General features: G+C 41.4%; 4 protein-coding genes and 1 long non-coding RNA gene across 7 annotated transcripts in view; 4 read left to right on the top strand and 1 right to left on the bottom strand.

The window, feature by feature from the left end:
- The first annotated feature begins 6,288 nt into the window (after positions 1-6,288).
- On the top strand, positions 6,289-9,971 carry slitrk5b (SLIT and NTRK-like family, member 5b). 3 transcript variants are annotated; one of them, XM_083537331.1, is made up of 3 exons: positions 6,289-6,529; positions 6,577-6,724; positions 7,230-9,971. In XM_083537331.1, exon 3 carries the CDS (start codon positions 7,273-7,275, stop codon positions 9,742-9,744), a length of 2,472 nt encoding a protein of 823 aa, XP_083393457.1. In that variant the 5' UTR covers positions 6,289-6,529; positions 6,577-6,724; positions 7,230-7,272; the 3' UTR covers positions 9,745-9,971. The 3 variants fall into 3 exon arrangements, with proteins under 3 accessions (XP_083393457.1, XP_083393458.1, XP_083393456.1); XM_083537332.1 differs by having other exon boundaries at positions 6,307-6,529; positions 6,585-6,724; XM_083537330.1 differs by having other exon boundaries at positions 6,307-6,552; positions 6,605-6,724.
- A 4,396-nt stretch (positions 9,972-14,367) lies between these two features.
- On the top strand, positions 14,368-19,542 carry LOC310723911 (uncharacterized protein; the record flags this gene model as incomplete). The annotated part of the gene is made up of 3 exons (XM_083537404.1): positions 14,368-14,532; positions 16,391-16,568; positions 19,275-19,542. The coding sequence occupies exons 2-3, from the start codon at positions 16,426-16,428 to the stop codon at positions 19,540-19,542; spliced, it is 411 nt and encodes a 136-aa protein (XP_083393530.1). The 5' UTR covers positions 14,368-14,532; positions 16,391-16,425.
- Positions 19,411-34,802, top strand: gpc6b (glypican 6b). Its single transcript, XM_083537369.1, has 9 exons — positions 19,411-19,828; positions 24,932-25,090; positions 25,422-25,813; positions 26,798-26,963; positions 28,887-29,017; positions 29,179-29,301; positions 32,368-32,501; positions 32,594-32,697; positions 33,188-34,802. Exons 1-9 carry the CDS (start codon positions 19,657-19,659, stop codon positions 33,382-33,384), a joined length of 1,578 nt encoding a protein of 525 aa, XP_083393495.1. The 5' UTR covers positions 19,411-19,656; the 3' UTR covers positions 33,385-34,802.
- A 617-nt stretch (positions 34,803-35,419) lies between these two features.
- Positions 35,420-41,084, bottom strand: dct (dopachrome tautomerase). Its single transcript, XM_083537370.1, has 8 exons — positions 40,553-41,084; positions 39,391-39,690; positions 38,588-38,688; positions 38,140-38,306; positions 37,692-37,871; positions 36,743-36,878; positions 36,455-36,653; positions 35,420-36,080 (listed from the first exon to the last, which is right to left on the bottom strand). Exons 1-8 carry the CDS (start codon positions 40,860-40,862, stop codon positions 35,917-35,919), a joined length of 1,557 nt encoding a protein of 518 aa, XP_083393496.1. The 5' UTR covers positions 40,863-41,084; the 3' UTR covers positions 35,420-35,916.
- Positions 41,085-42,794: 1,710 nt separating this feature from the next.
- LOC310723919 overlaps positions 42,795-52,500 on the top strand; it is a 29,104-nt gene continuing 19,398 nt past the window's right edge. The window contains exon 1 of the long non-coding RNA XR_014532866.1: positions 42,795-43,011. This is a non-coding gene — a long non-coding RNA (uncharacterized lncRNA). The remainder of the gene's footprint in view (positions 43,012-52,500) is intronic.

Genomic DNA, 52,500 nt, shown 5'->3' with positions numbered 1-52,500 from the left:
CCCTCACTCTACTCCCGTCTCACTCTTACTCTACTCCTGTCTCACTCTCACTCTACTCCCGTCTCACTCTCACTCTACTCCCGTCTCACTCTCACACTACTCCCGTCTCACTCTCACTCTACTCCCGTCTCACTCACACTACTCCTGTCTCACTCACACTACTCCCGTCTCACTCACACTACTCCTGTCTCACTCTACTTCCGCCTCACTCTACTCCCGTCTCACTCTCACTCTACTCCCGTCTCACTCTCACACTACTCCCATCTCACTCTCACACTACTCCTGTCTCACTCACTCTACTCCCGTCTCACACTCACACTACTCCCGTCTCACACTCGCACTGCTCCCGTCTCACTCTCACTCTACTCCTGTCTCACTCTCACTCTACTACTGTCTCACTCTTTCGCTATAAATGTGTTTTTGTTTGTTTCTGTTTCACTGATAAACAGTAGACTTACTCCATTGTTCTCAGTGTTTTACCTTCAGGAGAAACGTGGATGGTGCTACCTGTCTGTCAGTCTCTATAGGTGGAAGTTGGCTAGATATATATGCTAACACACACAGGTTTTCTGAGGTGTAACTAGCTAGCAAACACCAACAATATTTCCTTTTAGCTAGTAATGAATAGCATCAGTGCTGGTTTTCTCTGAGCTCTGTGGTGTGAGGATGATGATGATGAGGATGATGAGCGCTCTGTGGAGTGAATTATACGTGTCTTTTATTAGTGTGTGATTCTCTACACCATTTTCCTCTTAGTGCATGATGTTTGTGTTCCTCAGCGTGGTCCGTGTCTCCTCGCTATAATCAGGAGAAACGTGATCAGATCAGCGAGCCGCCGGTGATGTCTGACTAATCATCACTTATATAACTCTCATCTCCTCTCAGATTCTCTCTCTCTCTCTCTCTCTCTCCCTCTCTCTCTCTCTCTCTCTCTCTCTCTCCCTCCTCTCTCTCTCTCTCTCTCTCTCTCTCTCTCTCTCTCTCCCTCCCTCCCTCTCTGTGTTCCTCCTCTCTCTCTCCGTCTCACTCTGCCTCTCTTTCTCTCTCTCTCTCTCCCTCCCTCTCTGTGTTCCTCCCTCTCTCTCTCCGTCTCACTCTGCCTCTCTCTCTCTCTCTCTCTCTCTCTCTCTCGTCTCTCTCTCTCTCTCTCTCCCTCTCTCTCTCTCCCTCTCTCTCTCTCTCTCCCTCCCTCCCTCTCTGTTTTCCTCCCTCTCTCTCTCCGTCTCACTCTGCCTCTCTCTCTCTCTCTCTCCCTCCCTCTCTGTGTTCCTCCCTCTCTCTCTCCGTCTCACTCTGCCTCTCTCTCTCTCTCTCTCTCTCTCTCTCTCTCTCTCTCTCTCTCTCCCTCCCTCTCGTGTTCCTCCCTCTCTCTCTCCGTCTCACTCTGCCTCTCTCTCTCTCTCTCTCTCTCTCTCTCTCTCTCCCTCTCTCTCCTCCCTCTCTCTCTCTCTCTCCCTCCCTCCCTCTCTGTTTTCCTCCCTCTCTCTCTCCGTCTCACTCTGCCTCTCTCTCTCTCTCTCTCTCCCTCCCTCTCTGTGTTCCTCCCTCTCTCTCTCCGTCTCACTCTGCCTCTCTCTCTCTCTCTCTCTCTCTCTCTCTCTCTCTCTCTCTCTCTCTCTCTCTCTCCCTCCCTCTCTGTGTTCCTCCCTCTCTCTCTCCGTCTCACTCTGCCTCTCTCTCTCTCTCTCTCTCCTCTCTCTCTCTCTCTCTCTCTATATATATATATATATATATATATATATATATATATATATATATATATATCTCTGTCGCTCCCCCTCTTTCTGTGTGTTCAGAGTTGAATCAGTATTTACATGTGTAATAGATTTTGGGGTTGTGTGTGCAATGTTTATAGGTTGTGTGTGTAATTATAATTGGCTGTGTGTGCAATGTTTATAGGTTGTGTGTGCAATGTTTATAGGTTGTGTGTGTAATTGTAATTGGTTGTGTGTGTAATGTTTATAGGTTGTGTGTGTAATTATAATTGGCTGTGTGTGTAATGTTTATAGGTTGTGTGTGTAATTGTAATTGGTTGTGTGTGTAATGTTTATAGGTTGTGTGTGTAATTATAATTGGCTGTGTGTGCAATGTTTATAGGTTGTGTGTGTAATTATAATTGGCTGTGTGTGCAATGTTTATAGGTTGTGTGTGCAATGTTTATAGGTTGTGTGTGTAATTGTAATTGGTTGTGTGTGTAATGTTTATAGGTTGTGTGTGTAATTATAATTGGCTGTGTGTGCAATGTTTATAGGTTGTGTGTGCAATGTTTATAGGTTGTGTGTGCAATGTTTATAGGTTGTGTGTGTAATTATAATTGGTTGTGTGTGTAATGTTTATAGGTTGTGTGTGTAATGTTTATAGGTTGTGTGTGTAATTATAATTGGTTGTGTGTGTAATGTTTATAGGTTGTGTGTGTAATTATAATTGGTTGTGTGTGTAATGTTTATAGGTTGTGTGTGTAATGTTTATAGGTTGTGTGTGTAATTATAATTGGTTGTGTGTGTAATGTTTATAGGTGGTGTGTGTAATTATAATTGGTTGTGTGTGTAATGTTTATAGGTTGTGTGTGTAATTATAATTGGTTGTGTGTGTAATGTTTATAGGTGGTGTGTGTAATTATAATTGGTTGTGTGTGTAATGTTTATAGGTGGTGTGTGTAATTATAATTGGTTGTGTGTGTAATGTTTATAGGTTGTGTGTGTAATTATAATTGGTTGTGTGTGTAATGTTTATAGGTTGTGTGTGTAATTATAATTGGTTGTGTGTGTAATGTTTATAGGTTGTGTGTGTAATGTTTATAGGTTGTGTGTGTAATTATAATTGGTTGTGTGTGTAATGTTTATAGGTGGTGTGTGTAATTATAATTGGTTGTGTGTGTAATGTTTATAGGTTGTGTGTGTAATTATAATTGGTTGTGTGTGTAATGTTTATAGGTGGTGTGTGTAATTATAATTGGTTGTGTGTGTAATGTTTATAGGTGGTGTGTGTAATTATAATTGGTTGTGTGTGTAATGTTTATAGGTTGTGTGTGTAATGTTTATAGGTGGTGTGTGTAATTATAATTGGCTGTGTGTGTAATGTTTATAGGTTGTGTGTGTAATTATAATTGGTTGTGTGTGTAATGTTTATAGGTGGTGTGTGTAATTATAATTGGTTGTGTGTGTAATGTTTATAGGTTGTGTGTGTAATGTTTATAGGTTGTGTGTGTAATTATAATTGGTTGTGTGTGTAATGTTTATAGGTGGTGTGTGCAATGTTTATAGGTTGTGTGTGCAATGTTTATAGGTTGTGTGTGTAATTATAATTGGTTGTGTGTGTAATGTTTATAGGTGGTGTGTGCAATGTTTATAGGTTGTGTGTGCAATGTTTATAGGTTGTGTGTGTAATTATAATTGGTTGTGTGTGTAATGTTTATAGGTAGTGTGTGTAATTATAATTGGCTGTGTGTGTAATGTTTATAGGTTGTGTGTGTAATTATAATTGGTTGTGTGTGTAATGTTTATAGGTGGTGTGTGTAATGTTTATAGGTTGTATGTGTAATTATAATTGGTTGTGTGTGTAATGTTTATAGGTTGTGTGTGTAATTATAATTGGCTGTGTGTGTAATGTTTATAGGTTGTGTGTGTAATTATAATTGGTTGTGTGTGTAATGTTTATAGGTGGTGTGTGTAATGTTTATAGGTTGTATGTGTAATTATAATTGGTTGTGTGTGTAATGTTTATAGGTTGTGTGTGTAATGTTTATAGGTTGTATGTGTAATTATAATTGGCTGTGTGTGTAATGTTTATAGGTTGTGTGTGTAATTGTAATTGGCTGTGTGTGTAATGTTTATAGGTTGTGTGTGTAATTATAATTGGCTGTGTGTGTAATGTTTATAGGTTGTGTGTGTAATTGTAATTGGTTGTGTGTGTAATGTTTATAGGTTGTGTGTGTAATGCAATGCAACATATCATCACGACTGAGTGTCCTGTAAACACGGCCATGACATTCATCTACTCTCATTATATTCCATTAGCAGACCTGCTGATCTTTACTGCTAAACTGGCCACAGTTTAACATGGAGCCCGGAAGGAAAGAACAGTTCTTCTGGAGTTTTCTTCCACAGTGAAACCAGAAATAATCCAGAGCTAACTGACATATTAATCTGGAAAGTCCATTTACATCATCAGTTCCAGCACGGGCTATTTCTTCTTCTAGACCTTTCCTTCTACAGTGAAAGAATATACATCTCTCTCAAGAACATTATTTCTGAACTTTTTTTGATGATCCACACTTTTTTTTTTTGGATCAGTGTGTACATGGTGTAATATTTATCATGAGAAAAGCTCTAATTCGAGAGATTGAACAAAACTACTGAATTTCAGCTGTTTTTTTATTTCAAGACAAATGAACATTATTAAAAATGAGAATTATCTTTAATACTTAGATTAGAATTATAGATTTTCTTTTAGTACCTGAACGTGGAATCTGGATCTCATGAAATGTTGAAGTTCTCTGTGAGATGTTGGACCTGTTTCTTCTTGTTCTATTTTTGATGTCTACAACACATTTTTTGGATCATTGTGTACTTGGTGTAAAATTTGGCATGTCCAAAAAGAGAAAAAGCATCTAAACAGATATATTGTATATCTCTAACCCCAGAGACACCAGTCCACTGTGCGAGTTCTCACTGTTCAGCGCTCTGAGTTTCACTCTGACCTATTTCCTACCTGCCGTGTCGGATCTCGTATCTCCAGTCAGTACCGGTTGACTCGTGACGATGGTCTTTCACCCGGGCAGCCTGCTCTTTTTAGCGGTTTCCTCCAGACATTCCCCTTTAAGCTGAATACCTTCATGAACTTGTGATGTCCACGTTCACTGCTCTTTTTTGTTTTTAAACAGTTTCAAACCAATTTCTCACTTTTATCACCTCTTTAACACGTGATCCTGATTAGAAAATATACATTTGTATAAATTTGTAATAATTTGGGAAACGTTAAATGTACTTTAAAGACTACAGTTTTTCATTGTTGTGTTTATAGAAATTTATATAAAATAAATTCTAAACTAGAGCAGTGTTTTCTTCTCTGGTAGAGAAGTGTTGCTCAGGGGGAAGCAGTGTGAGCAGTTCAGTTCTGCGAGCACTGAGCACTGAGACGTCTCCACTTCAGGTCCAAACTTCACTCATGACTCAGTGATGCAGTCACTTTTAAATCTGGATCATTAATTACAGCATTTATTCCAACAACAGTGAGAGAGAAAATGTTGAATGGTGACTTTACAATGTGTTCTTTATTCTGAGCCATTATAAATGATAGCAACCGTCTCACTCTGTTTCTGTCTCACTTTACTCCTGTCTCACTTTACTCCTGTCTTACTCTACCTCTATCTGTCTTGCTCACTCTCTCTCTCTCTCTCTCTCTCTCTCTCTCTCTCTCTCTATATATATATATATATATATATATCTTTCTCTCTTTCTGTTTTTTGTTGTTACACTGAAAACTGAGGGTTATGGTTAGTTATTTACTCCAGTGTTTCCTCTGCTAGCTAATTTTACCTCAGGAAAAACATGGCTAGTGCTACCTGTCTGGCTAGGTGGAACTTAGCTAACTATATATGCTAACACAAATGTTTTTCTGAGGTGTAACTAGCTAGCAAAGGAAACAGCAGCAGTGTCTCCTCACTCAGGTAAGTATGGATAGCATGATATAATTTCATTTAGCATTATTTAGCATTTATGTTATATCGAAAATGTGAAGCTTTCTTCACACTCATCCCTTTTTCCTCTGTGAAATGTAACACTTGCAAGTGTGATGCAAATGCAGCACAATGTTGTTGTTTTTTTTACCTAGTAAAAGAATTCAGCTGCCAATCAGGATAAGACAACAGACGAGAACCAATCAGAGACTGGCTAATAGAAGGAGGGAGAGAAAAAGAGAGAGAGCGAGAGAGAGAGAGAGAGAGAGAGAGAGAGAGAGAGAGAAGAAGAAGAAGAAGGAGGGAGGGAGGGAGCGGTAAGACAGAGAGAGAGAAATAGAGAGAGAGAGAGAGAGAGAGAGAGAGAGAGAGAGAGAGAGAGAGAGAGAGAGAGAAGAAGGGAGGGAGCAGTAAGACACAGAGAGAGAGAGAGAGAGAGAGAGAGAGAGAGAGAGAGAGAGAGAGAAGAAGAAGAAGAAGAAGGAGGGAGGGAGGGAGCGGTAAGACAGAGAGAGAGAAATAGTGAGAGAGAGAGAGAGAGAGAGAGAGAGAGAGAGAGAGAGAGAGAGAGAGAGAAGAAGGGAGGGAGCAGTAAGACACAGAGAGAGAGAGAGAGAGAGAGAGAGAGAGAGAGAAGAAGGGAGGGAGCAGTAAGACACAGAGAGAGAGAGAGAGAGAGAGAGAGAGACTGCAGCTCATGTCCTGTTCTTGTAAATCAGCCTTGTTACATAAACACATCACAGAGAGAAATATTCCGAATAATTGACTTGAAGAGAAAATAGGAACGAAAGAAGTGGGAGGATTAAACGAGAAAGACGAGCCAGAGAGAGTGAGAAGAGAAATAGAGAGAGAGTGAGAAGAGAAATAGAGAGAGAGTGAGAAGAGAGCGCGAGAGAGAGAGAGAGAGAGAGAGAGAGAGAGAGAGAGGACAGGAGAGGCGAGAGGAGAAGGACATCAGAGATGTTGTTGAATTCATCATCCACATCATCATTATGAATCAACAGTTCTGGTTTATTAACAAGCGTTCCATGGATTTCTGCATCAGCGGTAAGCAGATCCTCGTTTCCTACACAGAGGCATGAAAAGCTCCAAAATTACACATGAAAAAGGGAATTTGCATGTAGGAGATATGGGTCATAGTGAATGCTTTTGGGTTGCGTCGAAATTCACACGCATGTCTTCACCACTATTTCTCTTTTTTAACCGTGTTATAATTCACATCTGTATCATTCACATCTGTATCATTCAGTGAGCAGCGATTCATACGTAAACAAGTTTATAACAATTGAGAATTGTGAAATATATCTAGAGATATATAGAGTATATTAAAACTGTACTTTTATAAAGGCAATAGAAATGTGAAAAACGCTAGAAGAATTGAAATAAACAATACAGTGTCTGTGTAAAAGCTCGCGTCTGATTGGTCAGAAGGTGCTTCTAGAACAGTACGTCTTTACGGAGCTGCAGTGTCGCTTTAAATCAGATCCAATACGTCTGTAATAAAACTCAAAGCTAATATCTGTAATGTCTCTCTGTCCCTGTTGTTTGACAGGTGGACGATACTGAAGAGATCGTCACCTCTCTCACTGCTAAACATGAACGTCTTCATCCTGCTGATATCTTTCATCACCATATCTATCGCTTTTAGCCAGAATTTCGATATTTATGAGGAAGTCTGCGAGAGGATGTGCGTCTGCGAAGAAAAAGATGGAGTTTCCACAACCAGCTGTGAGAGACGAGGAATTGTAAGTCTTTCTGAAGTCGGCTTCCTGCGCTTCGACACGCATAATCTGTTTCTCACAGGAAATCTACTGAGGAAACTTCAGTTTGACGATTTCTCACGTTACGAGGGACTCAGGATCTTGCACCTGGGCAATAACAATATAGCCGAAATCGAGAGCGGAGCTTTTAACGGACTTAGTGGACTAAAACGCTTGCACTTAAACAACAACAAAATTGAAGTGCTCAGGGACGATACGTTTATCGGTCTGGAACATCTGGAGTACCTTCAGGTCGACTATAATTACATCAGCCGCATTGAGCCCAAGTCCCTCAATGTGCTCTGCTGCCTAGACGTCCTGATTCTGAATGACAACTTGCTTTACTCTTTACCCAGAAATGTTTTTCAGTCTGTTCCTTTGACCCACCTGGATCTTAGAGGGAACCAGCTTAAAATTCTGCCTTATAATGGACTTCTTGAACATTTATCCAAAATTGTAGAAATACAGCTTGAAGAGAATCCCTGGAACTGCACCTGCGAGCTTATTGGCCTCAAAGACTGGCTGGAAAGTACATCATATACGTCGTTAGTAGGAGACATTGTGTGCGAAACGCCGTTCCGTCTTCACGGGAGAGACCTTGAGGTGATCTCCAAGCAGGAACTCTGCCCGAGAAAAGCTGTAGCTGAATACGAAATGGGTGCTGAAACGTTTCAGGAACCGGAGGCGATCGCTTTGTCAAATATCATACGATCCACGCAGCCAACAAAAAGCAGCCGCCAATCAGGGAAGCTGCGAACCAAACCTACAGCGAGGGTTTCATCGAGCAAACCACAAAATCATGGCCCAGCGGTGGCGTACCAGACCAAACCCCCGGTTTCTCCTGAGTGTCCCACCGTATGCACCTGCAATCTACAAATTTCAGACCTCGGCTTGAATGTGAACTGCCAAGAAAGGAAAATTGAGCGTATCTCAGATCTGAATCCCAAACCGTACAACCCAAAGAAGATGTACCTCACGGGAAATTATATTATCTCAGTGCACAGTTCAGACTTTCGGGACACTCCCGGATTGGACCTTCTTCACCTGGGTAATAATCGGATATCTATCATTCACAGCAAAGCGTTTGTGGAATTACTGAACTTACGAAGACTTTATTTGAATGGAAACCTGATTGAGCGCCTCAGTGATGATATGTTCTCAGGCTTAGAGAGCCTTCAGTTTCTCTACTTGGAGTACAATGTGATCCGAGAAATAGAACCTGGTACTTTTAAACATTTACCCAAACTTCAACTTTTGTTCCTCAATAATAACCTTCTCAAAACTTTACCAGTGGGAGTTTTCAGAGGTTTAAACCTGGCACGGTTGAATCTACGCAACAATCACCTAAGGAACATACCGGTCAGTGGTGTTTTGGAAGATCTGACATCATTAGTTCAGATAGATCTGTTTGAGAACCCCTGGGATTGCTCTTGCTCAATTGTGGAAATGAAGAAATGGTTGGAAGGGCTCAGCTCTGGAACCGTGGTGAAGGATGTGATTTGTGAATCTCCACTAAAGTTCACTGCAGTGAATTTACGCCTTGTTCATTCAAATGATCTTTGCCAAGTTGATTTAAACCCTCAAACTTCTCTTCTTCCACCATCAGAAGACTCCTTTTCGGGCAGCACAGTTACTTTGGAGACGACTCTGGATTACAGTTCACCGGATTCCACGGTTCCTCTCTCGGTGCTCATCCTCACGCTGCTTCTTATTTTCATTGCGAGCGTATTCATTAGTGCCGGTTTGTTCACTATGTTCAAGATCAAACGTCATAAAAAGGACAAGAACAAAAACACAGACTCTGGTTCTTTTAATATCATATATGTTGACAGACCAGCAGGAAAGGTCAGGACTTCAGCCGGTCACGTTTATGAATATGTTCCTCCTCTTCCGGTGTCCAAATGCACCACCGATGATGTTCTGGAGGAGGGATACCCGGATTATGATGAGCAGAACGCTTTATCTTATACTTCAGACGAGGAACTGAGATGCATCGTAAATGGCTCGGATTTTAGCACAAGTGCCAGACCTTCTCCTTTACCAGATGATAACTTTTTTTACCGAGACATCCTGGCAAGAGGACACCAAGGCTCCTGTAGATCCGGTTTACCGTGCAAACACAGCACCACTCAGTATTCTCCTGATTACGACCTCACGTATCAGTACTTGCATCCAGAAAGACTCCAGCAAACTACAGTGTACATGAACCCCAACAGGGGCGAATACTGGGAGTTAAAAGCACAGCCGAATTTTCAACCGGACTACCTGGAAGTTCATGAGAAAAGGACAACATTTACGCAGTTCTAATTTGAAACATCTCGTCTTCATTTTGGACTTGTATGTTTGGGCTGGTATGGATGGAGCTTCTGAGAAGAACTTCTAGGAATCTGAGCCCAAAAAATAATCTAGATCAGTTTATAATCTTCATGAAGTACGACAAGTCTATGTATGTACAAAACACCAGTTCTGAATTTACAGTTGTGAAGTAATAATAATATCAACAACAACAACAACAACAACAATAACAATAACAATAATAATAATAATAATAATAATAATAATAATAATACCGGTTTGAACCCTTTCACAATCACAATCTGTAATCTGAGGAGTCCAAGATCTCTTTCTTTGTAAACAGCACCCCCAGTGGCCAGTGAAGAGAAAATGAAGACTCCTGCATCCAAAGCCATTTTAAACATCTGTGTGCCTCTGAACTTTGAGGTAACAGTTTGGGGAGGAACCACATCTGGGTGGAAAAGTCAAAAAGTCAAAATACTTTAAATCATATTTATATATTTTTTGCAATTTAAAAGAAGAAATAGTGCTTGGACACCTCAGACCACCATTCATGGATATTCTTCTTCATCATAATCATCTTCTTCTTCATCTTCTTCATCTCCTCTTTCTCCTTATTATTATCATTTTCTTTTTCTACTTCTTTGTCATCTTTTTTATGCTCTTTAGCTTTTTCTTCATTTTATTATTATTGTTGTTGATTATTATTATTATTATTACTTCATATAAAACTCTGATCTTGGTTTTCTCCTCCATGCAGCACATCTGGTGGGCATTTCAGAAAGTGTTTCAGAAGTCACTCACCTGTAAGGTTGAGGCTGGAAGGTCCTGAGTTTATTGTAATTTCAAGAAACCCTCCAAATAACAGGCCACCAAAGCATCAGCGATTCACCACCATGTTTCACCGCGAGGTATCGGGTCATTTTTAATTTTATGCAAAATCGTTGATTTCCACTGAACACATGATACGTCAGGTTGCATCTCCACTCTGCTCGGTGACGTTCAGGAGCTGCATTACGTTGCTTGTTGTGTGCACTCGACCTCTAACAGAGAAAGGTCACTGCAAATCCGTATAAAGTTTTAATCATCGTGTTTATTCGATTGTTTTCGAGGCTCCGCGTCACAAAGCTCTGGGTTCAGTGGAGTTTATTCAGGGTTTAAAACGAAACAATACGCTTCCTTTCCCTTTCTGCTCTTTATTCACTTCTAATTAAAGAAATTGCAATAAAATGTAGTTTATTTGTATTAAAGATTTAAATTACATGTTGCTGAATAAAACGGCTATAAATTATAGCCATTTTATTACTTGAGCAAAAAACTAGAAATCATTTCTTTTCTTTTTTACATTTTTGTGTAAAATTCATTCACATTTTAATTTCCTCAGTATTTAATTTGGTGTGATTTTTTTTTTTTTTTTAATGGACCATTTATTTATTGAAATATTTTTTATAATTAAATACAGGTATTGTGACAATTAATATTTCTTGCAAAAACTATTGATAAATAATAATTGATTGTTTAAGTTTTTTTCTCTTTACAGCATCGACGAGGTTAAAATACGGGTCCTTCAGCTTTCTGTGGTTCAGTGGTTCTTCCTCGTATGAAGTGATAAATGATGTGCAGATGATAACAATAGCAGTGATGTTTTTTTGTTAGTGTGTGTGTGTGTGTGTGTGTGTGTGTGTGTGTGTGTGTGTGTTATTAATTCGCTTGAACACTGCACTTATGTTTCATATATACTGTATATACAGTACAGAGTATATCATTATGACATTATTATTATATATCAGAGTTTTAATATATGAATCGTATATGAAAGTTGTGCTGGTTGTTTTATTTTGGTTTCTAAATGATGAATTGTTGATTAGTGCTGTGGTTTTTTTTATTCTGAAAACTGAATGAACAGAAAATGATCATTATCATAAAAAAAAGAAAAGAAAATCACTATTTTGTCACTGTGAACTTTAAATTTGTCTATAAATGGAAAATAAAGTTCTCACTGGTCGTTGCGTTCGTGACAAACCAGTGTTTGTAATTATTTCTTGCTGGTTTGTGGCTCGAATGTCTTCCTCGTACGACGGCACCAGACTGTGGATTCTGAAGAACGTTGAAGTGCTCAAGTGTAGCCACGAGTCTTTGAAAGATTACAGATGCTGGTTCTGATGGGTTTGAAGATGCAGGTTGGGGCAGGAGGAAAGAGAATGAGTATTATATAACTGAGATGTCTCACATGACCACCAGCTCCATGAGCTCGATGTGTAAAATCTGCATCGTCCTCTGATTAGAGAGAACACACAGGAAGTAGATCCCGGCATTCAGGAAGCACATGAAGAGAAATGGCAGAGTGCAGGCATCATTTATTGACCAGATCATAACGTTTTGATCTGTAGGTTAATCTCAAGTCCATAAAGAGCTTCATCAGCTTTATTTCTGGCCCAATTGTACGAGTTCCCACAGGATCTCAGTCAGAACTTTAAGCTCAGACTTGGTTCCAGACTAGACCCCATACTCAAGACTCTCTTGGTCTTCAGACTCAGATCGAGTGTAGATGTAATATTCAGGTCTACACTAAAGGCCTGTCGATTATCTGTAAATTCATTCAGCTGATGGTTTACTACCAGAGGAGCATTAGCTCATACTGGAACTTATAAACATGGAGTCAATCATCTACTTTATATTTAACCCAATAGTACGGAGTCTACACTGGATCTCCTTTCATCATACTCAGATCCATCTACTCATGATATATACTGGTCCTGAGTAGTATCCAGTTTACTCCATTATACCATTATAACATTCTGAGTGGTAAAGTGAAGAACACTGATGATCTTCATCATGGCTCCTGTTAGTGTGTGGATTTATTTATTAGGCAGCAGGTGAACATTTTTTCTCAAAGTTGATATTAGAAGCAGGAAAAATGGGCGTAAGGATTTAAACGAGTTTGATAAACTGTGACGTCTAGACGTCTGGGTCAGAGCATCTCCAAAACTGCAGCTCTTGTGAGATGTTCCTGGTCTGCAGTGGTCAGAATCTATCAAAAGTGCTCCAAGGAAGGAACAGTGGTGATCTGCTTTGTGGTGATCGTACCGTACCGCAGACTGACACGTTTCAGTGATGTGATGAAGCTTTCTTTACAGAGGTCACGTGAATGACGGGTTACGAAGTGAGGCTTTTCCTACACGTGACTGATTCAACACAACGCTATAAACACCCCAAATGACTCACTCAGATCAGCTCAGGTTTCCTCTGCCTTCTGTGTCTGCAGGAGGATTGCATTTCTTGGATTTCCCCTAAATAAGGAGAAGAAGAAATGATAAAGGGACAGAGAATCCTGTTTCAGAGGCGTTCACACTGTAACGTGCTGCTGAACATGAAGAAACTGTGACCTTCATACAGGAACTAAAAGATGGAACTGTTGAAAAATCACTGTGTTTATACGCAGAATAACAGCATGAGAGCCGGCATTTCATTCCTTACGATATACATCACCTGGATTAGACACAGATTCAGCTGAAACGGGTGTGAAATATCAAATTATATAACTCGTAAATAAAGAATTTAAAGTTTATAATCAGTGTATAATGATTTTATTAAGTCACATTCAATATTTCATCAGTAAAGTTTACATTTTACAGAAAACGATGCTGAAAATTATCATTTATGAACATAAAATTAATTAATTAATACATTTTTAATAATTATTTACAATATATTAATACTTTTAATTTTTTTAACTGAGGGTTTAATTTAAATCTATTATTATTATTATTATTATTATTATTATTATTATTGTTGTTGTTATTATTATTATTGTTATTATTATTATATTGGTTATGTGTGTCTGATTATTGATTTATTTTATTTTTGTTTCTGTGCACAAAGTAAACTGTTCAAGACAAAAAAAGCTGCTGAAACAAATAGAATAATTTATGTGGGGAAATAAGAAAAAAAATATATTAAACCAAACAAATAAATAATCAATTAAATAAACACATTAATTCCAGTTCAGTTCACTTCAGTTCCAAACACTTACTCTAATATAATAAAAATATTATAACACAATAAAAATGAAATTCTATATAAAATAGTTTAAAAATATTATTTACTGACACAATAATAATAATAATAATAATAATAATAATAATAATAATAATAATTATAATTATAATAATAATAATAATAACAAATAATGTGCAATTTATAGTTAATAATAAATAATATTCACATATTTACATTTTATAAATGGTTTTTAATCGAATTAAAACACTACAGAGTAAAGGCTGTAATACTGCAATTATTTATGAATGAAAATAAAAATACAAAAAGTGTGAAAATAAACTCTAAACATTAAAATGGAGTAAAAGTTAATACAGGAAACAGTAATAAAATTATTTATACATTTCTAACGAACATTTTCTTGTAGTTTCAAATCGTTATATACTTTGTGTCTGTTTTGCATTATTATTACTATTATTATTATAATTATTACTAATAATCGTCGTATTAAATAATTGTTATTATTAATATTATTGTGACTTATGGTGATGACGTCAGGAGCGGATGTTTTGCCCTTGTGGTTGTTGTACGTTATAGTAAAGCGGTGCGTTCTGATTGGTCCACGGGCCTGATTTATGCTAATGAGCTAGTTGGAGTTTCTTTTGGTGCGCGCGGGCGCCGCCCTTCATTCAAGCACGCGGTGTGGGAGAGAGTCGCTGCTGCTGGTACTGTCGGTGGTGCGCGCGCGGCTCTCACGCGCTGTGTTTTCTCTTCCTGCAGTGTCGGACCTCGCGTGTGCGGACGGTAAGTACCAGTGTGTGTGTGTCTGTAAAAGATGGTGGATCTTCGGCGGGCGCGTGCGTTTGACGTGAAACCTGTTGTAGTAAAAGGCGCCGGGCATCGCCGCTCGTGCGCGCGCGTGTGTGTTTCGTGTACGTGTGCGCACGCGACGAACGGCGTGAGCCGGTGCTCATGCGCGCTTTCGTTTCATAAACACGCCGCCGCGTGTGTGGGGGGAAATAGCGGCACGGGGAGTGTGGTTTGGAAAGGAGACCACTTCCACTACTAATAATAATACTATTAAGAAGTATACGCGCGAGCGGGCGCGTGCTCCGGTTCATCGCGCGGCGCGTTCTCGGCCAGGAACTAAATGCACGCGCGCAGCAACTTCAGGGATATTAAAAAGGAATAAATAAAAATCCGGCGCGTGCATCCTCCTTTGAGTCCCGCTGGACGCAGAATGAAGTGTAGTCAAGTTTATAAGTTTGTACTTTTTAGACATGTTACGATCTCCCCTGTGTGTGTGTGTGAGAGAGTTTTGTAAGTGCCTGCAGAACAAAGCACTGGAAGCACATGGGGGCTTACAGGCCGCACGAGACCTGTTAGCGCTCTGGCTAATGCACAGCGATACACACACCGGCACGCGCACGGGTTCTCTTCCCGACAGAAAGCCCGGGATTTATTAATACACACACGGACACGCACACAGCGCGCGCGGTTTCTGGTTTTCCTCCACTTTCCCGTGTGCGCGTGGTGGAGCGCGGTGTGCGCGCGCAGGCCGGGTGGGTGCTTTGCCGTAGTGTGCGCGTGCGGAGTTTTCCACTTTCCGACCATCAGGTTGTTCGCTCTGTGTATTTACACTATATAAGTATTAGTAACCCGCAGCTCCTGACTGAAGTGTGGAGAACAGTCAGGGTTCTGCTGAAGCGCTACAGATATCGAGCTTGTGTGTGGAAACTGCGGTTTTACTGTTTCTTGTTTGACATGTTAACACTTTGTCCCTTTGGCGTGTTTTTTCACTGGACCTGGCCTTGGGGGTCTCAGTCTGCCGCCCGGGGCTGCTCTCTATTCGTGTGTGTGTGTTGAGGGTGAGTTTGTGATCCGGACACACCGCAGGTTCTGGAGCCGCCATGTTGGAGTGAGGCTCGGTGGTGAGAGGGAGCGGGGGGGGCGCGTAAATGGGGGAGGCGCTGCGCATGCGCGGTTTTTCGGTAGCGCGAACTGATCGTGCGCACTCGCTGTGGGATCGACTGCGCATGCGCCGGTCTCCCAAGGCGGGCTGCACAAGCCACTGGTAAACACGTTAGTTTTGTTACACACACACACACACACACACTGCTGAGAATCTGCCCCAGTCCCGAGTGTGATGTTTCTAAATGCATAAACTCCAACACATTGAAACATCCAAAACTAGTTATTGAATGTTCTATGTGTGTGTGTGTGTGGGGGGGGGGGGGGGGGGATCACCAGGGCTTTTCAACACTAGCTTTCTGACTTCCTGGTTTAAAAGGACACGTGTGTGTGTGTGTGTGTGTGTACACTGGGATGTGTAGTGGAGGTTCCTGGAAGGAGTCTCCAGTGTCAGGGTGTGTAGAATTCAGTCAGAAGTGTGTTATCTGCTGTAACGTGTGTGTTTGACTTCCACGGCAGTAAAAGTGAATGTAAATGGATCATCATTCAGTACAAGAATGTAAATATATGGAATAACAGGAATGAGGTGCTACAGGAAAGATTTCAGGGGGGCAACATTGATTTTGAGGTTATTTCCAGTTATCACTCCATCCAGATGTTGGTTGTTCTTCAGTATCTCCATAAATGATTCCGTTTTTACCGTGTAATTTACCTGTAACCTGTGTTTACTTTCCCGTTTCATCCCCGTCAGGTTTTTGCAGCTTTACATCTTCAGGCAGACGTGAGATGCAGCGAGGGTTCGAGTGTCTGCAGAGTCAAAGTGCTTACAGTGCAGGTAGTTCAGAAAGTCGTCTACTGCAATGGAGGCACTTCAAGCTCTACACACTCCACACACACCTCCAGAGTAACACGGAGCTCCTCGCAGGACGGTGAGTTCCAACCCGAAGGTCCTCCGGATCTCAGACGTTCCATCAGACGCAGTTAAACCTCCATCTACTGAACTCGGCTTTCGTATTAAATTTGAGTTTAGACCCTTTTTAAGTTGGTAGTTTGAGTTTTATTTGTTTAATTAAGACTAATAACGAGCTGTTTGTTATTAATGGCACTAATGCTGCTTTAATGAGGCCATAAAAATGCGCCGATGAAGAGAAATTGAGTTCTTTGTTAAACTTGTCGTTAGAAAAGCTTTCAGAAACGTAATTTTGATGTCATCAGCTGCTTCTTTTGCTAAGGTGCATCTAGTGCAGATAGTGGATTGGACTGCCCTACTGCCCTAAGTGCTCCTTCTGGCATGAGAGAGCCGGAATATTCGTCCATCTGTCCATCCATGTGCCGAGGTGTGTGACGTTCTTTGGTGGTCTTCTGTCAGTTTTGCATCGTTGCACCACAAGAAAAACAGAGTTGTGCAAATCTATGCAAAACTGACAGCAGCCTTCGGTGACCTCACGTCCCACCTGCGTTCCTCTCGGTGTTCCTCGCGGTGTTCCTCTCTGTGTTTCTCGCGGCAGTATTAAAGTGCTTATAGTGCAGGTAGTCTGGTCTTTGAAGCTTCTACCGCAGTGTGAGCACTTGAAGTACTTCCAGGCGAAGAGAAAACGACGTCCGCTTCCTTTTCACGCTGCACGGTTCTGATTAGTTTTGCTGGTTTGCATTCAGCGTTCGGTCAGAAAACACGGCTGTGCAAATCCATGCAAAACTGATCGTAGCTGTGAATCACGACAGTGATCCCGAATTTCAGGGATTTTCCACATCACTTTATTTTTCTCTTGAGTTTTCAGTATATGGAAAAGTTTGATCCGGTTTTCTTAACGGATTTGGTACGAAGCTCCGAATTTCTTCTCCCGGTTCCCGGCAGGTTGGGATCAGCCGCAATGTTCTACCGTAATGAAATATTGCACTTGTCCCGGCCTGTCGAGAGCCCAGGGTTCTCCGTCACACGGATCTCTGAACTGAAAGTGGAAATATTGTGCAATTTGTTGTAATTTGTCACTTTTTTCCTCTAATAAATTCTGACTGACTTCTTTAAACCACTGTGGTGATTGTGTTCTTGTTCAACCATTGAGTTGAAGTCAAATGCAGCCTCAGTAGAGTTTGGTTCCTCACCCAGTGAGAGGCTCCTTCACCACCGCTGTTTCAGTTTTACCTCATGATCAACCTACAGATGAAAGTGATCATCAGCACCTGCTTGGTTGAATTGGTTCGTCATAGACCAGATTTCTGATCCAACAGAATCCTGACTTTGCACATGAACTGAGTGAAGTGTAAGAACTGAAAGGAAAAGTGTTCACATTAAATACTGATGTGATTTGGATTCTTGTTTTGTAAATGTATATCTTTTTAAATACTTCACAGTATTTTTCCACAACCTCCTAAAACTTTCGGCTTATGTGCAACTTCACATTTGTCACACTGATTCGTTTGTGCTGTAGTTCTCTATCTGCACCACTAGATGATGCTGTAGCATAAGAAATCCTCGTGTCCACATTAAAGCCTCGTGCCGCGATGAACATGAACGAATTCACCTGCACGATAAATATGATCCTGTTTACATCGCTTCAGTTTGCTGCCTCAAACTTTCCATCCTCATGTTCACAGACAGATGTAGAAGATTTTACAGCACAGCAGAGTGTAGACCGGTTCTGTTCTTCTCATAGCAACAAGTAGCTGCAGTCTGTTCTCACTTATGTTCCTCATCTACAGTAAATTCATTTAGATCCTGGCATGGATGAGAAGATATGGAAGAGATGTACACAACAGGCATAAACAACGTTTTGGTACTCTGCTTGCATAAGTTTGTGCACCCTTGTATTAATGGGAAAGTGGTATTGTTTGGAATCAACCAATCACAGTCATCTTATTCATTGTTGTTCACAACAACATCCACATTTGAAAGTGATGATGCAACATGTCCTTCAGAAAACTGTAGACGCGCAAAGGTGCAATTTATTGTCTAATACCAAAAAGCAGGGGGAAAAAAGCAACACACCACCATTCCACAGCTGATCCACACAATGAGCTGAAATTACACACCACTTTTGTGATAACACACAGGAATGTAGATTCATTAATTTATAAAGTTCATATTGTTTAGTAAACTACTCAGTGCTTTTAAACTGTTTAGTATTCGTTAAGGTACCAGACAGACCAAGCAACACCTTAGGAACCATCTCGTATACCCTCAAGCACCAACCCAACAACACTGTCGGTATTGTATCTCATAGATGCTGTACAGTAACTGCTTATGATGAGTCACACACCATGTGGTTCGAGGAGAACATGCACAGGAACACTCAAGTCACACGAACAGCATTTTGGAAGTCTGGCTGCCTAATTAACCAACCCGGACCAGCCTGATCCAACCCGGTACCAGTCTGGACTAACCTGACCCAACCCCAGCCAGCTCAAACCAACTTAAACCAGTCTAAACCACCCTGCCCCACCCTGCTCTCACCTGCTGTATTTATTACATGTGGATTATAAGAACATGGAGAAAGAAAATTCCCCTGATTGTATCTCTCATATGAAAGTGCCCACGTGTGAAATGGTATGTTAATAAAGTGAGTGATGGTGGTGGTGTAAACTATGAAGATACAGATGCTCGTACTGTTTTTTTTTTTTTCCCCTCTAATTTCTAGAATATTCTGTATAACGGTGTGGGCGGTGAGACACCTCGGCCTCTCCATGTGTCCCTCCCCGAGTCCCCGTGTCCCCGTGTCCCCGCCCTCACACCGAGCTGCTGATGCTGCTGCTTCTCCTTTTATACTCCACACCTCCTCGCGCACACGAACAAACCCAGCTCGAGAGCAGCCGCGTGCGTCTCCGGTAATGTTCGTGGTGGTGATGCTGCTGCTGGTGGTGATGATGATGGTGGTGGTCGCTCAACCCGGATGTGGTGCTGGTTGATCTTTTTATTTCTTAAGTTGTGTTTGTAGTTGTAATTGCTTTTCGTCCTGTTTTTTTTTTTTTTCTTCTCCTCCACCAGTCGTTGTTAATTACCGTTAATAACACGGATGTGCGATGGTGCTCGCGCGCGCCGCCGCCGCCGCTCTTTTTCTGTGCGCGCTCTGTGCGTCCGCGAGCGCCGAGGACCTCGTGAGCGCGAGCGCGAGCGCCGGCTGCGGCGCGGTGGCACAGGCGTACCGGGACATGGGCTTCAGCTCCGGGACCGTTCCCGACAATTACACAGCAGGTAAGAGACACGCGCGCGCGCACACGCATGGTGCCCCACGAGCAGCGCGTGACACTTGTAGTACGTGTGTGATTTATTGTGGACGTGGGTAAAAACTCTGGAACAAAACAAACAAACAAACAGTAAAAACCATAACACACAGTCGTTCCCATTACAAACCATTCCTAAACGGTTCCTCTCCCGGTATTGAAGCTTCTAGGAGCATTAATGACGTCCCTGAAGGAGTCCATTACAGACCATAGTTTGCCAAAGTTGTTAATGGTATCAGATACAACACCAAGAACACTAAGCAAACAAAATCCCCACTATTGATTTCCATCAAACCATTATAATAATTAAACCTGCTCTTTGAGGGGTTTGTGGTGGTGTTCTCAGCAGGTAGGACATGAAACCTGAAGGCACTTTTGTAAACATGAAAGTAAGAATCTCGTGTGAAACCTGTTTAAAGGTACAGAAACTTACACATTGCTCCTGTTTTTGATCATCAACCACATCTGCGTTCTCAGAGCCACCGAAACATGACCCAACCCACAAGTTCTCATCGCTGATAAGACATCTGAAACTTTCTGAAAATCCCAGAGATACTGGAATTACACTTATACACTGAGAGGAACAGTCAAGAACTTTTCTATAATCGTTAAGAATCTGGTGCTATTGTGATTACTCTTTCATATTCCCAGATGAGCCGAACCTTCTTCAGCATGCAGGTTCATATCAAACTTTATTATCTAGACAGCTACAAGAGACGCCTTGATTTTTCTACTCCAGAATATTGAAACATTTTACCGAGGTAAGTCCAAAGCTGAGGCACTGATCCTGATCTTCAGCACTGCAGCCTTATGGATTATTACACACTGACTATGTCCTACAGCACAAGATGGTGAAAGACCAGCATTTTTGATCATCTTGATGACTTGCCATGTGCGAGAAGACTCGAGCATCATGATTTATTTCCAGAACTTTGAAGTTCTAACTCTGTCACCAGCATGGAGAACTTTTGCTTCAGTAGAAAAGCCATGCAAAGTACAATCCGGATCATGTTGTGGTAAACATGGTGGTCCTTGTTTACACCACCATCCACAGAGTGTACAAAGTCCCCACATGTTTGTGAGATTCGAGCATGTTTCTCATTCCAGTAAACCGCTAAACCGGTTCTGCAGCAGATGAGAACCTTGGAGAAGCCATCTCAGCACTTCAGGACTTTGTGCTTTGTCACTGGAATATATTTACAGAGACTGTTGTCCCGCTTTGACTTCACAGCTGTATTTCAGAGTCGGTATCAGATGATCTTACTGACTCCGAGACTCTCGGCTTATGATGTGCAAATCATAAATTAGTGTGATGGCAGGGGCATGTGTGCTTTTGGAATCTTGTGACATTGCAGTCAGATCAGGTGACATGAGACACACCGGCTCTCAGGACAGCTGAGATCCAGGCCAGCATCATGTCCTGGACACCAGAGATACACTGACTACATGGCAGGTCATAACTCTACCTGTTGCTGGTAATGAGGGTTCGAGGTACAGGCCTGTGGGTTAGCGCTTTGCTCTGTCTGCTGTATTATACAGTATACGTGACTCCAGCCAGTATCACACACACCCTGGTCTGATCATGTAATAGAAGTCTGGACATGATGCTCCAGATCCCCTCTGAAGGTTCCAGAGTGCTCTTTTTGCCATACATTTATTAAGGGGGCTCTGATTGGTCGTTCGGCGATCATAATTGGCCGAAAAGCGCTTTGGGCAGTTCGATTCAGAAGAGCCGATCAGATGACGCTAAACTTGAGACAAATTTTTCCCTTTGATTTTCTTTAAGGGTCTGAAAATCCTACAAGGAGCTTGTATAGATATACTCTGCTGTATGCAAAGCCTTTCTGTTTCATTGTGATGTCCTGCCAATGTTAGTATTTGTGCAAACTTCTACAATCTTCTCAATGCTGATTGTGCCTACAAGCCTTAGATTATTTTGAATCCTTCACTCGCTTCTTAGTCTCCACTGCTACACGTGAAGAATAAACCGTCAGTGCTGGACCCATCAAATTCTTCTGTCACCCTAACAGGACACAATGCCATATCCACTTCTCTTCATCTTCATCTCTTCACACTGGGAAAGAATCTCAACTAGGATTCATCACAATTCAGACGAGAAACCTCACTGTAAGGGGATCCTAACTGAGAGACCTTCGTTGTTCAGGATCAATGATTCTGGCAGTGGTGGGCCTCAGGCCAGTACTGCCTCAAAAGAACAACAAAGTACAGCTTGGGTCACACTGCACAGGAACCTATCAGGAGCAGCTGAATCAGTCGCTGGATTGGTCTGGATCATCACTTCCTGATTTCAGCTCAATCCTAATTATATGATTAATTGATTAGGTGTAATGGAACAGGGTGAGGTTTAAAATGTTTAGGACCAGGGTTTGGAAGCTGTAATCTCTCTGGACCTAACCTGAAAACTTAATACCTGGACTGAGAAGAGCAAATCACCCAGCCTTTATTTTTCTCCTCCTATTGCCTAAAGATAATATAGATATTCTGAGCAAGTTTTTTGTTAAATTGTAAACTAGTATTAATGCTAACATCAGTGTTTTTTCACTAAGTAGGAGTAGAAGGTATGACTTTGTTTGCCCCCTGCAGACATGGCCTGCCTTGACATTGGACCGTTCCAGTTGTTAAAATAGATCTCATGGTTTCCCACGGTGCTTACACAAAGATCACATAGCATGACTGTGCTGCAGATTGCTGAGATGGAAGGCTTGGGTTAGTTTGTTAATATCAACAGCACAGTAGATCAGTTGAAGGATCATCACTGGAACACTTCATTCATTCACTCTTCCATTAGTAACTATTTTATCCTGGTAAGAGTTGCAGAGGGTAATGAGATGCGAGAGCTTCACAGGGCACCACAAACTAGCACACTTATTCATACCTGAGGATTTTGAACAGCTCAGGCTCATTGCTACACAAATCCAGAGAAATTAGAAAACGGCGTTTTTTTTTGTCTAAAAATTGCCAAACTATGGTTTCAAAGCGAAATAAATCAATCCCAGATCACATGGTGTATGCAAAAATATCCTAAACTCCCCTGGAGAAGTCACTTATCTGGAGCATCTTTCTGAACACTTGCCCACAAATCAATTCTGAGCGAATGAGACCGTATTCTCGAATTTTTATTTCCTGTAGGTTTAAAAAAAAATTGTGCCTGAACCTGTCTGCATTGGTTTGAAATGGGAGACAATTTGCTGAATAAACGTTAAACAGCTATGCAAAAAAAATCATTTCAGCTAAAACATATCATCATCTAACCAAGAACCGGACCAAAATAAACCTCTTGACAATTTTCGACCTTCCTTGACCTTCAGCAAAGGCATCTGTTGAATGCGTTCTGGTTTTGCCATGGAAAAAAAATACATGCTGGATTTTCCAAATCATTACTGAGCAAGAAACACAACACCCACATACAGGAAGACACCCATTTTAGGACATTGCAAATAAATATCTGTCCAATGTTCAGAAAAACTGATTCACCAGCAAAATGTGTGGAAAGAGGAGATCCTGGAGCTCCTGGAGACCCTACATACAGTATAGAAGATTCATAGAATCACGAGAGTTCATGTTCTCTTACAGTTGCTTTGATGCCCCATATTCTGAGAAGGTTCTCCTGATGGAGAACATTCCATCTCAGACAAACATCCCCTAGATATGAATAAGTGTCTGAGTGTGTGTTCATAGTTGGACATGATGGGTTGGCATCTCCTCTAGGGTGTATCCCTGCCTCATGCCCAGTGTTCCCGGGATCAGCTCCAGATCCACCGCGACGCTGAGCAGGAAAAAGTAAAGTGTTTCCTGAACACGAGTCAGTTTAATATGCTTAGAAATGGACATTTTATGTTAACGCCCAACAACAAATCCACATTGCTGATCATTGTGAAAGCGTTTTTTGGGATTGTTGTGTCGGTGTTACAGCTAGCGCAGTTAGCCTTGTTTCTTCTTAGCCTCAGCATGATCATGGTTTAGCTAGGCTAAATTTAAATAAAGCTTGACTGAAAATAATCCAGTTTGGGTCCATTTGGAAAACCAGCAATGAGTTCCTGGTTTTGGTGGTTCAAACCCCAGTATCTTCAAGGCTACATCTTTACTAATCCAGATCAATTTCAAAGCAGCATTTCCGTTTAAAAAAGACGTTTCGAAAGCTGGTTTTCACACAGTCCAAACTGCAAAACGCAAAAACGCTGCTTTCTAATCTTTACACTTTGGAGAGTGTTTTCAAAAATCTACGTTTTCATTGACTGAAATGCTGCTGTGCTGTAGACTCCAGATCTGCCTTTTATTTATTACAACACATTCAGCTTTATTTGGCCCTTAAATAACACCTTGTTACGCGTCCTGCCTGCCATCAGACCAGACTGCTCGTTAGAAAGTTATTTTAAGTGTGAAGTCTGTGTAATTCAGGAATATAGTCTTTTAGAGATTAAACTATGCCACTATGAAAACAGCACAAATATTTCTGGTACACCAAAGATATTTTCCAGCATGGTCCAGAGCTATCTTACAGCAAACTGCAGCCTCCAATGTAACGCAGGAATTTCATTTCCCAAAAGAAAAACACCCAGGAGAAAAAACACTTCAGTAGCAGACTCATCCAGTCCGCTTGTAGGTTAATATCACCGCTTATTTCTTTGTACTGATCGCAAGTAAAAATTGGACATGGATCATTAAAATTTAAGTTCTTACCTTCCAAAACCTGTTTGGCTCTGCCAGGAGGTTAAAGTACAGCTTTGTGCAAATGAGAACCCCTGAGACTAACACCATTTAAATCAAAACACTACTTCATTTTGCATTCAAAACGTTAATAGAATTAACCAGAGAATTAACTGGTTTTATACTAAAACAGTACCAGGATGTTGCAGTCTAAAGCTCTGGCTCTGCCAGGAGGTTAAAATGCACTCGTGCAGAGCTTTTAACAAGTTTATAGTTTAAGATCAAAAAACAAATGAATTAAGAAATAAATTACCTTCTCCATCTCTTGATTGAAACTCTGAGGTTTCCACGTGAGGTTTCCACGTGAGATTTTTGTCGGTGTGACATTTCCTTCGTCATGTTCCAGGTGAATCCCTGCAGATCTGCACCCAAAACCTGACATGCTGCAGCCCAGAAATGGAGCAGAATTTCATCAAGAGGAGTAAACACGAGTTCAAGAAGTTTGTGGCCGAGGCCACTGAAGACCTGAGGAACATGTTTGAGTCCCGATATAAAAGGTTTGATGGTACGGTTTCTGTCTTTACATCTTCTTTATATCTCATTTCTTTTGCTAAAAAAATCCACAGTGTTTTCCATTTTAGGACCCTGGAGTTCCTGCTTTACATGTTTTATCAGACTGCAGAATTGTTTTTAAATTTGACCAGAATTGGTGTTTGATGCTTGTTTTTTTTTTTTTTACCTCAAGAAAAATAAAAAGGCAGTACTTTACAGATGCTGAATCCTGACACATAAAGTCATTTGCACACAGTTAATTGGGATTAAAAATGCCTTCATCATCTTGAGTTTGTAATGCACGAGATGTAATGTCTTTGTCACCTTCCTCTCTGACTTGAAAGATTTCTTCCTGGGGCTCCTGGAGAAAACTGAGCGTTCCCTGAATGAGATGTTTGTTCGCACTTACGGGGAATTGTACACGCGAAACGCCGACGTCTTCCAGAGACTTTTTTCTGAACTGAAACGCTATTACACTGGTGGAAACGTGAACCTGGAAGAGATGATCGACGATTTCTGGACCAGTCTGATGGAGCGCATGTTCCAGCTGCTCAACTCCCAGTACGACATCAATGACGATTACATGGAGTGCGTGAACAAGCACATGGACGACCTCAAGCCCTTTGGCGACGTGCCCAAAAAGTTTAAAGCGCAAGTGTCGAGGGCGTTTGTCGTCGCACGAACCTTCGTCCAGGGACTCGAGTTCGGGAACGAAGTGGCGAACAATGCGTCCAAGGTTTGTTTGTTTTCTCTTTGATGGACAGAACGGTGTTTAGATGCAAATATTTCAGATAATGTTGATTAACGAGATTTGTGGGAAAACTGAGTTTGTCCAGTATTAAAACTTTTAAATGAACCAATTCACATCGAAAACAATTATTCTCCGTTTCTGTAAACCTTATAAAAGTTACAGTTGCTCCAGTATCACCTCATTAACCGTCCGTGTGGAAACATAGCAAAGGTTCTGTTTGGTGTCCTGATTTACGTCATTTAAAACACCATCATTACTTTTTAAAACATTTCCAGTCATATTTTGTCTTCATGCTCTATGTTGAGTTTGGTTTCACTAATAATAAACATACATTTGCATAAAGTATCAATATTTGTCAATGTGCATGTTGATGAGAGTATTAAAACTTTAAATGTATTAATTTAAGGTCCATTTAGAACTGATTAAAATGCTACTGTTTACTTAAGTACATGTCAAAGCCCAAACTTTTTTACTTGAACTTGAGTAAAAAAAAAAAGTACTCCATCGTCAGTACTCCAACTTTTACCAGAGTCTTTTAAAACATGACTTTTACTTCACCACGTCAGAGACGGTCGATGCAGTACAGTGCAGTGAGAACAATTATTGTCTGTTTAATGGTTTTTATTTATAAAAAGAGAGTGTACTGCACAAGTGTCCAGGCACTTTTTTTTATGTCATCCCATTTGTTTTGGGGCACATGACTTTTCCCCTGACTGGTTCTTGGTCCCCCCTGTGCCACCACGTTAAAGAAAAATCTAGAATTGCCCCCAAAAGACTGCTGCACAGGTCCAGATCTGACCACCATGACACAGTTTGGGCCAGTATGGAAAAACATTGTACTTCATGTGTCAAAACCGTTTGCATATACTCACCCAAATGCTGTTAAATTCTTTATTGTGATTGGTCAGAAGGTGCTGATCATTGTCTAATTAGCTAATGACTCCTAATGACTGATTTCTTGTTTCTTAGGTTAGCATGAGCGCGGCGTGTGTTAGCAATGTGACTGAAATGCTGTACTGCCCGTACTGCCAGGGCAAAACGATGTCAAAGCCGTGTAAAGATTACTGTCTTCACGTTCTAGAACTGTGCTTGAAGCGGAGCCTCCTAATGACGGACGATTGGACGCGTTACGTCGGTAAGAATCTCCACGTTTACATCGCCATATCGACACGGCGAACCCGACTAGCTTATAGGACCCGTCGGTACTCGGTTCTCGTCATCGGCGGCACGGCAAGGATGTTGATCCAAACCGCACACCCTGCTCCCTGTACAGCCCGCTGTCTGAGCGATGCCTGGATGGGTTTATAATGAGTGTTTATCTGACCTCGGCGGTTTGGTTTTATTTTATTTTAGAGGTTAAATAAACGTGAATAAGTGGACAGACGAGCAGCTGTAGGCTGAGGATAATGGCTTACAGCTGTGCTCTTAACCACACACACACACATTCTATGCAACAGTGGGCAACCAAGTACGCAGATACCAAAGCATGTTTCTCCAAAGTCCAAAGCATCGGTTAACATTCAGAATCGGTGGAAATGTGAGCTGAGGGCCCGTGACTTTTCAGAAATCAGAAACTATAGTTTTAAATGGTTTCAAAACTAAAAACATCCCGAGACCATCGGTTGACGAGAGATAAGAGGCGAATATTCAGACTGGTTCACGGTAACATCGACTCGAATAATCACTCTTTATACCCGTGCTGCACAGAAAAGCATCTCACACACAACCTTAAGGTGGATGATGTGATTGTCTGTCTTTATTATTAAGAATATCCGCCTTGCTCTCACTCGCATCTTTTCCCTGGTTGTTGGTATTTTGGAGTCCACATGACGCACGGCCGGTTGGTCTGGTGGCACTAATGTAATCCCAAACTATGTGTAAAATGCACGTTTGCAGGAAGAGAAGGATTTCCTCAAACATTTCTGTGGCTTTGCAGGGCATTTCAGAGTGGATTTAATGTTACCAAAATAAATCGGAACCAGGGAACGAGAGCAAAAAGAAAAATGCCTGTGTGAAACAACAAAAAGGTTTCGCCCCCGTTCACCTCGACACTGCGGACGATCGGATTGAGAAAGTGAAGGTCTGATACTGATAGACGTGTGTGGGAGAGAATTTGGATTCAAGATGTTTTTGTGAGTCTTTAGTTCATTAATCACATGACATTATAGTGTTTCCTTTGGATACATTTTACGAGGTGGTATCAAAAGGTTTAGAGACTAGTTTTTTAACATGCCAGCAGATGGCAGCACAAGGCTGCACGCACAGTCACAGGGAGCACCAACCTTCATAAGTCAGACGTCGCAGAGCAGTGAATGCAGGGAATGTGGAGTTAATAATCCAAATACAGTTTTTATGACTTATTATTATTGTTGCAATTTTTTTTATGTAAAAATGTTTTTAGATGAATGATTATTTGTTTACAATAATAATAATTATGGCTTTAGGAAATGTTGGTATCTGTGTTGAAAAAAAATTTGTGTTGCCCATTGACTGCATTATCATTTCTATTTACTTCAGAATTTTATTAAAGGTTTGTGTAAGTCGATGTATTAGGGGAATTTCACTGCTGAGGAAAAAAAAAACTAGACTTCCGGAGTCGAGACTGTAAAACCATCCGATCTTTCCATCACTAATGAATGCAGCTATTTCTAATTCACTGCTATTCAGCTGTAACAGGAGTTACATAGTGACTATTAACTTAATTAATTAAATTCTATTCTTAAGGCAGCATTATAAAAAGACATTTATAAGAAATAATATTTTCTAAAATTGTGTTTAGTTTTTGTTTGTATTGCAAGTGGACTTTAAAGCTGCAGTTTAGCTTTTACTTTATTTGGAAAATAGATTTTTTTTATATTAGTAAAAAATATTTTTCAGGGTTTTAAAGTTAAAAAAGTTTAAAACAACAAATTAAATATTTGTTTATCATCAAGAATAGAGCGGTATCTGTTCCTGCAATGAATATTTTATATACATAATTCCCAAATAACGAATAATAATAGTGAAACAAACTCGTCAATCATTTATCAACAAACACAGAATCTGCTCTTCTTTATAGATGAGATGTTGCTGCTGATCGAGAGACTCGAAGGGCCGTTCAACATCGAGTCCATCATGGAGCCGATGGACGTAAAAATTTCAGACGCCATCATGAACATGCAAGAGAGAACCATGGAGCTGTCATACGAAGTACTGCACATTTAATCCACTATAACACCTGTTATAACACCACAGCACGCTCAGCTGAACGCGCACAAGTCACCGCGAGATGCTAGAGGCACATGTTTGGGTAAAAAGGTACAACTTCCTGTTTGAAATCATTTTCCTTTTCTCTTTCTGTGTGACTGCAGGTTTTTCAAGGTTGTGGTCAGCCAAAGCTTTTGGAAAAGAACAGAGTTGCCCGTGACGTCTCGAGCACGACTGGCCAAGGATTTGCACCGAGCGAGGCTGATGCCACAAACCTCCAAAAACTGGTGAACAATTACTTTAATAATAATCTGAGTGATTGTAAAATTAATTGAAGTTGAATAAAGTTATCTACCTAAATAATTAGCTAAAAATAACATATGCTTCACAGCGTGCAGCACATGGTAGCAAGCAAAGTTTTATATTTAAGACATGAAAAAAGAATTGGCTAAAAAAAATGTTTTGTTTTAAACATGTGATGGATCCTCAGGGAGATTGTATGGATCATGATCATGTTACCTTTAAGAGTTTCTAAGGAATGTCACTCATGTTATGGGAATGTGGATGATTCGTGTCTCAATTACATCAGTTTCCTGCTGTGTGTGTGTGTGTGTGTGTGTGTGTGTGTGTGTGTGTGTGTGTGTGTGTGTGTGTGTGTGTGTGTGTGTGTGTGTGTGTGTGTGTGTGTGTGTGTGTGAGCTGACTGTGGTAAACCACTTCCACAGACAGAGTGTTCTTACCCACACTGCACATTTGGTTTGGTTTTTGTGCAGCAGTTAGATTTATATTTAGTGTGGTGTGATGAGATGTTTGTGTTCTAATATCATCAATGATTTATACATTAGTTTCACCAAATAGACAAATAAAGGATAAACCCCTCACTATACCCCTCACTATACTCACTATACCCCTCACTATACTCACTATACCCCTCACTATACTCACTATACCCCTCACTATACCCCTCACTATACTCACTATACCCCTCACTATACCCCCTCACTATACTCACTATACCCCTCACTATACTCACTATACTCACTATACCCCTCACTATACTCACTATACCCCTCACTATACTCACTATACTCACTATACCCCTCACTATACTCACTATACCCCTCACTATACCCCCTCACTATACTCACTATACCCCTCACTATACTCACTATACTCACTATACCCCTCACTATACTCACTATACCCCTCACTATACTCACTATACACCTCACTATACCCCCTCACTATACCCCCTCACTATACCCCCTCACTATACCCCTCACTATACCCCCTCACTATACCCCCTCACTATACCCCCTCACTATACTCCTCACTATACCCCTCACTATACTCACTATACTCCTCAATATACCCCCTCACTATACTCACTATACCCCTCACTATACCCTCACTGTACCCCTTACTATACTCACTATACCCCTCACTATACTCACTATACCCCTCACTTCACTATACTCACTATACTCACTATACCCCTCACTATACTCACTATACTCACTATACCCCTCACTATACTCACTATACCCCTCACTATACCCCCTCACTATACTCACTATACCCCTCACTATACCACTCACTATACTCACTATACCCCCTCACTATACCCCCTCACTATACTCCTCACTATACCCCTCACTATACTCACTATTCTCCTCAATATACCCCCTCACTATACTCACTATACCCCTCACTATAACCTCACTGTACCCCTCACTATACTCACTATACCCCTCACTATACTCACTATACCCCTCACTATACTCACTATACCCCTCACTATACTCACTATACCCCTCACTATACTCACTATACCCCTCACTATACCCCCTCACTATACCCCTCACTATACCCCCTCACTATACTCACTATAATCACTATACCCCCACTATAATCACTATACTCCTCAATATACCCCCTCACTATACTCACTATACCCCTCACTATACTCACTGTACCCCTCACTATACCCCCTCACTATACTCACTATACCCCCCTCACTATACCCCTCACTATACTCCTCACTATACTCCTCACTATACCCCTCACTATACTCACTATACCCCTCACTATACTCACTATACCCCTCACTATACTCACTATACCCCTCTCACTATACCCCTCACTATATTCACTATACTCCTCACTATACTCCTCACTATACCCCTCACTATACTCACTATACCCCTCACTATACTCACTATACCCCTCACTATACTCACTATACCCCTCACTATACTCACAATACCCCTCACTATACTCACTATACCTCTCACTATACTCACTATACCCCCTCACTTTACTCACTATACCCCTCACTATACCCCCTCACTATACCCCCTCACTATACCCCTCACTATACTCACTATAACACACATACATAACTATTTTTATGTGCCCCAGTTTGGCAAAATGACTTATTTATTCAGGGTGAAACAGTGAGGTTATGTAATGATAGTTTTCGGCAAATTCCACAATAACTATCGCTTAGCGATCCGAACCGCACCAATGTAAACACGACGCAGGCGACGGCGGTGTTTACTGTATTTAGTCAAAGTTTTTTATGGACATGAACATGTAATTTTACATGATGCAAAAAAACTCGTACACAAAATATTTCAGATTTAAAGAAACCTGTAATAGATGTTTAATACGCAGATGATTATTAACAGCCCGGCTGTGTTCCAATCCTCGTTTCTATTTCACTTCCCCGTGGTGAAGGGTTTCAGATCAGCACTAATGCGGCCATCTGTTCAGAGTAAAGAGTTCACGGTCACTGCATCTAAACTCAGGATAAGAACTAAATCAGCTTTTCTTACTTCTCTACAAGCAACACCGTTTGGCCAAAAGTATCGGGACACCTGATTTCTCCAGCCATACTGTATGTGAGATTTCCCCGAAAGAAGCTCAGAGTTTGGAGGCACATCAATGTTTTTGAAATTTTTGGGTGCAATTTACTTTAACTAGGAGACCCCAATCAGTTCCAGCATGACAATGCCCCTGTGTACAAAGCCAGCTCCATGAAGATCTGCTTTCCATGGGCTGAAGTGGAAGATCTCCTGCTATAGAGCTCCAAGTGTATTAAACGTGATAAATGTGAACAATGACTGCACCCCAGGCCTCCTCACCTCACCTACAAGCTCCATAAGCAATCTCCAAAATCTAGTGGAACGTCTTCCCAGAAAAGAGGAGGTTATTATAACAGGAAATGAAAACTAAATGCTGATCTTATGTTCAGGTGCCCACAAATGTTTTGCCATTGAGTGTAGGTGTAGAGGTGCTTTAGGTTAAACCCCTGGAGAAGTTGTACATGTTTCATGTTGTGGTATTTTCAGGTTGGGGATGTTAAGGGGAAGCTGTCGGAGGTGAAGTCGTTCTGGTCGTCGCTGCCCGAGTTCGTGTGTCAGGATGAAAACGTAGCGGCTCCAGCGGACGAGATGAACTGCTGGGATGGAGAGATAACAAGCTGGTACGTTGAAAGAGTGACCACTCAGAGGTCAGAGGTCTCTAAATCCCGCCCACATTTCCTCCCTCACGTGCGTTTGTGTGTTTGTGCATCAGGAACGTCTCCAATGCCGTCAACACAGAGTTCATCGATTTTACGGCGATTCTCGGCTTGCTGAAGCGCGCTTATAACGGCTACCAGACGCTAGACGAAGACTCCAGTGAGACTCCAAACATCATATCACATTAGAAAATAATGATCACCCAAATTACTTCTACACTCTCTCTTTCTCTCTCTCACTTACTCACACTCATTTTCTCTCTCTCTCGCTCTCTCTCTCTCACTCACACTCACTTTCTCTCACTCTCTCTCTCTCACTCACTATCTCACTTTCTTTCTCTTTCTCTCTCTCACTCACACTCATTTTCTCTCTCTCTCTCTCTCTCTCTCTCTCTCTCTCTCTCTCACTCACACTCACTTTCTCTCACTCTCTCTCTCTCACTCACTATCTCACTTTCTTTCTCTTTCTCTCTCTCACTCACACTCATTTTCTCTCTCTCTCTCTCTCTCTCTCTCTCTCTCTCTCTCTCTCTCTCTCTCTCTCTCTCACTCACACTCACTTTCTTTCACTCTCTCTCTCTCACTCACTATCTCACTTTCTTTCTCTCTCTCACTCACTCACACTCTCTCTTTCTCTCTCTCTCTTTCAGGTGACGAGATGAGCGGATCAGGAAGTGGGAGTGGCTGCATTGACTCGTGTTTTCCTACGCCTTCCACTCTCACCACAGAAACCCCCAATATGGAGTTGTCCTCCGCTTTACGCCTCCATCCGTCCAACCTCCTCCTTCTCCTCCTTCTCCTTCACTCAGTTCTGTCCATCCTCATGTCTCTCCAGCAGCAAAGATAACACACACCTTTACACTCATCTGCTTTGTAGCATCAATCAGGTTTTATTATGAAGGAAGGAAAACCAACTGGACGGACGGATGGATGTTCGTGCCCTTTGTAGGATCGTGGTTTCTTTGGTGGCATCCTTCTCTTTTATTTTCACTTCATAACCACTACATTTCAGTTCACTACTCTGTCCTTCACTGCTTTTTTTAATATGAGTCGAGTTTGGGCTTTTAGTGGTTACAAGGTAAACTGATAAATCATTTGAACTATTCATTATTTGTTTACCCAGGAAGCTGAAGCCCCGCCTACCAGAACAGTAGCTGAATAGAAGCTACTTCATGGTCATGCTACACTCAGTTAATCCGTATTTACTCGTTTTCTTGTTCCAGTTTTTTTTTTTTTTTTTTTTTTTGGTGGTGGAGTGAAGAGCATTTAATGTTGTACAATAAATATAGATACTCAGTACACTTGATTTGTTCACCATTAGGGGAATAATAATAATAATTAGAAAATGACAGTACCTTGTTTAAATATTCACGCTCTTGAACTCATTTAGGAATGTTAGATCCCGTTCTCCTAGTCCAGATCTACATGAAATTGCACGTCAAATGTATACTATCCGTAAGTAATTTGTAATAGTGAAGCACGGTGATGGGAGCGTCACATTACGAGGATGATGTTCTTGTGCAGAGATACGATTCGTGATCAAGAACAAGATGGATGAAAATTTTTTTTTTTCCTTAATTATGAAAGTAATATTTGTACCCTTAAATGTTTAAGGTCAGTTCCAGGTTGTAACAATGTGGGTTTTTGGAAGTCACATGATTTCTGAGCAACTCAGGTTTTTTCGAGCAGAAACGATGGAACGTGATGTAAAACATGTAGAACCTACACGAATATACACTTTGCTGTGAGAGCGTGGAGAAATGCCATGTGTTTTACATTCACCTCACTTTATAAATTTATAAATGCCTTTATTTTTATATACATGACACTCAGTGGCCACTTTAATAGGAACACCTGCACCTCTGCTTCAATTCAAAAACAGGTGATGAGGTTGTAATGATCTTCAGCTGACTGCTTTGAGCCAACCCCTGCCCCTGTAACCACAGAGTGCTCTTCACCATGTTCTGAGATGCTTTTCTGCTCACCACGGTTGGAAAGAGTTCCTTTTTTGTTTGCACTGCTGTGACATGAACCTCCAGCTGTACAGGTGTTCCTAATAAAGTAGCCTAGGAGTCATAAGGTCACTGAGTCTTGCATCCAAATCGGAGCGACTTAGGGGCACTAATACATTTAATATACGTACAGAAAACAGCAAAAAGCCCCATTTTTACAATAAATTAAGAGAAATGTTTTATGAATTTTTTCAAAGCCTTGTTTATTCGGATGAATTGTTGTTTGATACAAATAAAACAACTGGAAGGAAAATCGTGGTTCTTTTCATGTGAGTACATTTCTCTAAATACTATATTTTCTCTGCTGCATTTAATTTGTGGCGTTTTTAAAGATTTTTATAAAAAATATACCGAGTATATTAGTGGGTTTGTCGCCCTCTGTTGTCTGAGAGTGGAATTGCAGTGAAAATCCAATAACGGAGTATTTATGAACATGATGGTGATTAAAAGTTCCCTCGCAGGTGTTCAAGCATATGAGCATTTTCACGTCCTTTGATTGGACTGTCAAAGAGCGTCAATAGTCCGAGCTCACGAACCGCAATCTCAAATATATTCATGTGGATATTATTTCACAATGACTGACAGAGAAGAAGAAACCCCAGGGTGATGTGAGGAGGTGAATATCAGTGCTTCTGCTGGAGATGATATATAATTCTTATGGATTCTACAGATGTGACGTCATACTGGTGGGATTAAGAGGTGGTTTGTTTGAGGTAGAACATCATTGAAGGTCTGGAGGTGAAATACTCAACCTGATACTAAATAACTGTGAATACAGGACAACATGGAGTTTTTATCTCACTCCTACAGAACTACTGGACCACAGAAGATCTTTAAGTTTAAGATGAGACTTGCTTGTTAAAATGAACGTTGAAAAAAAAAAAAAAAAAACTCCTGAGACTGCATTTGTAACTATCAAAATGATGAAGGAACCAAAATGGCATATTGTTTGTTTGCTAAAACATAAAAACAAATGTGAAGACAGGAAATAAATCAGGGTGAAATTTTACATCCAACATCAGACTGATTCATACTCACACGCACAAAGTCTACTTTTAACAAGATTAGCATGACGCCATCGTGAGATTAGCGTGAGATTAGCATGATGCCAGCGTAAAATTAGCATGATACCAGCGTGAGATTAGCGTGAGATTAGCATGATGCCAGCGTAAAATTTGCATGATACCAGCGTGAGATTAGCGTGAGATTAGCATGATGCCAGCGTGAGATTAGCGTGATTTTAGCGTGATGTCAATTGTGACGATAATTAGCTAGCATGAGCCGTGTTTATTTTATTACTCTTAATTTACTTTGTTAATGCCTTGAAAAAGTAAGAATTGCACTAGTTGTGTAATATATCTTTCAGATCACGCCTCCTCGGTGTATTTCACAACAGGATATCCGGCGCTGACGAGCGGCTCATACTCGCGTCTACGTCTCTGCCGAACAAACAGAACCGCGAGAGCGATGAGGACGAGAAGAGCGAGGCATGAGCCAGCGATGAGGAATACAGCCTGGGACTGTACTGGGTCTGCAACACACACACACACACACACACACACACACACACACACACACACACACACACACATTAGCACAGTGGTTTTCAAACTTTTTCTGCCAAGTTCAAAAATAAAATTTTAGTTGTTTTCGATATCATAACTGATGTTTTAATTTACTTGCATTTATGACCTGATTGTTGGTTTGTCATCACTTTAAGTGTATAAACTCTATTTTTTATAGATAAAATCATGAATTAGGATTAATAAAGAAAAATGATATAAATCCTGCTGTACATTGCGCCCCACCTGCAATGTCTTTATTTCACACTAGAGGGCGCGCCCCACACTTTGAGGACCACTACAGTTAGATTGGACTGAGGTTATTGTATTTCAGTGAATGTACCTGTGAGGTCGATTTCATACGAGTAGCCCAGCTGGATGGAGGGAATGTAGAGTTCTTCATTTGTGACCGGAGGAAAGAAGGGAACCATGTTAAAATGGCGGTTGTGTCCGATGGGAGCCATTTCTTCAGGAAAACTGTCGTTTTTCAGAAAACGGTGCATCCATTCTTCAAATATGGCATCCGTGAAGGCGTGTAAGACCTGTAAAAGCACAAGGATCATTCATCTCTGCTTCATCTCTGATTGATTCCTGATTCCTCATTGTATAAGTGTGTGTTCTGATCTCTCACTACGAAGACGGGGTCGTTGGCAGCGGAGTGAGGGAGCGCGTTGGTGCCACTCAGGAAGTCGTGGACGAGGTTGTGTAACCCCGTAACAGCGCTGTCCAGTTCCCCGTCTGCTTTATCGAATCCCTCCAGGGCGTTCCTGTAGGACATTACCATGCATTGGAGTAAAATTAGAGACACTATATTAATGTCTTTGTTCACTTGAGTAAAAGTACAAATGTTTTTGCCTTCAAATGAACTTCAGTTTCCAAAGTAGTGATTTATTATAACTCTAATGTTCCTGTGATCATTTTTATCACAAGATTCTTCACTTAATCACCTCAGTTTCTGTGTAAAGACTCGAATGTGACTCTCAGCACACTGATCTATTAATAGAATGATATTAATGACTCAAACACTGATTTCTGTTACAATCATCATGAACACAAAACCATCTTTTCATCTACTTCAAAATTATCACGTAATTAAGGTCACGTGTGTTGTGGTGAGTTCGAGTCTGGAGTTTCTTCATCATTTATTCCTCTCTAAATGTTCTGCTTGATGTTGAACTGATGCTGAACTGTATGTTGGTGATCAGTAGATGCACCGAGCGCCGATCAGAACACGTGTAAAACAGAGCGTGCGCTCGATCCTGATTGGTGACTCGCCGCGTGCTTCACCAGTTACGTTTTTATCCTCGTTAATAAAAAGAAACGACTGATTGTAGTTGAGTAAAATATTTGACTTTGAAATGTAGTGAAGTTTCAGTAAAAACCTCCCCAAATGGAAAAACATCAGTAAAATACAGATACGAGAAAAAGCTACTCGTGTGTAATAGTAGCTAACAATTCGCTGAAATCTGGCAACCCTGGTTCATTCATATAGAAACAAATATTTCGACTACAACTGGTTTACTCACTAAATGTGTAATGAAAATCCAGGTGAATAAATGAGATGTGTTTAGTTGTTGTACCTGAAACTGAAGGTGGAATTGGTGAAATACGGCGGACTGTCGAAGTCTTGTAACTGCAGGCATCTGTGCACATCGTCCATCGTCGGTAAAGTAAAATTATGTCTTTCCCTCCGGCCACGGCGTAAAGGTCCCTCTCTCGTCCCGTTACACAGCGTCACCAAGCGGTTATACTCGTCTAAGCTACAGCAGAGACATGAATATATAAACACTCATGCAATATCGAGTCCTTCAGTGCAGCTGTGTGTTGATTTTACTGTCCAACACATTCTCTCAAATATTACACTGCAGCGTTCAGAGAAAACTACGGAGGTCCTAAGATCTCGACATTATTTCCTCATAATCAGTACTTAATTTTTCTGTGTTTTCAGCGTAAGAGCAAATTCTAGAGAAAAATTTTTAGGACTTGAGTAGAAAAGCGAACAGGTGTGTAAGTAGGTTTGATACACACCTGTCACACACAATGCCCCAGTCACTAAACGCTGATCTGGGACTGATGAGTGAGGGGTCACTGGGGTCTTCTCCACCCAGAAGGTCATCAGTGCACACTTCACACTCCGAGCTGCCCGTCGCAAAGTTCCAGTATGGGATCGCGAAATTTTCATCACCGATCAGTTTCTGTAATAACAAAAAAGTCATAAGGAGCTCTGATGCCACGATCCACACTGGAGTAACTGCTGCTTTAGAAGCTGTGTGGAGGCATTTTCATGGTTAAAGATGGAAAGTTTCGATTTAAGCACATGTGTAACCTGATTCTGAATACAAGGAACGATTCATAGCTAAATACTGAAATCACTTTTGGACCAACTCTTAATATTCCCATTAATCTTACACAATAATCTTCAATCCTAAACCCCCTCCCCCTTTGACTAACATGTGATGGTGCTCGTTTTACACACCTGAAGGTCTCTTTCCAGACTCAGTAGGTGGTACCTGTGCCAGGTGATGAAGGCAGGGCCTTTATGGGAGAAATCAATGCCTTTGAATGGCCGCCCAGGACCTGGAATTCCACCATATTGTCAAATAAATAATTAAATCACAAGCCTAAACACCAACCCCAAGCCTAAACTCTAAGACCAAGCATACCACTAATCCCAAACCTAACCTCAACTCCAAGCCTAAACCCAAATCAAACACCAACTCTAAACCTAAACTCTAACCCCGAACCTAAGGCTAATATAAAGCCTAAACTCCAACCCCACTGCCTTAACATCAACCCCGAAACTTTAGCCTAATCCTTAAGACTTAATATCAACTTCTAGACTAAACACTAACCCCAAGCCCAACATCAACCCCAACCCCAAGTCTAATCTCCAACCTCTAAACCTTTATATTAACACCAAGCCTTAACTTTAATCCCTACAGTATGTCTTAAATCTAACCCTAAACCTAACATCAACCCCAAGCCTTCAACCTCCAGACTAAACACTATTTCTAAACACCAATCTCAAACCTAAACACTAATTGCAACCCTTAACTCTAATCCCTAAACCTAAACACTAGACTTTAAACCCAAACACCAACCTCATGTCTATAGTATATTTTTGTTTGGTGCTTTAACACTTAATATGACTTCTGACCTTCATTTCCCTCAGACAGCAAAGTGGATCTCAAAAATAAACCCTGAACATGAAGGTATAATCCCATTCCTAATCCTTTTAATTAAAGCATTCCTTTAAACTGAACTTTGCCTGTTCCTCACCGAGCAGCGTGTCCCTCACGGAGTAGTAGTGCTGCCAGACGAACAGGTCGTACACAGTGATGTTGCTGAAGCGAGTCTGGTTGGTTTGGTGGTCGATGAGGCCGAGCCAGTGCTCGGTGGCGATGACGTACTGTGGGTGGATGGTGCGTTTGGAAAGCTGCAGCGCCTCCAGGAACACCTGCCTCTCCTCCACACTCAGAGACATGATGTTCTTGCGGGTCACAGGAGCCTTGCGGAGATTACAGGTGGGACCTGTCCAGCCGAACTTACACTCACCACAGTCATAACCCGCAAAGTTTCCTGACATGAAAACACACAAGTGTGTGTCACAGTACAGCATCAGGGTGAAGTTTATCAGGTATCTCAGAACACGTGTATATAATAACCTTCATGTGAATATTATTAATTACTGATACTCCTAAAATTAAACTGTTGGAGTTTCTTTCTATTTTCATTTAAAGGTTTTCATCTCGTTTCTGAATCTCATCACCGTATTCATTATATAAATTACACCACAAGCAAAAATCCTCCGTGGAGCTCAGTAAAGTCTTTAGAAAACGTGTACAATAGCTGCCGGGAATTGAAACTGGGTGTTACTATGGTTACAGGCATTTATAAGCAGCGTGTAGATTAAATTTACAAACGCAAACTAACTATATGTTCAACACTCTGAACACACGCCTGAACTTCCAGCCAATCATAATCCAGCATTCACACCTGAACTTCCAGCCAATCATAATCCAGCATTCACACCTGACCAGGATGTATAAGTGTGTATTTCCAGCAGGTTCCACAACTGAAACCCAGTTTATTTCTGCACCTGTAAATCGCCTTCAGGTTTGGGCGCAGAGCAGATTAGGAGCTTTAGCTGCTACACAATGGGGCACCTGATGGATCATGCAATAACATAATATGTGTGTGTGTGTGTGTGTGTGTGTGTGTGTGTGTGTGTGTGTGTGTGTGTGTGTGTTAGAAGATTACTACAAACTAAATTTTTTATTAGATCTACTGTGCATATATATATATAATTATAGATCTGCCAATAGAATTTAAAGTCTGGGATTATTAAAAACAATGTGAGAAGAGAAGAGAAGAGAAGAGAAGAGAAGAGAAGAGAAGAGAAGAGAAGAGAAGAGAAGTTTTTCCTTTTTTTTTTTTTTACCGAAGCACGTGCACGTCTCTGTGTAGAATTTGGTCGGCCAGCGCTCGCGGTCGTCCACGTTGCGCAGCGTGTACGTTCCCCCCCACGGGCGCGTGTCCGTGCGCACGGCGCTGCAGATCCCACGGCCCGAGCGCGCGCCGCACGCGTCCCCGGGGTCTGTATTCGGCGACGGGCAGCAGCGCTTCGACTCGATCGCCTCCACCGAGCTGCACGCGCGCGGAAACTGCGCCCGGACACCGCCGAACGCGCACCAGGAGCACACCAGCACCTTCATCAGCAGCACCGTCCTCCTCATCATCATCATCACCATCCTTCCTAGCCTTAATGACACGGACTAAATACCCCTGTGTGTGTGTTCATGTAAAAGCCACCTCGGTGTGTGTGTGTGTGTGTGTGTGTGTGTGTGTGTGTGTGTGTGTGTTCTCGTGCTCGGAATTCTTTCCTCTGTCAGCGCCTGGTACATTCTTTTCTATGAGGATTAGAACTAAGGCCTCGTGGTCATCACCTGACACACACACACGAGAGAGAGAGAGAGAGTGTGTGAAACCATTCAGCCCTAGAGCAAATAGAGCATGTGTGTGTCTCCTCGATTTCAGGAAGCCAAACTTTAAATGAACCTTTGTTCCCCACTGGCATCACATCTATTGTGGAGGTCAGATGAACATCTAGAACCAGTCTTAAACCAGACAATCAGTCTGCTCTGAGATCTCCGCCCTACCCTGATGATCCACAACATCTTCATGATTCTTCGCTCACAAATTGAGATCAGTGTTTTCAGTAGATCTCTTCAATCTAGAATGTTAATGAAAGTTCAAGTTCTCTGCAAATCCAGCTCAAAAACCACACCTACACACAGTTATGGCCAGGCTCCTCTTGTTGGGCCCCACAGTGAGGCTCCTAATCCTCTGTGCATCAGAGCTGAGCCCAGTTATCGAACATCACTGAGATATGTGAAGAAGGATTTTCATCATGCTGTAAAAGTACATGACATTTAAAATCCTGTCTACTAAAATCCACGTGTGAAAGATTTGCAGCTCCACACAAACTCATCAGAATCAGGTTTTTGGGCCAAGGGTGTTAAGAAACACAAGGAATTCGGTTTCAGCCGTTTGTGAGTCTCAAAAGTACAGACGTGTTGATTTGTTCATGAGCATGTGTCCATTTAATCAGAACTTCCATGAATTTATTCCACACACCCAAAGCTTTTAACTCGTTCTGATGATCCACTTGTGCGTAAAAATTATTTGTTTTTAATTAAGTTTTCTTTTCCTCGGGAACATTTAGATAATCATCCTGCATCACGTGTGGTGAGATACGTGCTCCTGTGTGCTGAAACATCAAGTCAACTTTTTACAAACAATAATATGTATTTTTCCAAACCATAAGTCACTCCACCTCCCTCCATCCCTCCATCCCTCCATCGCTTATATCAATCCATCCCTCCATCGCTCTTATCCCTCCATCCCTCCTTCACCCTTATCCCTCCATCCCTCCTTCACCCTTATCCCCCATCCCTCCATCGCACGACATCATATGATGCTGTAAAAGGCTGTAGGCTATTTGACCACATGCAAATCACATGTGCATCTGCTTACGCATGTATAAGAAATAATACAGTCTGTATTTAACTTATACCTTATAAATCATACGTTTCTATCAGGAGTTTATTTTATTGATTGATATTATTATTTAGAAGAAAAGCAGTGAGATTTTGATGAGTCTGATTATTTTATGATCAGACACTATAAAGTGGTTTGCTTTGAGTTCAACAGGTCACATGACAAAAATTCTACATCTTTATTATTAGATCTTCGTTTTCTCTTTCAGTCTAAACTACAAGAGCAGCACAATAAAAAAGGTTTTCAACTCGAACTATTCGAGAAAGTATTTTTGAAATAATGGACATTTTTTCAGTAGCAGAGTCTCGTGTGGAGAGAAAACCCTGAGTGAGACTCTTCATTTTGATCTCTGCTGAAGTCTGGAAGTTCATCAGAAAGCTGAACACACTCACAGGAGAACGCTAACATGATGTCACGTGACCTCCGACCGTCTATTTGAATAAGTAAAGCAGTGTAATAATCGTCAGTTTTAGCCCCGCCCACAACCGTGCCAGCCAATGGGACAGCTAGCATTCTGTCGTTCCTCTGAATTGGTTATTTGTTTTATTTATACAAAAAGTATATATTTTTTTTTTAAATGAAAAAAATAAAAATAAAAGTGAGTGTAAAGTGTAAATGTTGTCTGCTGGTTAGGGGACTGCTTGATTACTTTCTTTACCATGATGTAGATGAAGCCGATGAGGATGGTGGTGATGATGGAGATAACTAGCAAATGGTGGTTCATTCAGTTATGAGTAAAAGTTGAAAAATCGTCCACGGACAGAGGTGAAGGAACAGCTGCAGGTTCATCTGTTGGAGTCCTGAGCTCAAGATACCACGTCATTTCTTCTCTGACTGCAGGTATTTGGAGTGTAATCAGGGTGGTATTGGGGTGTAATCAGTAACTCATTAAATTAACTCATTTACTTTCTGTAATTATTTAGCAATATGGCCGCCTTGCATTTGAACCTGAAAGGTTCTGAAAGCACACCACTAGGGAAGGGATCATGTTGACCCATTTGATCGCTAAACATTGTTCCTTGGTTCTGCTGTAAAGATTGTGAGATAGTGATCATGGTAGCAGTCTACAATGGACTCTTTCTCCTCTCTGTGTATGGTGTTTGATGTTGGTGTGACCTTCAGCCGGTCTGTCAAGCAAGTCAAAACTTCTATCGTTCAGTGGGACGCGGTGCCGTGGGCTTGTTCCTCTCACTGCCACGTGTTCCGAGTTTAGTAAATAAATCCGGTTTATGGTCGAGTGGAATCTGAACGCGTCGAGCGAGTGACATCAGCGACTGAACCGCGATCTGAATGCGGCTCTTGGTCGGAAAAAAGCATGAGGTGATGATGAGACGTGTGTGTGTGTGTGTGTGTGTGTGTGTGAAGATGTAAAGACTCTACTTGTGTGTAGTGGGTTTCTTCAGCGCCCCAGGCTGCAGGACTTCATGTTAGGTTTATCTGACTGTAGAAGACTGTAGAAAGGACATTCCTCATAATCACACACTCCGGGGTTCATGATATTTCTCACGCTCTGGTGTTTTTTTTTTGATGAGAAGGAGGTTCACTCTTGAGTCTGGTTCCTCTCAAGGTTTCTTCCTCATGTCATCTTTACAGTTGTAAAAATGCTGTAAATAAGAATCCTTTAGAATTTCAAATCAAATGAATTTTTGTTTTTTTTGTTTTAACAAACACATACGCTTTTTTATTTCCAGCACAAACATTGATGTTGTTGATGATGATGATGATGATGATTATTAGATTTTGCAATAAAAAAGATGACTATGAGGCAGTAGGCAGATGTAGACGAGTTAAACAGCTCATTAGGCTGCAGTTTAGTCTCTGCTTCTGTGTTAAAATATTCTTATCATAAATCTTTAATATTTTATATAATGTATCTCTGTATTTGATGGAGTTATAAATATTAGATGAATCTCTTTAGTGCATTATTAGATTTATAGTGAAGGACAGCTGGAGGTCTGAGTGAGAGTTAGAGGTACTTGCAGTGTCAGGGTGAGACCACACGGTGGCACTACAAATCAGGTTACCGTCTGATATCAATTCACTGCCAAGGCCTTCAAACTTTATTTCTGTTTATCATTTATTTGATTAATAAAAAGGATTATTTACACACACTGCTCATAAGTGTATATTACAGCTCATTACTGCTCATTATTGCTCATACATGTATCTTAGTGCTCAATACAAATCATAACTGCTTATTACTACTCTGTACTGTATATTATAGCTCATAACTGCTTATTACTACTCTGTACTGCTCATAACTGATCAATACTGTATATTACTCCTTAATTCTGTAGTGTGTATTATTAAACCACACAGGTAATGACAGGTTATTAACTCTTCATGACTCTGCAGATCCACAGACTCCTCAGTACAGAGAAACCGTTCTCTTCATTTTCTCCTTTGTATGAGAATGTGGAGAATATTTTTGTCTGTTCGGTTTTATATTACTTTTTTTTCTCCTTCTGGACTGAGTTTTTCCCTAAAATAGCGAACATTACACCTGTAACATCTGTCCAAAATCTGAAGATGTAGATTCAGGATTTCATAAACCGCTTGGGGAAACGTCATTATTGAGAACCCTAAAGTCATCTAAGGTTCTCCAAAAGCTCTTCACCCAAATTCATCTTTAATTTCACACCCGTGGGGATTAATAGTATGTTCTAGTTCCCTGTGATGATTAATATTTGGTGAACAGGGTTTTGGTGAATTGTGGTGAACAGGATTGTGGTGAACAGGATTGTGGTGAACAGGATTGTGGTGAACAGGATTGTGGTGAACAGGTATCCTGTGTTACTTCACCTCGCCTTTTGTCCACTCCTGGTTTTGTCCCATATCCAGTTGTACACTTTGGTACAGCAGTAAGTGGCCCAGGTAATGCACGGGGGTCGTGTAAGTGCCCTTAATGACACAGATTTTAATTGCGGCAGTGTGGATTGTTCCCGTTGTGCTCCATCCCCACACAATACACTGGGTTCTGGCAAAGTGCACTTAATACCAGTTCCAATGGAATTGCTATTGTATTAGCGAAATGACGTATTGATGAAATGTTCATGCAGAGTCGTGGAGTGTCTGTATTCTTTGAAGTTAGTGACAATAGTTCATTTGTGCTCGCTAATAGCATTTCAAAGGAGCGATGCAGATGAAGGTGATGCGGAATTTACACGACAAACCGTTTTTCCGTTGTCATGCTAAAGCGAGAAGTGCATTATCTGTTTTTTCGCTAATGGCTCTTGTTTATGGATTTACGGTGCCTAATGTGTTGGACGAGGAGAAACGCGTGTCTCTTGCTGCAACCGTGAGCACTTTGTCTTCATTTGGGATTAAAAACAGGAGAGATATAAAACAATGGCTTCGTATCGCACTCGCTGAAGCTCCTACAGCCTGATCTTTCCAGCATACGGCTGATTGTAATGCTAAGTGTGAGGGCAACATCGAGACAGAGGCTACGAGAAGCAAAACGTATTCTGTGTGCAGAAGATGCCGTAACGATCTGTTGGTTAACCTTTCAGAAATCCGCTAGCTGAAGCGTTAGCTGCTAATACAAGCTGCATGATAGACAACAATTAGCTTTAGATGTTTCTCTCATGAGGCGACTGTTCCATAATCTGAAACTTTGAAGGAAGCTTACGTCCGTATGTATTTATACATGGTTTTAATACATACAATATGATTGTAGATTATAATTAATAATTATAGTTTGTTGTATGTAGCGTAGCTGCTCAGCTCAGCGTCTTTGGAGATTTAGCTTGATGTCCACGCTCTTATTCACTTCCAGGTCAATTCCTGGTTCTCTGTTCTATCTACTGATAATGGACATTTATCGAATCTGAAGTTTTCCCAAAACATTAGAGTTTTTTTGTAACTTTTTTGGCTTTTTAAACCTTTTTCTATCCAATTAGTCAAATCTCCATCAAGCAGTGAGTCAGGGAGCGTGAGCGCTAACACACTCAGAGGAGAAAACGCGATCTGCCCTCTCCCTCATACTTCATTCCCGAACAGACAATCCAGAAGAGCTCCAGAATTCAGATGGTACTGTTGCACTTTTGAACATTTTGAAGCTGGAGATCTGGTGAATGATTTTCTGTTGACACTGTGATCAGTAAAATTCAGATCATATTGCTACAGTTTACTGATTGGATTCATTTTTTTTGCCCTGAAAACAGGTTTATTATACAGAATCATATAAAGTAGGAAAGAAAGCGATCTTACAGATTTCCTGCTCAATCAATGAAAAGGATGTGAAAAGAGCAGTTTTGCATTAATTTATTCCATTTTATGATTTTATTCTACACTTTAACTCATATAGTTTTATTTTTTCAGCCGGTGGTTAAATGCGTCTCGCTGAGTGTGGGAGTGTGTCTGCTCATGAATTTGACAAATACAATCAGAAAGTTTGTTGGATGTTAGAGTTCTGTAGAGGGCAGCATTATACTCCGAGAGACAATCCGATAGATATGAAGTGTGTGTGTGTGTGTGTGTGTGTGTGTGTGTGTGTGTGTGTGTGTGTGTGTGTACAGAATAACACAGAAATTGTTCACTTTAGAGCTCAGCTGTAATGTAACACACCAGATTGGCTTGGAGTTGATACATTTTCTAGAACAGCAGTACAGAAACATGTTTATATGAATATTTATATTAATAATAAAAACTTCTGCAGTTTTCCTGTAAGGAGAAGTTTAATTCAGTTTTCCAAAATACTACAGGAACTGTTTTTATTCTCCCCCAGTGGAAAGATCTGAGTCTCCAAACAGCATGTTTTTATTGTTTTAACGGAAACATCAACTCCTTTCAAGATCTATTTAGAGACCATGTCTATTACCCATAATGCACTGTGAGCTAGCGATAAACTACTTTATAGTATGCTAGATTAGTTCCGGGTCATTTATTTTAAATCACACACACACACACACACACACACACACACACACACACACACACACACACACACAGTCTTATAATTTACTGTCATTATTAATTATTTATAAACCTGGAGATTCACTTCATTATTTAATGATCTGATCTTTAGAGCCGTTTTTTTTATGCTCTATGATTTTTTTCATTAACTAATAGAATGTTTTCATCACCGTACAACACGCAGTGAGATCTTCTGAACAGAAATGGATTAAAAGTTAAAAAGATAAAGTATAGATATAGAATAGTGCAGTAAATAAAAATTAATGATATAATAAAATGAAATATTTATTATTTGTGTGTGTGTGTGTGTGTGTGTGTGTGTGTGTGTGTGTGTGTGTGTGTGTGTGTGTGTGTGTGTGCATATATATTATATACAGTATATAGACACAAGTTTGTGGACACCTGACCATCAGATTGGTAGGACACCTGCTTTTTAAACATCTCATTCCACGTTTTCTCCAGTTGCTATTATAATAACCTCCACTCTTCTGGAAAGATGTTCTACTAGATTTGTGGAGATTCGTTCAGCTGGAAGGGTGTTAGTAAACCCAGATACTGATGTAGGTGAGATGAGGAGGCCTGGGGTGCAGTCAGAATTCACATTTATCCCAATAGGGTTGGAGCTCTTTAGCAGGAGATCTTTCCCACTTTGCATGGGTTGGAAGATCTCGGACGTCTTTGGATGCTGCATGAAATTTTCCCGTCACTTGAATATGTTCGACACAATTGTGTATCTCTGACTAACAGTTTGGGGAAGAACCTCATACGGCTGCAGAAGTCAGGCGTCCCAATACTTTTGTCCATAAAAGAACGTTTATGGAGGCGTGTTGTGCTGTAGTAGGATTAGAAGCATGAAATGTCGTCTAAATGGATTTCACTATATTAGGAGACGTGCTCTAATTGAAAAATACCCACCCTCATGGTGGTAACAGTAACCCCGCTTCCTGTAATGGTACGACCCGAGTGTTTCATTTCACGGTAACGAGGGGCTGAAAAATCAGATAACGACATAATGAAGTGAATCTCCAGGATTATAAACAATTAATAATGACAGTAAATGATGTGTGTGTGTGTGTGTGTGTGTGTGTGTGTGTGTGTGTTCTAGAAAAATGACCTGGAATTGATCTAGCATATCTATAATCCAGATAATCACTATTTTAGGGTGAATTCTGGGCATTTTAAAGTATCTGATGTTCCAGTAAGAACAATAAAAACATTCTGTTCAGGGGACTCTGATCTCTCCGGAGAAGGAAAAACAGAGTAAGACAGGTTTTTCTTTCGGGGGAAAATCGCAGTAATATTAGCTGAGTTGTGCACGCGCGCTCCTGTAGCGGCTACAGTATGTGATTAGCGTATTAGCATAATGCTAAGCAGAGTGGAGGTGTGATAAGTTACAGAGTTACGCCTCGGGCCCTGAAATCAGCGTAAGTGCATTTTTAAGGCAATTCAGAAGCTCACTGCTTGAGGACCAGTGCATAGAATGTAGTGTGTGTGTGTGTGTGTGTGTGTGTGTGTGTGTGGCCATTGGGAAACAATGTGAAGATGCGGTTTAAAAAACATAACACTAAGCCATATAAGAGGTCCATGGCAAGCACGCACACACACACACACACACACACACACACACACACACACACACACACACACACACACACACACACACACACACACACAAAGGAGGAAATATGCGTATGAGAAGATGGAAATAGAAGAAGAAGTAGACAGAAACGAGGCCTAAATGATTTCTAGGATGCAATTTAATTTCCCAGCAGCGGGCGATTAAATTTTTTTTCAGGAGATGCGTTTTTATTTTACGTACGTATGTAAAAATGCAAACACGCGTGGACAATGGTGAAGAGGAGAAAGCTTGGCTTATCTGAACGGCTTTCCGCACAGTTGCTCCATTTGAAATGCATTTAATTGCAAATAAAGAGGAAAAAAAACTAGAAGGATGATGGAAAGAGAGAGAGAGAGAGAGAGAGAGAGAGAGAGAGAGAGAGAGAATGAAAGATATTCATATTTGAAGATGACAATAAGACCATCAGAGAACAAGCTCAGAATCTCTTTCTCTCTCTTTCTGTGTAAATCTGTAACTCTGAGTGTTTACTGCACATTAATGATGGAGTGTAAACAGAGTGGATTAATGAAGCTGCTTTCTCCATCCTGAGCTCGTTACACACTCCGTCCTGCTCTGGTCTTGTCTCAGAAGCGTAGGACTTTAGGTACGCTCCTGGGATCCTCTTGTAGCATCTGCAGTATTTTCTACCAACTTCGATCACTTTCACCACCACCTCCATCACTCTCACCTGCACCTCCACCACCACCTCCATCACTCTCACCTGCACCTCCACCACCACCTCCACCACTCTCACCTGCACCTCCACCACCACCTCCATCACTCTCACCTGCACCTCCACCACCACCTCCACCACTCTCACCTGCACCTCCACCACCATCTCCATCACTCCCACCTGCACCTCCACCACCATCTCCATCACTCTCACCTGCACCTCCACCACCACCTCCATCACTCTCACCTGCACCTCCACCACCACCTCCACCACTCTCACCTGCACCTCCACCACCATCTCCATCACTCCCACCTGCACCTCCACCACCATCTCCATCACTCTCACCTGCACCTCCACCACCACCTCCACCATTCTCACCTGCACCTCCACCACCACCTCCATCACTCCCACCTGCACCTCCACCACCACCTCCATCACTCTCACCTGCACCTCCACCACCACCTCCACCACTCTCACCTGCACCTCCACCACCATCTCCATCACTCCCACCTGCACCTCCACCACCATCTCCATCACTCTCACCTGCACCTCCACCACCACCTCCACCATTCTCACCTGCACCTCCACCACCACCTCCATCACTCTCACTGCACCTCCACCACCACCTCCATCACTCTCACCTGCACCTCCACCACCATCTCCATCACTCCCACCTGCACCTCCACCACCATCTCCATCACTCTCACCTGCACCTCCACCACCACCTCCACCACTCTCACCTGCACCTCCACCACCACCTCCATCACTCCCACCTGCACCTCCACCACCACCTCCATCACTCCCACCTGCACCTCCACCACCACCTCCACCACTCTCACCTATATATATATATACAGTGAGGAAAATAAGTATTTGAACACGCTGCTATTTTGCAAGTTCTCCCACTTAGAAATCATGGAGGGGTCTGAAATTGTCATCGTAGGTGCATGTCCACTGTGAGAGACATAATCTAAAAAAAAATCCAGAAATCACAATATATGATTTTTAAACTATTTATTTGTATGATACAGCTGCAAATAAGTATTTGAACACCTGAGAAAGTCAATGTTAATATTTGGTACAGGAGCCTTTGTTTGCAATTACAGAGGTCAAACGTTTCCTGTAGTTTTTCACCAGGTTTGCACACACTGCAGGAGGGATTTTGGCCCACTCCTCCACACAGATCTTCTCTAGATCAGTCAGGTTTCTGGCCTGTCGCTGAGAAACACGGAGTTTGAGCTCCCTCCAAAGATTCTCTATTGGGTTTAGGTCTGGAGACTGGCTAGGCCACGCCAGAACCTTGATATGCTTCTTACAGAGCCACTCCTTGGTTATCCTGGCTGTGTGCTTCGGGTCATTGTCATGTTGGAAGACCCAGCCTCGACCCATCTTCAATGCTCTAACTGCGGAAAGGAGGTTGTTCCCCAAAATCTCATAATACATGGCCCCGGTCATCCTCTCCTTAATACAGTGCAGTCGCCCTGTTCCATGTGCAGAAAAACACCCCCAAAGCATGATGCTACCACCCCCATGCTTCACAGTAGGGATGGTGCTCTTGGGATGGTACTCATCATTCTTCTTCCTCCAAACCCGTTTAGTGGAATTATGACCCAAAAGTTCTATTTTGGTCTCATCTGACCACATGACTTTCTCCCATGACTCCTCTGGATCATCCAAATGGTCATTGGCAAACTTAAGACGTGCCTGGACATGTGCTGGTTTAAGCAGGGGAACCTTCCGTGCCATGCATGATTTCAAACCATGACGTCTTAGTGTATTACCAACAGTCACCTTGGAAACGGTGGTCCCAGCTCTTTTCAGGTCATTGACCAGCTCCTCCCGTGTAGTTCTGGGCTGATTTCTCACCTTCCTTAGGATCATTGAGACCCCACGAGGTGAGATCTTGCATGGAGCCCCAATCCGAGGGAGATTGACAGTCATGTTTAGCTTCTTCCATTTTCTAATGATTGCTCCAACAGTGGACCTTTTTTCACCAAGCTGTTTGGCAATTTCTCCGTAGCCCTTTCCAGCCTTGTGAAGGTGTACAATTTTGTCTCTAGTGTCTTTGGACAGCTCTTTGGTCTTGGCCATGTTAGTAGTTGGATTCTTACTGATTGTATGGGGTGGACAGGTGTCTTTATGCAGCTAACGACCTCAAACAGGTGCATCTAATTTAGGATAATAAATGTTGTGGAGGTGGACATTTTAAAGGCAGACTAACAGGTCTTTGAGGGTCAGAATTCTAGCTGATAGACAGGTGTTCAAATACTTATTTGCAGCTGTATCATACAAATTAATAGTTTAAAAATCATATATTGTGATTTCTGGATTTTTTTTTTTAGATTATGTCTCTCACAGTGGACATAGCAGGGTGTTCAAATACTTATTTTCCTCACTGTATATAGTGTGTGTGTGTGTGTGTGTGTGTGTGTGTGTGTGTGTGTGTGTGTGTGTGTATAGTGTAAATACAGAAATGTATAAGGTGTGTGAAAATAGTGTGTGTTTGCAGGGGAGTGTGTTGAGATGCGTGCAAGCACACGCACACACGAACATGCACACACACACACACACACACACACACACACACACACACACACACACACACACACACACACACACACAGAGTGTTTTATCAGAAGGCTTAAAGGTACGCTGTGGCATTTGAACAGAATTCTCCAGAAACACGGCCTGGCGTTAAATTAAGAGTGTGGCAGAGTGCAGCAGAAAAAGGAGGAATAAAAATAAAAATAAATATAAATGTAGAGTTATTTTATGCAGAAAAGGAATAAAATCACGTGCTAATCTGCGGCTTTATCAGGTTTTGTGTGTGTAGATAAGAGGCGGAAGTTTCTCGGCACCGCGCCGCGCCTCGGGCCCGAATTTAACGGATTCCCTTTTCCGACATGTGTTCTCAGCAGATAAGTAAACAGTGTGTGTCGGGATAGAGGGAGTGAACAGAGGGACGGAGGGAGGGAGGGATGGAGGGAACACTTGATAGAAAGGAAAAAAGAAAACATTTGCAATTTAATGACATCACGGCTCGCGGCTTTAGAGGGAAGGAGTGCGGCGAGGAATGAAACGGAGCAGCATCACTGCCTCCCTCTTTCTTTCTCCATCTCTC

Source organism: Silurus aristotelis (genome assembly GCF_946808225.1).
Source record: "Silurus aristotelis genome assembly, chromosome: 3".
NCBI classification, from domain to species: Eukaryota; Metazoa; Chordata; class Actinopteri; order Siluriformes; family Siluridae; genus Silurus; species Silurus aristotelis.
This window is presented reverse-complemented; position numbering and strand designations above follow the sequence as displayed.

What these genes read in the sequence shown, in the direction of transcription:
- gpc6b (XM_083537369.1), top strand. Translation starts at nt 19,657, where the DNA reads ATGGTGCTCGCGCGCGCCGCCGCCGCCGCTCTTTTTCTGTGCGCGCTC. An exon ending in TCCCGACAATTACACAGCAG is followed by an intron (nt 19,829 to 24,931) that starts GTAAGAGACACG and finishes GTCATGTTCCAG; the next exon opens with GTGAATCCCTGCAGATCTGC. An exon ending in GATGGAGAGATAACAAGCTG is followed by an intron (nt 32,502 to 32,593) that starts GTACGTTGAAAG and finishes TTTGTGCATCAG; the next exon opens with GAACGTCTCCAATGCCGTCA.
- dct (XM_083537370.1), bottom strand. Translation starts at nt 40,862, where the DNA reads ATGGTGATGATGATGATGAGGAGGACGGTGCTGCTGATGAAGGTGCTG. An exon ending in AGAGACGTGCACGTGCTTCG is followed by an intron (nt 39,691 to 40,552) that starts GTAAAAAAAAAA and finishes TTTTCATGTCAG; the next exon opens with GAAACTTTGCGGGTTATGAC. An exon ending in AATTCCACCTTCAGTTTCAG is followed by an intron (nt 36,879 to 37,691) that starts GTACAACAACTA and finishes AATGTCCTACAG; the next exon opens with GAACGCCCTGGAGGGATTCG.
- slitrk5b (XM_083537331.1), top strand. Translation starts at nt 7,273, where the DNA reads ATGAACGTCTTCATCCTGCTGATATCTTTCATCACCATATCTATCGCT.